Raw genomic sequence first — 70,734 nt, forward strand, 5'->3', positions numbered from 1 at the left:
GCCTGAGGATGAAGCTCAGGCCCTGCTCCCTCCCCAGCCAGCACCACTGGTGTCCCCTGACGCCTGCGCAGGACTTTCCGGGTCACCCAGTGTGACCTGGGGATTGCACAAGGCCACAGGAGCTGCTGGGCAGCGTCAGCGCCGAGCCCAGGACGTGCGGCAGAGCACAGCTCCCAGGCGGATGCTGCACCTCGATTACAGGCTGTAAGAGGTGGGGAAACCACAGCGTCCTCTGAGAAGTCATCCCAGTGATGAGCTGCCCTTGGAGCTGTCTCATCCCTCCTGGAGATGGAGCCTTATTCCCAAAGTGCATTTGTGCACCCTCAGCTGTACCAACTGTGCCCAGCCACATCTGGCTGATGCCGGTGATGCTCACAGAGCCCTGGTACGCCCCATCCACCTGCACCTTCCCACTTCAACTGGCCCTCCGCTTGACTCTCCAAAACCCCATTTGGGGGTAGACGGGGAGATGGAGGTGGCTGTGCAGAAGTAGGAGGCCTGGCTGGGAGAACATCTCCTTTCCCAGCATCAAGCCCTGTGCTGCTCTGAGCTGGGAGCAGCCAGATCAGCAGTGCTGAGGGCTCTCTGCACATGTGTCCTGTGGGATGCAGGGGTCAGGGCTGCTCCAGGCTTACACATCAACCCCTGGGCTGCTTGGCATACCTTACCACAGTGGATAACCACCCATGCAGGCTGTGTGTGGATCAACATCACTGAAACCATCACAGAGATCACTCCTTGTGAGGGAGCTGGAAACAAGCTGGGGAGTGTGGGGAGTTCTTCTTTATAGAAGTGCCAAGGGTGTATCTGTGCAGCCCTAAAGGAATGTCTCCAGGGGTACCCATGCAGTGGTACATCCCTCTCTGGTGGATCCTTTAAATCCCAGCCTGACTGCCTCAGTCCCTCTTTCCCACACTGGGTACTAAGGTTAATGAAATCTCCTTTGCCCCTCTGTGTGCACCACTGTCCCAGCCAGCAGCCAGCACAGCATCTCCAGGACCAGGGCTGGATGCCACCAGCACCATCAAAGCTGCCTTTACCAGCTGCTGGTGTCCCAGCCCAGCAGGGCTTTGCCTCCAGTGACAAAGGCACAGCGCTGGTGGGGGCTGGATTTCCCAAGGGCTCTGCCTGGTTAACACTGAGTTTTAACTCAGTGTTTGCTTTGAGGTCACTCCCGGCTGCTCCCCATTGTCAGCTGGAGCTGTTCCCATGCGTTCACCGGGCTCAGTGCTTCCAGGCACACAAAGGAGCAGTCACTTAGCATTAGTGGTGGCACAATGCGGCCGTGTCTGCCACCAGCACACACAGGTCCGTGTTTCTCCAGCAAAAGCCTCTCTGCTGAAAGGCCAGGAGAGATGAGGCAGCCGTGATGGATGGGAGCGAAGGGGGATCTCTCACAGGGCAGCATGAACAGGAGCTGGGACTGTCCCACACCCAGACTGAGGGGCTGCCAGAAGTTATTCCCATGTTGGGGACATGGAGGCAGAATGGGTTATATGTGGCACAGGGAGATCTGTGAGGCAGCCAGCCTGAAAGGGTGGGATATGGAGTGGGTGTGCATCCCATGGGGATTGGGTACGGGCTGGGAGTTACTGATCCAGACATGAGGCCCCACAGTGTGTGCATAATCCTGAGCATCACCTCAGAGAGAGGCTGGTGAAAGTTCAAGGGGGAGGAATAGTTGCCAGGAGTGAGTTTTAGAGAAGGGCAGGGATGCCCCATCCCTGGCAGTGTTCAAGGCCAGGTTGGACACAGGGGCTTGGAGCAAGCTGCTCCAGTGGAAGGTGTCCCTGTCCGTGGCAGGGGATTGGAATTGGATGTGCTTCAATGGTTTGGGCTGGAAGAGACCTCGGTGTGGGGACCACACAGCCTGGACAGAGGGATGGTTGGACCAGGCCATGGGAAGAGCTGGCACTTAACAGAACATTTCTCCAAGCACAAAGGCAGCAAAGCATCTTGTACTCAACAACAGGGTCACTTCATATCTCCTTGCTTCATCCTGCAGCCACAGTCTCTGCTCTGAGCTGGCTGTATCCATCCATCCTGAGATGGGTTTTGGTAAATGTTGCTATTTTTATTGACTAATCTGAGAGCTGCCTTTGGTGCCTGGGCAATATCTGCCAAATCACTTCCTTCAGCAGACTTCGCCAGCGATTCCTAAAAATACTGATCTGCAGCTCTGCTTGCTTCTCAAAAGCAGAGCTGCCCTCAAAAGGGGATTTCTTGATCATTACTCGACTCCTCATGGGGAGCAGGGGTGAGCCCTCAGGCACCCCACTTCTTGTGCCTGTTTTCTTGGGGTCCCTAACGATGGGTGTGGAGGGCACAGGAGATGTGGGAAATGGCTGTGGCAGTGGCCACAGCCCCAGTGCTGTCTCAGGAGCATGTTTCTGTGCTGTACCCATCATCTCCCCATGCTGCAGAAGGGGATACTGAGGCACCACATGCCCTGTCCCCATGGTACACTCTGGCTTGGGCCATTATCAGGACCCTAGTGTGTTTTCCAGCAGATCCCAGCTGGAGGGGAGAGCTGGGGTTTTCCTTCCCTTATTTTGACTACAGGGAGCACAGACCCCTCAGGATGGTGGGATGGGGAGAACAACCCTTGTCCCTGCTGCCATTGTGTCTGGGCAGATGCTCATCCTTTTCTTAACCCATCTGGGTTTTTGATTTGCAGCCCACTGAGTGATCCCAGGTGGTGGAGCAGCTCTACCTGCAAACCCTCCACTCACAGCATCACACTGGCTGTGTACTCATAAGACCCTGGAAAAATCATTAAATGAACCCAATTTGCCTATTTAGTGCTCCTTTTATTCAGCCTTTTCTTTCCACACTGCTCCAGGATGTGTGCTGTTGCAGGGCTAGGAGCTGACCTGCACTTGTTCCTGTTAAAGGCAGCAACCCTTCTGCAGTCTCAGCCCTCCAGGAGCCAGGCTTGGAGTTAAAACCCAAACCACAACACAACACGGCAACCAAAACCCCAAGGAACAGCCCTTTTTGGTAGAAGGCCCCAGAGCCCCAACCCTAGCAGCCTTTTCTCCTGACACTGCAGGGTTTCTGTGCCATGTTCCCCAGGATAAGGCTTGAGGAAGCTACCTGGTAAAAAGGGAGACAGAGGGGATGGTGTAGAAAGGTCAGGTCACATCCTCTGCTGCAGGGGACACTGATGGTGAAACATTCCCAGGGTGACATGGCTCATGGCATGGCAGGGACCAGTCACAGGGACTGTGCTGAGTCTACATAGAATCATAGAATCACAAAGTGGTTTGTGTTGAAGGCACCTTAAAGCTCCTCCAGCTCCAACCCCTGCCACGGGCAGGGACACCTTCCACTGGAGCAGCTTGCTCCAAGCCCCTGTGTCCAACCTGGCCTTGAACACTGCCAGGGATGGGGCAGCCACAGCTTCTGGTATGTGTGCTTCCCAAAGAGGCTGGTGTGCGCGCTGGTGTGGAAAGACAAGCAAGGGGACAATCCGCCATTGTCTGGCCATGTTTGATGTCAGGGCTTGACAGTGGGTTCCTCCTGGGGTTCAATAGCTGCTCCCAGCCTGTCCCTGTTTCCATGAGGGGGCTGCAGGACCCCAGAGCGAGCCCGGGTGAGCTCAGCCCCGGCAGTGCAGGGCTCTGCAGAGCAGCTGCTACTCCGGCTGCACTGCTCAATAGGTGCCTTCTTCTCCCTGGAGCATCTGCCAGCTCTCCTCAAAGCCGGATTGTTCCTCCATTACACACACAATGCCATGGCTTAGCACTGCAGCAGCTCCCTCCTGCACTGAACCGGCATCCTGGAGGGGCCAGGGTGTGATGGGAGGTGGAGCCAGGGCCAGGGAGGTAGGGAGACATGTGAGAGGCAGCCCCAACCCAGGGGACCAGAGGGTAGCTCTTTGCCACCAGATCTAGGAGGGTTTGTGCAGCGCTGGTCTTGTTTATCACCTGAGGTAACTGCTTTTGGGCTACCCCCAGATTCACTGGGTGAGCTGACCCCCTACTTCGTGAAGGGCATGTCTGGGGGGGTAAATAAGTGTTGAAGGCGACCATGGACCAGTTGCCCTTCCAGCATGCGAAAACCCCGTGCATCATGGGGCTGGGTGGCTCTGCACGGGCTGGGTGGGACAAATCCCAATATCTGGTGCCAGGCTCAGGGTCACTCCTGGAAGGGTGTCAGACTGGTCGGAGCCATGATGACCATGGACTGTGCAGGTCCCTTCACAAAGCCTGCACCATCTGACAGGAAAACAGAGCTTGCAGAAGGAGCTGGGGACATGGGCACACACCCAGCTGGTGTCTGAGGAGCATTCAGCTCATCAAATGGCTGGACCTAAATCTCTGATCAGCCCGAGGACGAGCAGATCCCGTCCATCCCAGCTGATGGGCACCACCAGCTCCAGCCCTGGCACCCTGGACAGGCAGGATCAGGACTCTTTTCCAGTGCACCCCGGACTGAGGGTGACCAAAGCGCATCCGAGAGCACCACCTCCTGGGCACGGCACAGAGCACCGCGGAGGAAGCTGAAGGGAGAGGGTTTGCTCCGCGGTTTGGGCTCTCTTGGCTACAGCGGCACCCCGATGGTGGCTCTGCACCCTGCGGGGTGCCTGACGGGCGGCATGGGGGCACCACGGAGGAAAAGACACCGATTTCCACACTATGAATTCAAGCAAAGAAAGTCTGGGAAAAGATGGATGAACTATGGACATCCAAGACCCTTTAGGAAGTGCCAGTGTCTCAGAGCCTGTCCTATTTTCTATCTATGCGAGCTTATTTTGATAGCACAGGACTGGATACGAGTCAGACATAACCTGGACCCTCCACCAGCACCATGCAGCCCTGGGAAAGTAATTTTGCTTCACTAAGCTTCTTCACCATATATCCCTGGGCTGGGGTCAAATACGGGTTTACTCTTTTCCTGCCTTCCCTTCACCTCATCCCCACCAATGCCAACAACTCAGTGTTTGAGCTGGGGTTGGAAAGAGGTAGGAAGATAATGGAAAAGAGCTGGAGGAGAGGCAGGAGGAACAGTCTCCCCACAATACTGCAGCAGGACCTGCCCGGCAGCTGCACTGTGGACACAGCTCAGTGCAGGGAAACCAACCATCACAGCCGTCATCTCTTGGACATGCCCCTGATGGACAATACAGACATGGGCACAGTGAGCCCTCCTGCAGCGTTTGGCCATCACTCCCTCACACACCTCCCAAGCCAGAGCCTTCCCCCTGCGCAGCCTTTCCAGCAGCTCCCAGCCGTGCAGGTGGGTTGTGATGCACAGCAATGCTCCCTGCATGCATCCTGGCACCAAGAATAAATCTGGGATTCTCTGACCAGGATCCTGGCCCCAGCTGAGCAAATGTGGGAGACGTCATTGGAAATGTGCCTGTTTCATTAGGATCTGGAGAAAGGCAGCATGGATTTGGTATGGACACAGGCTGAGAGACCTGGGCTTGTTTAGCCTGGACAAGAGAAGGCTCCTGAAGGGGAGACCTGAGAGCAGCTCCAGTGCCTAAAGGGGCTGCAGGAAAGCTGGAGAGGGGCTTGGGACAAGGGCCTGTAGGGACAGGCCAAGGGGAATGGCTTGAACCTGCCAGAACAGGGGAGACTGAGCTGAGCTCTTAGGCAGAAGCTGTTCCCTGTGAGGGTGCTGAGGCGCTGGCACAGGGTGCCTAGAGAAGCTGTGGCTGCCCCATCCCTGGCAGTGTTCAAGGCCAGGTTGGACACAGGGGCTTGGAGTAAGCTGCTCCAGTGGAAGGTGTCCCTGACCATGGCAGGGGTTGGAGCTGGATGAGCTTTAAGGTCCCTTCCAACACAAACCAGTCTGGGATTCTATGATATTGAGACCTATGTTTGCCTGGCTCATGCATAGATCAATCTTCTGTCTTTAAATGTGCTTTGAAAATAAGCACTTTCACATAATTATATATAATATTATTTGCCTCCTTCACACCTGCTCACTGAGCATGGAATGTTTGGGTGATGCCAAGACAAGGGCTGTCTCTGCAGCATCCTTTTGTCTTTGCAAAAGGTTGCAAAGCTCTGCCTTAATACCAACAGGGAAAGGACCCTGCAGCGAGGGCTGTGTCTTCTTCTGGGTCAGAAATGTCCTTTGTTCACTGGAAGCCACTGACCCCAGAGCAGAAAAGGTCTCAGCTGTGGTCTTTGGGGAGCAGCTGAGCCTGGTGCCACCTTCTAGTTTGGGTAAAAGGATCCTGGAGCCTTTGACTCTGCCTGGGGTTTGAGAAGTTTTAAATACTGGCTGGGAGCTGCACTTCTAAAAGCCCAAGAAAAAGATACAGGCAGGATTAGGGCAAAGCAAGTCCCAAGCTTAGTGACAAGTCCCAGGCTTAGGGACTTGCTTTGCCCCTGAGCTTGATTTCTTGTCCTTCAGGCTCCTGCAGACTCAGCCCTGTCACACAGGAAAGATGCTGCTGCATGTGAAAGTGGAGCAAAGGCCCCGGGAACAGCAATGCCTGGGAAAGAGCGAAACTGCTGACAAAGCCTGACCTGTGATGTGCCAAAATCCCTTTAATTTTGGCGTGGTCAAAGCAGCAAAGGGAGACAGACTCGTTTTTCCAGTGCCTATGTATAGACCCATGAGCTCATAGTTTCCTACAGTGGAGAACATTCAAAGTATGGGAAACAGGAATTTCCACCCCGCCTCGGAGCCAGCAGAGAGCAAACCGAAGCTGGGAGCTCCTCAGCTGCCCCAGATCTGATCTCGCTGGCCCCGATCCCCTGTTCAGCACTGGAGATCTTGGTGGATGCAAACAACCCTGGCACTTCCAGTGGCATCAGGAAGGGACCAAGGATGGGAATGCTGACCCCAGGGGTGACTGCACAACCTCAGCCCTGGCACGATCCACCTGAAGAGGTTTCAGCCTCCATTTCGGACCATCCCAAGAAAACTGGGATAACAAGTGGAGTGATTTAGTTCCCAACCCTCACTGAGGTGTGGAAGACATTGATGTGCTCCGGGGCTCCCTTCTGCAAGGGACAGGCTTCCTGGCTGCACAGGTCCCCCCTGCGGTGCAAGCGTCCCACCCCGGGTGCTCTCTGCAAGGGCAGATGCTGTTTGCAGCTGCCCCAGTGTATGGGGTGTCCCAGTGTGGCTGCACCCACCTTATTCTCCCAGAAACCAGCCCCGTGTTGTAACCAACTGCTGTGCCCATGATACTGCTGCCCACGCTGCACCCTGCCCGGCACCCAGCCACGTGGAAACAACTCTCCTGCCCACGGGGGCACCCAGGAGCCATCGCAGGAGGTGAAAGATGCATCTCCTCTTCTGCCTGTTACATAGACCCTGCGGAGCCCTGGGCATCTTTGTGAAGCTGGAGCAGCTCAGGGCTGGGAATGGCTCTTCAGAGCACCTCTGCCCCAAGGCAAGACCTCCCTGTATGCCCAGGTTTTTCCTGGAGGCTTTCCATGATGGAGATGGAGCATTCAGGCCCCTTAATGGTGCACATCCTGGTCTTGAGGGTGCACAGAGCCAGGAAAACCGTGCAGGCAGGAGCCTTGGGGTCACTGTGCTTGTCCTGGGGACCTTCTCTGTATGTGACAAGCAGCACCGAGAGCCACTTGGCCAGACTGACGTGGGCTGGCAGCCCTGTGGCCACTGGCTGGGCTGAGGAGTGGCTGGAAAGAGTTGAAATTAAGGCAGGAGCGATCCACCCTGTAAGGCTCTACAGGGAAGTGCTTCTGAGCTTCCTGCTTGGGGGTCAGGTGAGCGATGGGCAGCACCCTTGAATAAGGGTAAAGCCACAGGGAACCTTCTCTGTGTGGGTTTCCAGCACACACATGGCCAAACAGTGACTCAGGAACCAAGGAGCCACCCATAGCAGCTGAGATGGCCAAGCATGGGGCTCCTGCCTGCCCTGAGCCCCCAGCTCCTGCTGCTGCCTGGATCACAGCTCCCAGAGATGCTGGAATCCCCCAGGGTGGGTGCAAGTGGTGGCCCCACTGCTGCCTGAGTGCACGTGTTGGGCCATGAACCCCACAGCAGGGATCTGGTGAATGTCTGACAGTGTAAGATGGGGAGTGTGGGGCTGCAGGGATGAGCAGGGGGGATGAGGAGGGGAGGGGATGCGGGGATGTGGCCAAGGTGTGGGATGGGAGTCATGGTGAGTGGAGGCAAGAATTGCTGGTCAGGAGCCCGGCCCCTGTGCAGGGTGCTGCAGCTCACGTGCTGTCTGGTCCCAGCATCCCCTTTAGTGCCTGTTTCACTGGGGTTTGACCCCAGGGATGAGCCCAGCTGCACCTTTCCACGAGGGAAAGCAGCCTCCTGTCCCTGCCCTCCGACGCCTGATGCCGGCTCCTCGCCCACTCCCTGGCCAACCAGGCCAGCATTGGGCTTTTAAAACCCAAACGGGTTCCTCTGCATTCACTCCCCGGGAGCTGTCCCTGTCCCTGCTCCAACCTTTGCGCAACGCAGCCGCACGGAGCGCGCAGACAACACCTCTGTGCTGAGTCCCTGTCCCCTGCCCAGTGGGTGCCCTGCTGCCGGGGACAGCGCATGGAGGAGCCCCTGCCCCGGTGCCCTGCAGCAGGTAAGGGGGCTTTGGGGCACAGAGGAGTAGGTGCATGCGGGGAGGGTCTCCTTCGGCAGTGCTTTTGGGGGCCACTAAGTCCTTCTTCACTCCTAAACCAGAGCAGGAACCTGGATCTTCCTTCTCTTGCATGGGGGGGGGGGGGGGGGGGGGGGGTGAGGGGTGGGATGGCTCACTGTCTTTCCCTTGGCCATCCTGGTGCAGAGGGTGGCTCCTGTGCAAGAAAAGGGCAGCCAAGGAAGGGATGGCAACCCCTCCATGGGCATGGCCATGTGGAACAAGAGGGGTGCAGGCTTGGTTTGGGTTTGAAAATGCTACAAGGTCTGGAAAAACCTGCAGGTTTAGTGAAGCTCCAGTGCTTGAACCGGTCTGAGAGCAGGGAGCTGAGCAGAGAAACCCTCCTCCCGCTCCTTTTCCTCCTCTCCCGTTCATCTCTCTCCTCTCCCTTCTCCCCTCTGCCTCCCCTGAAGCCGCTCCTCTCCCTGGGTCGTGCCCGGGGCAGCCACAGAGCAGGATGCGGACCTGGGGCTCGCAGCGTCCCCCCCGTGCCGTGGGGCAGGGCGGGGGCCGGGTGAGCTGCCCGGCTCTGCCCTGCCCGCTCTGAGTAACCGGGACGCGGGAGCCGTGCGCCAGCAGGAGCGAGGGGACGGGGATGGCCTGGGACACCCCCCACAGCCTGGGGTGGGTGCTTGCTGCCGCCCCTCCATCTCCATGGGGGCCTGCGCACTGACCCGACCTCCCCCTGCTCCGTTCTGCATCCACTGAATGGGAGCATCTCCCTTCCCTTAGCAGGTTTCTTTGTGGGAGGGGAGTTCCCACCCCCTGCACGGGGTCATTCGTGGCACTGGTTTATCTGTACCAGGCACACTCATCCAGACACAGCTCATTCCAGGGGCTTACACCTTTTTCCATGTAGTTTTGCAGCCAGGGGCTATTGCCCGCAATGGCTCTGGAGCTGAGGTCCTTCCATCACCTCTCTCTTGTCCCAGGGGTCACACTGAGAGGCATAATTCTCCTGAGAATACCCTACCTTGCTGAGACCATGCCTCCTAGTCATTCATTGCAACTGTTAGGGGCCAGAGGGCAAAGGCAAGAGAGCAGGGAGGAGAGAAAGAGATGGATCATAGAATCATAGAATAGTTTGAGTTGGAAAGGAACTTAAGGTCATGCAGCTCCAGCCCCTGCCACGGGCAGGGACCCCTTCCACTGGAGCAGCTTGCTCCAAGCCCCTGTGTCCAACCTGGCCTTGAACACTGCCAGGGATGGGGCAGCCACAGCTTCTCTGGGCACCCTGTGCCAGCGCCTCAGCTCCTACCTTATACCTAACCTAAATCTCTCCTGTTTCAGTTTGAACCCATTACCCCTTGTCCTATCACTACAGTCCCTGATGAAAAGTCCCTCTCCAGCATCCTTGTAGCCCCCTTCAGATACCGATCATGATGGTCACTGCTAACACAGACCCGTATTAACCCATTGTGCCTCTTCCTTGCAGCTGGGGAGTGCCTGTGGCAGTCGCAGGGATGTCTGAGACCTCTTCCAGCAAGGAGGGTGCCTCGGCCGAGTGCCCTGTGTGCTATGAGAAGTTCCAGGCGCTGGAGGCCGCGCACCGCAGGCTGAGCTGCGGGCACACCTTCTGCCATGACTGCCTGGTGAAGTGCCTGCTCTGCGCCAAGCTCGATGGCCAGCTCCAGAGCAGCATCATCTGCCCCGTCTGCCGCTACGTCACCTTCCTCAGCAAAAAGAAGGCTCTGTGGCCACCCAAAGCAGGCACCAACCCCCGGATGCTGGAGATGCCTCTGTCACCTTCCTCTTTGTCCCATCTGACCAAAACGGAGGCCAGCAACACCTTGGTGGTGCCCAGTCATTTTGTGAAGCCAGTGCAGAGCTTTGACCAGTGCGGCAGCACAGGGAACAGTGTCCTGGGTGCGCAGGGGGTCCCAGGAGAGCTGGCACGGGAAGCCCATATCTTTGTCATCAGCAACCATGGGATGCCGCTGGTGGATGCAGACTGCGGCTCCCTGGGGAGGAGGAGCAGGGTGGAAACATGGAGCTCAGTGTCATCCAGCTCAGCCCTGGGGGTGAAATGCTGCCAGTCACCCATCGCCCTCGCCGTCCTCCTCATCCTCACCGTGGCCATGCTGGCGGCTGTGCTCCCCTGGCTACTGCTGGTGAAGAGGGACTCATAGCGGCGATGGGATCAACCTGGAGGCTAGAAGGGTTTCACTAATGCTGGGACAGAGCTAGGGCTGGAACCTGCCTCAAAAGATACCTGCAGAAAGCCCAGAGGCAGCTTTAGGTGAAGCTTTCTCCTCTGGCCAGGGACTGAATGGACTTGCAGACCTTTCTGCAGATCTTTGGGCACTCACAGTGTCACTGCTGTTTTATGCCTCTTTTGATTAAAATATGGCAGGTCAAACCCTGCTAGTGGGTTCCTCCAGTGTCAGAGAAGGGGGTGGCTCCTCCTGCACCCTGTGACAAGCATCTGCAGGGAGTGAGGGGGCTGTGCTGGTCCCTCCCCTCCATCCCAGCTGCTGGTGGGCTGTGACCATGGCATCCAAGCATGCAGAACCCAAGGACAGCCTCTGAGTAGCAGAAGATCAGGGCTGCCAGGCTGTGGAGCTTTTGGAGGTGCCCAGGCTCCCCAGGCTCTCGGGATCACTGGGTACATGATACAGCCACCCTGGAGCAGAAACTCATGGATGTGAAGCTCTATCGGAATCTCTGGCTACCAGGCAACAAGGATAGTGAAACCAGAGGATGAAGAGAGTGATCTTGACCCTGTGTGCTCACCATCCCCTCCACCAGCCAGTGCTCACCTCCATGGTGATGGGAAGGGACACCAGTTCATCCCACAGGCAGTCCCAGCCTTGCCCTCCCTCATCTCCCCCCCTGAGCTTCCCAGGATCCTGGCCACCCTCCCAGTGTCACTGGTATCCCTCCTGCCTTGAGGACCCAGGGGCAGGCAGTGAGGTGTGGGACAGGGAGCTAAACCAAAGGTCTGGACCATATAAGGTGCAGATTTGTGATCCCATCCTGCTCTCCTCCCTTTGCCTTGGCAGAGGGATATTTCCTTGTCTCCATATCCAGCTCCTGAGGCTTAACACTGGGTGGCTCATCTTCACCTGTGCTGAACAGCTCAGGCACTGTCCTCTCTGGGCCTTGTTCCCCCCAGGGGATCCTCAGCTCCTCACCCCGCAGGCCCTGGTCTGGGAGGGGAGTGGACATCTGAGATGCTCAGTTGAGCTCTGAGATGCTCTGTGTTTGCTCCCATTGGAGGGAGCTTGCTCTCAGTGGGAACTGCTGGTCCCTCCCATGCTGGAACTGCCCAGTGGTGCTGGGGCCCTCATCACCTCCTTCCCCACCCCAACACAGTGTCTGCACCCTCATCTCCACCTTTGTCCTCCTGACCCAGTTGCTGGCCCTGTGGCTGCCTCTTTCAGCCCTGTCATTCAGGAATGTGCCCTGAGGGCCGCGGTGCTCTCATGGGCACCCCAAACTGACCAGGAGTAGGAGCAGGATGTCCCTCACCATCACCCATGGGTGGCACACTGTTCCCATGCTCTCAGAGAGAGGTTCCTGCTGCATGGCTGAGCACTGGGTAGGACAAGCACTGCCATCAGTGCCACCGAGGCAGCCTGGAGTCAGCCAGAGCATTGCAGGGGGACAAATGGAACCACCTGGGGCTGGGAAGGGTGATCAGGCTGGTGCAGAGGGGCTGATGGAATCCCACCTCTTCCTCTGGGTTACAGCCAGGGCATGGTGCCTGGGCTGCCACTGCCTGCTCTTGGTGCACTCCCCCCGCCCGTGCCTCAGTTTCCCCACCCACACCTGGGGTGCAGTGACACTGACCCCTGCACTGGGACAAGTGCTTGAGACACCGCACTGGAATGGGAGGCCTGTTTCTTAAGAACAGATTATCTGATAATGACACCTCCATACCTTGTATTTAATAATAAACCTGATTATTGGTGTGTCTGGGGAATTAATACGGGGTTCCAGGGAACCAGAGGGCTGCTGGAGGTGGGAGTGGGGCTCCCGGGGGTAGGGCTGGAGGAGCCCACTTTTGGCTGCTGTTGCTGGAGCCATGGAGATACTTGGGCAAAGCGCAGGTGATGGGGAAGAGCTTCATTGGCAGCTTCATTGGCAGCACGGGGCTGGTTTGTGCTGTGCTGGGGGCAAACGCAGTGCCAGGGGAGAGGAGATCGGGACTGGAGGCGTTGTCAGCAGGGGCTGCCGGTGCCAAGGACACGGGGCACCGGGGTGGGTCCGGACCGGGACATCGCCCCTTCCGGAGACGAGGAGGGCGCTTGCCACAGGGTGGCACTGCGCGGCCAGGGATGCTGGCGGCGCCGGGGCACTCCTGTGCTGAGCATCCACTGCCTCTGCTGGGGCTGACATGGCCCAAAGCTCCTTCACACCAGCACCAGCCCCATCAGCATAGGTCCGTCTGCTGCTCAGGGCCAGCTCGTCACCCACCATCCCCACGTCCTCTCCAAATCCTCCTCACCCCCAAGCAACAAAACCCATGTTTGGTGTTCCCGGGATTGTGAGTGTCTGATTTTTAGGTCCGAGTCTGCCTACACCTGGGAAAGATGCTCCCAGCCCCTTCCTGTGCAGAGGGAAGAGCTGCCATCTTCCTATTTTCTTCTTATTAGAACTGATGGTTTGAGCCAGGCCTCTCTGAGCCCTTTTCTGCTGATGGTCCCTAGGGGCCATGTGTGAATCTCCAGCCATCCAGAGCCCTTAGGTGCTGTGTAGCTTATCCTCCCACAGGGCGTGTGCCCATTTCCAGCTCAGTGCTTTGGTTTATCATGGTGACCTAATGTCTCAGGGGTAACTCATGCCTGCAGCTCTCTTGAGCTGTGCCTACACCAGGGTCATGTTGCCAGTTGGTGTGGGACACCCACATGGGCAGGAGAGGGTCCCAGGAAACCCTGTCCAGTGCTGCAAAGGGACAGAGCCAGGAGGATGGCAGGCATTCCCAATGCAGCATTTAACAGGTTCTCCTGCACAACATCCAGCCATTAACCCTGAGTGGTCTTCCACCACTGCCTCCACCCATCACCATGGCATCATTTGACTGCAGGTGATGTCCTGCAGACAATCAGCACGTCCTGCAAATGGCTCTGCAGCACCTGGGGTGTTAGCTCATTTGGCCTCAAGTGTCCTCTGTTATCTCCTTCCCTTCCCCTGCCTCAAAGAGCTGGGATGTCTGCAGGCCCCACTATCCTCTAGCTATTGACCTCAGAGCAGCTTCCAGTATCTGAAGGGAGCTACAAGGATGCTGGGGAGGGACTCTTCATTAGGGACTGTAGCTATAGGACAAGGGGTGATGAATTCAAACTGAAAGGGGATGTTCAGGTTGGAGATAAGGCAGAAGCTCTTCCCTGTGAGGGTGCTGAGTCTGCGATTCTGTGATACTTTTGCCTATTGGTACCCCACCACTGCTGTACCCCTTCTCCCTGTGCAAGCTGATCTCCAATGGACTGTCACCCCTCCACCGTGCTCCAACATGGGCAGCACTCCCAGCAGATCCCAGCAGATTCCCTGGCTGGAGAGCACACACTGCCCTTCCCACACTAACAGCTCAGGATCTTTGCATGATGGCAGCAGGGCTGTGAACCCTGAGTAATGGCTTCATAATGCATCATTAGCAAGAGAGGGTGGCATTCTTATGGCATGGAGATGGGAGAAGTGGGAATTGCGCGGGGCCCAGGAGTGCTTACTGGCCAGACACGTCAGCAGGCTCCATTAGGAACCAGCCTCTGAAAGCCCCAGCTCCATCAGCTGAGATCTCACCATGAATAATTGAGAAGGAGGCTCCTCCAAGCTCCCTCCCCTTCCCTGTGCCCAGCCAGGGCTCCTGGACAGCCCATGGTCCATCAGAGGCAGCCCAGTTAGTCCAGTGTGGCCAGTGTGGGACATGGACAAGAGATGACACTGACCTAGCTGGCTGTCCCTTAAGCCTGTGCCTCTCCAGCCAAGATCCTTTGAGCTCCATCTCCAGTGCATGGCAGGCACCTTTTTACATTGTTCTCCTGTGCCAGCATATGGGGCATGGGCATGGGCTGGACTCTTCTTCTTGGGCTTTGCACAAGAGTGGGGTTTTCAGCCTACAACAGGAGGTGTGGCAGTGCCTGAAGGGCTCAGCTATTGTCCTGCTGTGGGATCGATGCTGATGGCAGGGATACATCACCGGGACAGGTACTCAGCTGAGGGATCATGGGGACAGGAGCCAGCACCTTGGCAGGGGTCTGATTTACAGCAGAGCTGTGCCACGGAGCAGTGTGTGCCCGGTGCTGTGCTGCTCTGCACTGCCTGGCAGCAGCACCCCAGGACACATCCTGCTCAGCTGGCTCGGGAGGTTTTACACTTCCCTGTGTCATTTTTACAGATCCTTTTGTTAAAACCTCATCAACCTACCATGAAAACAGCCCAGCCCTGGAATGTCATCAGAAGTCTGCTCTTTCTTACCAGCAACTGCTGGCAAAGACGTGGAGATGGATGTTCTAGGAAGAGCTTCTTTTCCACAGGCCTCGTTTAAATGATGTCCCATTTAGCAACAGCAAATTGAGCTGGGAAAAGCACTTCCCTTGTCTCAAGCGTGACTTCTCTGCTGTCTACAGCCAGTGCTCCCCATGGTCGCCTGCAGCAGACTCAAGGCTGGTGCTCCCATTGCTGAGCAGCAGGGCTCAGTGAGGCTGAGGTGGGATGAGCCCAGGGGTGCTGCAGGGGTAGTACTGGGCACCCATTTCACTGTGCATGGACAGACCCTGGCACACATGTGCAGGAGCCATTGCATATCCTTTCCACAGCAGAGCTGAAGACAAGCAGGGTTTGTTGCCTACCACGATCAGGGCTGTCTGAGTGAAGGAAAGTCAGGGGTTTAATACAAAACTGTGCTGAGAAGCATCTGTGCATGATAGGAAAGCCTAAGTTTACTTTACTGTAAGGTGTGGAGCCTCCTAGAAAACCCATCCTGCCCCATCAGATGCTTCAAGGATCGGAGCTGCCTGAGACTGGGACAATCCAGGATTGCCCATGGCTGCTGCAGGATCAGGGATCTCCAGGGAGCCGTGTGGAATCACATCCCTGGGGAGGCTGACGACTGCATCTGCTGGAGTGAGCTCTGGTCCCTGGCCAGCCCTGGCTCCTGTCCTCATGGAAGTGTTTGATCCTGAGGTTTTTGTTCCTTGGAACTGGTACTGAGAGCAGCCATGGAGCACTGCTGAGCACCAGGGAGCATTGGGTCAGAGCAGCCATGGAGCACTGCTGAGCACCAGGGAGCATTGGGTCAGAGCAGCCATGGAGCACTGCTGAGCACCAGGGAGCACTTGGGTCAGAGCAGCCATGGAGCACTGCTGAGCACCAGGGAGCACTTGGGTCAGAGCAGCCATGGAGCACTGCTGAGCACCAGGGAGCACTTGGGTCAGAGCAGCCATGGAGCACTGCTGAGCACCAGGGGCCGCTTGGCTCCCTGGCTGCCCAGGGTAAAGCAGGCAGCGCCAGCAGCCGCCCCTGGTGCCGGTTCCCTGCAGCCAGGCTCCAGAGCAGCACCGCGGGGACGCGGGTGCTGGACAAGGCCCGTGTGTCACCAGGAGCTGCTCTTCAGCATCACACCCGAGCGCTGCAGCGGAGCCCCTGGGCGAGCGCTTTCAGCTGCTGGTGACACCCGCACGTCCTCCCATTGCTCTTGCTGGTGGCTGCAGGGCTCAGTGGTGCCTTCCAGAAGAGCAGCAATCAGCTGCCGGAGCCCAGCCAGGGCTGGGGCCGGCTTTAGCACAGCCCGGTGCGTTAGGGGAGGCTGGGCACGGCGAGAGGTGAAAGGGACCGGCTCATCCCTCCCCTTTCCCGGCTGCAGGGATGCGTCCCTGCTGCTGCGGGAGGGCTGGAGGCAGGCCCTTCCCTTCCTCATGCAAAACAAGCGGGATCACACTTTTCTGTCCATAGGTATCCCTGCAAACAGCTCCATGGCATCAACAGCAGCTGCTGGGTGTGATGGTGGGTGAGGCGGTGCAGGGACAACACTCAGCTTCTGCCTGGGAAAGGAGAAGAGGTTTGGGTTCAGTTTGGGCTCAGTCTGGCCACACACTGCCTCTGGCTTCTGCTGAGGGCATGGAGGCAGCTGGATATAAGGGAAGATGCACACACTTTGTCTTCCCTCCGGCCCTGCGACTGAGAGGTCCACGTGGTCTCAGCTGAAGCCTTAAGTCTGATCTGGAAACTCTTCAGCACATCAGTCCCTGCATGGGACATGGTGGGTCTCTGACAGTGCAGCCCGTGCCCATTGTGTCATCTTTTAGCTGCACATCTCCAGTCTGTCTCCATGAGCACCGGGAGTGCAAGGAGAGGCACAAAAGGTCTGAACTGCTCTAAGGGGCTCTCTGTTGTGTCCAGGGCTCTGCAGCTCAGATCCAGCAGTGGCTGTTTCTGCCCAGCCAAAGTATGCCTGTGACCAAGCTCCCCAGCAAACCCAGACCTTGGTTTGGCTCAGCACAGGCAGACCCCGGGTCTATCCCTCCAGATTCCCTACATGGGATCGCATCTCACCCTGACTGATTCCCTGGCTGGTGCAGGCTTGGCCACGTCCCCACTGCTCGGATGGGCATTGCTTTGCTGGAAGAGCAGGAGGAAGGGGCAGGCAACAGAACCCTCTGACTGTACTGTGCCTGAAGGAGCTGCATGCCCCAGCAGTAGCACTGAGTGGAGGCAGAACAAACACGTAGCAAAGCAGTGCCTGGCTCTGAGCAAGGAAATGGTCCGAGGGTGAAGTCAGCACTGACCCAGTTGGCATCCTGCTGCATCCCATCCCATCCCATCGATCAGCCCTGGGCACCTCCATGACCTGGTAGCTGCAGTGGTGAGGGCTGGGAGAGTTAAATCCCAGCTGTGAGAGCACAGCTCACCAGTGGTACCTTAACCAGCTGGGAACTGGGCTCCATGGCCATGGCAGCAATGCCTGCTGGACCAGGCTCTCTCCACACCAGATGTGCAGGGAGAAACAAGGATTGCTGCAGGAGGGTTGTGCAGGATGTACAGACCCTGCTTGTTATTCCCCCCCAGAACATGGATGCTGTGCAGGGCCAAATGTGCAGGAGGAGTCTGTGCTCTCTGGCCTGGATCCCTTGTCAGGTCAAAGAGTGCTGGTTCCTTTTCCAATGCTGCCTCTTGTCTGTGAGCAAGGCTGGCTCTGCCATGGCTCTGTGGGCAGTGGGGTCAGCTCAAAATTCCCTCAGACCCTTTATGTGGTAACATTCCTGGCTGCAGGCTGGCTCCTTCCTTGATCAGCCATGGATGGATACCTGGCTTCATGCTGGCAGGATGCCCTGGAGATGGCTGGGCATATTTTCCAGCTCTCACTCTCCCTTGTGCTACACTTCCACAGAGGTGCTGCAACCAGAGGTTCCTAGCACCTACTATCAGTAGACAAACAGCTTGGAAAAGGAAGGTGGCAGCTTTAATAAAAGTGACACCGAAATGGTTGAACAGAACATTATGCTGCAAAATACCCTGGCATAGACCCTGCTCTGCTCCACATCCCCAGGAGACAGCCTCGTACCCTGAGTGATGTGCTTGATGGCATCCCTTAGTGTTATGGCTCTCTGACTGATGTCCTGGGGAACTAGGAGTGGTCCCTGTTCCACCTGGGACAGGATTTGGGCCAGAGTATGCTGAGGTTTCAAATGTAAGTCACTTCAGGACTTGGAGGCTCTGGGTCCTGCACAGCACAGCTGTGAGCAGGGAGCCCCCCTCCTGGGAAGACAGGGTGGTCAGATGGCTGGAGGAGACACCACTTGCTTCCTCATGGCAGGGGCTGAGATGCCTCCAGTCTCATGCCCTAGGAACTAGGGGCAGAGAAAAGCTTCTGGTTTCCCCATGAACCAGTAGATCCCACACTGAGCAAGTTGCCCATAAACCCCAGTGCCATGGGTGCAAGGTGCTAAAATCAAGGACAGCAAAAGACACCGAAGTCCTGATATCACCCATAAAGTGTAAGTGGTCCATGCTTGTGTAGGCAGCAGTGAAGGTGGACTTGGCCCTCCCTCTGGAGACTGCTTGTTCTCTCTGGGGCCTCTGGACTGAGCACAAGCATCGTGCACATGTTGGGCGCAAAATGCACCTCCATCACTGCAGGAAGGTTTGTGGAGGTCTTTCTGGTATGGTGGGGAGATGTCTCCTACATCAGGTTACTGCATCTCCATATTGAGCCCATGTAGCAGAGCATGTCTTGTCTACCAGAGGAGTCCCTGAGTGCCAGCAGTGTCCTGTCACCCCATCTGCAGACAGAAGGACGAGGGAAGCACCAAACTTTGCCTCAGAGGCAGATTCTCCAGGGTGGGAAATCACAAAGACATAAATTCTGGCAAAGTTTAAAGCAACTGATGTGTCTGTAACAGAAAGTGCTGAATAACCTATTGGATAGATATTGTATGTGCTTCCATCCTACACAAATGTCTTCATGGTCAGCTGAACGCTGCATCAGGAGCACAGGAGGATGGAGATACACATCTCAGTCTCTGAGGTTGAGGTTAGATGAAATATACCTAAACCCTCTCTTCAGCTAGCAGCTGGATTTGCTTAGGAAATCCCCTGTCCTGCCTGGTTTTACTGCCTCCATCTCCCATTGAGTGCATCTGTGTGGAGAAAAGGAAATCAGCTCTGAGCCCTGTCTCCAGCTCTGAGCCCCAGTGGACCAGTTCTTCACATCCACGTGTTGGGGTTTGCAGAACTGGTCTCACCAGTTGGATCCTGCCCATCTGCACTGGCTCGCAGTGAGGACAGCCTGCAGTGGTTCTGCTGCTGCCAGTTTGCTTGTATTGGGCCCTCTGAGGCAGTGGCAGTGGGTAGGAGTGAGTGTGATGTGCTCAGTGAGGATGCCACAAGCATATCCACTGGTTAAGGGGTACCTTGAGTGCTCGTTCCTAAAGTGGTAACAACGTGCCCAGCACATCAGCATGGTACAACCCTCTGCGTCTTCAGTGATGGGTTTGCAAGAGTAGCACAACAGAGTCCTTGTTCAGTGTGATTCCTTTTCATCTTGCTCTTGACATTCACACTCCGGTGCTTTTTCTGTTTCCCTATGAAAACAGTGGAAAGAGATATGAATGCTTTAACAGACCCTGATGCTATCTAAGAAATTCAAGATCTTTCCAATAGAGACAACTAAAAGGAAAACTGGGATTCAGGGGACCATTGACCACCATGTGTGTGGCCATGCCAGCTCCTGAGTTGGACACTGTGGCTGCCCAGTGATATTCAGGATCACGTCAGGTCACAGAATAAGTGAGGCTGTGAATACTTGCTTACAAAAAGAGGATTTTTTTTCCACCTAGACACACCTGCAAGCACTGCCATGGCATTCCTGGGTTAAAGATCCGGGCAGGAGGAGCTGGGGGGTGCTGTCTTGGCTGTTTAGGTCAGTGGCATGACTTGGGGAGCTTGGAGTGGTCAGGGAGCGGAGGAAGGCTGCGGTTCAAAGTGCCTTGCATGCACTGGCACTGTGCCACAGGCCCTGGGCTATGCCATGCCCATGGCTGTAGAATACCCCCAGCAGCCTGGAGTAAACAGAACAAATGCAAAACCACAAGAACCCAGGAGGCAAAGATAAGCTCTTGGTCAATAATGCACTGGGCTTGGGCCAGCTCTCCCAGTGCTGTGCAGGACTGAGCCTCCAAGCGACAGGGTCTCTCAGATGCTTCACTTGTGCTTATCCTGCCATTGGTAAGGCTGGATGTGGCAGGGATGAGCTCTGCTCCAGCCACTGTGGTTTGGGAGCAGCAGAAGGACCTGTGCTGCTAGGATGGAAAGGGACATTGGAGACCATTGGAGCTGGCCCTTTGGAGGTGTTGGGGTGTGCTCATGGATGCCTACCATGGGAGAAGGTGGGACAAGGAGGCAAGAGAAATCCCATGGTCACTCCCCATGGGCACATGCTCCAAGCCAGAGGTTTTCCCTATGGTAGCTGGGCCTGGCTGATTGCTTCTGCCTGTGCATGTGCAATTGAAGCCACCGTGTCTTGCCTGTGCCCATGTCCCTCCTTGCCAGCTGCCTTGAAGAGGTGAAGGATGCTGGAGACCCCTTGCACACACACACAGATACAGAAACGTGTTTGAGTTTAACCTGCTCACCACCTCCCCATGTGCATGCTGCTGGGGAGCAGTGCTTGTCCTGCCTGGAGCCATGTGAGCTGGGTGACCATCAGAGATCACAGATGAACCAGAGAGGGGAAAATGTGCCAGCAGGAATTCCCAAGGGGAATGCAAGATCCCTGGGTCAGCAGTCCCCTGTCCATGCAGTACTTGGGCTGAGCCGGTGTGTGGTGGGGTGCATTGGAGGAGCCGGACACGGCCCCATCAGTGCAATCCAGGAGGGACAAGTGGTGGCAGGGACCTTGTACCCACTTCCCGCTGGGTTCCCTGGGTGATGCCACTGACTCCCTGGGTGTTGTCCTTGAGCGGCACACCCAGGGTGCTGCTGGGGACAGCCATTGAATGGTGACAAAGGCCTGAGCCAGGCTTTATTGACTGGATTGAGCAGGCATCAGCAATTAAAAATCCCAGAGCAAATACAGGAGGGAGTGGTTGCTGCTGTCCTTCCTTATACATCGCTGCAGTATCCGACTAATGCTTGTTACAGGCTCTTATCTGGAAGCACATCAAGAAAATTCTTGAAGGCAGTAGCCCCAGGGACACACGGGTGGAAAAGCACCCTTAGACTGGATGGTGGAGGGTAAAGCTGAACATACCAGGTCCGGGCATCCTGGTAAGTGTAGGGCTGCAAACCACCGTGACTCACACTGCAGCTTCCACACTGCCTCTTATGGTCCCTGCAACAAGACAAGAAGGAAAATCAGTCAATAAAAAAGAGCAACATCAAGGAGTAAAGAAAAACCAGTAAATAATGACAGCATCAACAATGTTAATCATAATATTGGCTTCTCAGTGGTTGTGAGAAGTTTTACAAGGAAACTGCAAGGAAATCTCTCTGGAGCACTTGGGGTGAGGATCATGTCACTTGGCAATCTTCCTGCCTACACACCAGGAGGTCTATGCCTGGGGGCACCAGCCTGGCTGAGATACCAACACTGAAGAGAGGTGAGGCTGGTCTCAGAGCTGGTACTCACCTGCATGTCTGTGGGGGAATGTCTTTGTCTCATGTGTTGCTATAAAACCATTGGCTCTTTGGTCCGAGGATCTTGGTACATGATTTCACAGTTGGATACTGACATCCTCCTACTGCCATCATCCTTCTGTCAGGTACACACAGCTCCAAGCACTGTGGAGCTGCTCGTTAATTACCTTGGGCTAATTGGCTCCACCAGCTTTGCCATCATGCTGATGGGGAAGAAAATCCCCTTGGGATGTTGGGAAAGAGGCAGGATGCTCTCTGTGCAGTGGTGCTCTCCTGACACATGGACATGTCCACCTCCTTTAAGCTTTGCAGTGGTGTTGCTGCTCGTGAGGCCAAATCTGAGCACTTTGCAGCAGCTCTGGGCTGACCTGGACATTTCCATGTCACCACCAGCCCCAATATGCAATGGAGGGGCTGATGCTCAATGTGTGGGTCTGTCCTGCTCTAGGACCAGACTTTGGAATCCAGGCCAGGTCCACGCTGCCTGATCTGTCTGTCACTGGGTGAGTGCCAAACAAACCAGGCATATTCTAGACCAGTCTGAGATTAAAAATGCATAGTGTCAAAGCCAGCGTTCAAGCACGGAACTTTGTACCTCATTTCCATGCATTCAGCATTTGTCATGGGGCTGTATAAAAGGCATCATGCCAGTGTCCTTGTGACACAGCCTCTGCTTGGTTTTCCCCATTACTTTGCTGGAAATACATTCCCTGCTGGCAAAACGTTCCCAACTTGGGCAGCCCAGTAGGGCACACCGGTTTGTTGGGCTTATGTCAATGAGCAGCCAGGTTTGCTCACTCACACAGTGGTTTTTACACCTCATTTACATGGAGGTTTCAGTGTTAAGCAACAGCCTGATCTGGTTTATTATGATCCACTTTCTCTATTTGTCCAGGTTCTATCACTGGGAAACAGCTCATGCTCCCTGTCCCTCTGCCACCAAAAGCTGTCCCGAGAGAGCAGCAGCTTTCCAGGACCCTCAACTCACAGCGTTGTTGGATGGAAAGAACCATGGAAATAAACCACAGATGAGAACCACCTCAATTTCCACCAAACCCTCCCTCCTCACAGGCTCATCTCATCACAACAATGTTCCTGGCCATCATTAATCTATTTCAGAGCATTTTAAAATCTAACATTACTTCTGAAGAGTGGCTGTCACCATCAGGAAGGTCTCAAGACCTCTACATTTCCCAACACCAGCAAAGCATCCCTGTGCATGCTGAGCTATAGGTACCTTTTCCCTGAGTGTCCATCTGGCTGATCGATGCTGCAGTGACCACCAGGCCCTTCCCTTCAGTCTATTTTGATGCTCTTCACCAACTGGATGATGCTTTGGAGCTTTTGAGCATGTGGCGCTGCTCCTCCGAGTGCAAGTTTTCATTTTGGCTTTGCCAGATCTGTGGATTAGTTAAAACCAAGCTCCCTGAAGGGGACCTCAATGTTGAATGTGTACCAGAAGGACCAGAAGACGAGGCTGAAGGCCAGCAGCAGAGCTCCCAAGTAAACGAAGAAGTCCCAGGAGCTTAACGGAGCAAAAATTCCCAGGAAGAGGGTGATGATCCCGGCCACATCGCACAGCACGGCCAGGAGCAGTATCACAGCACAGCGGCCCACGAGCCTGGAGACGGTCATGGTGGAGCAAGAGGGGCCAGCAGCATCCCGCAGTCCCTCCTGCCTGCTCTGCTCTGCCGTGCTGCAGGCTGCCAGGAGGAAGTACAAATGTCACAACACACCTTGCAGAACAATCGGGAGGGAGCACACGACACGGCTTTAACCGTTTCATGGCCCTGACATCACCCTGTCCTGGAGCCGTCCCAAGGGGGCTGGGGAAAGGACCTGCCACTGGGGTACCCCAGAAGGGGCTGGGGGTGAGCACATCACACCCAGTCTGCCTAAAGCTGCACGTCTGGTCCTGACCCAGCCCATGGATGGGCTGGCTCCTTTGGTTTGAGAACTGGGGCATCTGCTGGGCAGCATCAGCCATGCCAGGATCCCAGCAAGGCCTGCAGGACACTGGTTCTGACATGCTGGGGGCAGCCTGGAAGCATCCTGCTGCTCCCTCTCTTTATAGGTAAACTGAGGTGCAGGAATTTGTCCACAGTGTCAAAAATGCTTCACCCTTGCAACACCTCCAAAAAGCAGGTCTCACCAGGAAGCCATAAATCAGAGAACCTGTGTCACTGCCCATCCCCAAAATGAGAACCAAGCAAGCCGGTGATGAATCACCAAATAAGGCAAAATTTCTCAGAGCTCCTGGCTGGTCTCTGATCAGCCAGCATCACTCTGTGAGATCCTGGATGTCTCTTCCTCCTCTCTGAGTGACCCTGGGCACATCTTTCCTCTCCTGCCTCTCTGGTCTGTGTGTGCTTGGCAAACAGGTGAAGTCTGAGGGAGGTGGAGCATCCCTTGGCTTGGAGAAAGCCACTGCAAGACATAAGCACTGCATGGCCTGTGCACTAACAGCTGCCTGCCCCATCTCTTGGCCATGCAGAGGATGCCAAAGCTTGAGACAGGATCATTGGTCATGAGGTCAGCATCATGGATTGGAGCAGTACCCAGTGGCAGATACCTACTGGAGTTCGCCTTAGCTCCAGGGAATTCCAGGGACAATACCAGGAGTGTCCCCTCAACCCTCTTGTCAAACCCAAGGCACTCAGGGCCCATTTGCCACCTGAGCCCTGCCACCACTCTGCCATGAGTGAGGTGATGGCTGGATGGAATGAGGAACGCTGCCTACCTTGCCTGAGTGCTTCCTATGCTGCTCAGGGAATAACAGGAGATCCTGTTTGCCACCCACAGCGTGCATCTCACCAAGCACATGGCAGAGGATGCCCAGCATGGCCCCTGTGGTTCTCTCTCCGGCTCTTTTCCAACCTGCTGCTTGCAAACACTCAGCACACAGGGGCTATGAAACCATCTATTCCAGTGCACACTGTTCTCTCCCAGTGGCAAGGACCTGCCTGTTTCAGGAGATATTTTTCCCCCTTATCTGAACAATGAAGACTTCTAAATACCCAAATAAAAACATAACCTCTTATCTGTGCATTATCACCCTCTGGGGCCTGGGGGTGAATCTGCTCTTTGCCAACCCAGCATTAGCCCTGCATTACTCACCGGAGGGCTGGAGGGAAATGCTGGGGCACAGGATCTGACCGCCTGGTTTGCAGGAAACATGCTGTGGAATGGGCTTTCATGGGTGCTCAGCCCAAAAACCCACCCCTTGCCCTCAGCCCCAGCCCTCAGTAAACTCCCTGTGGTCCTCCCAGCTCAGGGGGTCACCCAGAGCTCAGCAGCCAGAGCTTCTCTGGACCCTGAACCTCAGGTTCAGGCTGATCTTGCCTGTACATGGGTGCTCTTCCCTTAGCTAGCAGTGACACAAGGCTCTGAGCTGTGCCCGGCACCTGTGTTGCTGTGGGTGGATGCCTTTTTCCATAGTCCTCTTTCAATGAGCTGCAGCAATAATGGAGGTGGACAGAGGATGGAGAGGGAGTTTTGAGGCTCTTTGCTCCTCAGTTCAGCCACAGTTTGATGAACGCACCAGAGGTTTAGCATTGACAATGATGGAGTTGCTTTGGCCAGGTTTATGATGAGCCCAAGCACTGCTACCCTCTGAAAGGAAGGATGTTTACTGTGTCCCCTCTTGCTCCCAAGCTGTGTCCAGTTCCTGTCTCCTTTGGCTTTACTCAGTCTTTATCTTCTGCTCACTGAATTTCAGGTTGTTCTCCCAGGTGATTTATTGTGGTAGGAGAGCCCCATAAGCTGCCTCAAGACTTTTCTGTCCTTTCTGGACCAGTCTCTGAACCTGACAGGTGTTACCCACATGGGGCAGAGTGGATGTTACCCCAGGAATCCCCCTCAGACCAGTGGTACCCTCCAGAAGCAAACAGTTGGGAGGAAGATGGGTCTGATGCAAGGGCCTCAGGTCAAACCAGCCTGTCCAGCCTCACACTGCAATAGGCTTGTGGCACCTTGATCTCACCAGACTAGATCAAGATGCTTTTGAGAAGAATAAAAAAGAGAGCAAAAAAGCTCGTGGAGGTTGTTGTAAGACAGAAAAAGGCCATTGCTGACCACATTCCAGAAGGTGGGAAAGCTGTGGCAACACCTGTCCCTCTAAAGGAGACACTGTGGTGGGATGGCCTCTCCCATACATCTGCTGTCCCTCCAGGAGAGCTGTGGGGCCAGGGCAGTGTTTATTACTGCAGACAAGGCTTCCTTCCACTGCAGCCTCAGGCTTTCGGGATCCAGATGTTGCAAGGTGAGGACCCTGCATTGCCCTTCAGAGGGTAACAGCCTTGTTCAGATTTGCTCTGTAGGAGGCAGGGTTTTTATCTGGATGCATCTCATCAATGCTGAGCCCTACCAAGCTGTGCATGACAGCAGCAATCTACCCAGGATGGCACAGAAGGAAACGTGATGCACTGCATACAGTCGCTCCCTGAACACAAGGGTTTCCAGATGTTCATTCACCTCCAATCAATGGTTTAGAAGCCTGCAAACAGCTGCATTTTAGTCCAGAGATGCTTAAAAAGAGCAGAAAATGCTGCATGCCTTTTCCTAGCCCATTTCTACCATAGCTGGGAAGATGATGTTAGCGGAAAACACTTGTTCTTGGAGCTGGCCCAGAACAGGTTTGCTGAAGTATGTGGTGAGAGTAAACCAGTTCTTCACTGGGAACAATTAATGTTGCTTCCCTGAGTTACGCATTAGTCAGGAGCAGCAGGAATCTGTGCAGGCGAATGGCAGTGGTCTGACACAGTCTCTGCCTGGTGGCAGTCAATAGTTATTTAACTGCATGTGGAGACAAAGCCAAGAAGGAGCCTTCAGAAAGTTCATCCTCCAGCAGAGGCCGGTGAGCTCCCTGCAGCATGGGCTGAGGTTGGGTGAGACCTGCCTGAGGGTGAGGAGATGGATGGAAAGCACAATGCTGCTTGATGGAGCAACCCAGGCACAGTTCATGCCATGGGGACCTCCAGGCACAGATCCACAGTCTGATGTTGGTTGTGCCTCGGGGGCTCACTGGCTCAACCACCCCGAGTGCAGGACCTCAGATGAGCTCAGCTTTGGCAGGGGTGGGCACAAGGGGACTGGTTCCCCAAGCACCAGCAGCTCCATGCAGGGTCGGAGCACTTTGGGATTGGGTCACAGCTGCAGGACTATGATGGTTACAGGAGCAGAGCTGCTCACCCAGTGCTCTCCTCCCAGGTCTCATGTAGGGAAACCTTCCCTGACCAAATGACAGCTCAGAGAGATTGATATTGAACTCTCAGAAGGAATAGTAAAACCAGCACTGCCGATTGATAAACACAGAATGATTGTACCTCTTCATACATCTGGGAAAGGAGCCCAGACATCGTGGCTGGACAGGAATAGCACTGAATCAGGAAAACCTCCTTTCCCCATTGCACCTTCCTTGCTATGCCCTGGCTTCTGATGCTGAACCCTGGAAAGCATCCCATTGAGAACAACACTTCAAAGCATCCTGACATGTGGAGGTTTAACACATGCTTCCCTCTACTAAAAGAAGCCCCCACACTTTGCAGGACCCTTCACATCCCTGACCAAGGATAGTTGAGACCACTAAGACCACAGCACAGAGGGGATCCAGCACCCTTGGCCTAACTCTGTGCTATGAGCATCACGAAGCTCTGGCTGAAACATAAGCTCTTCTGTGGATACACAGCAGCTGAAAGCTTTTCTGCCAGATCTGCTTATGGTTCCCAGAAGAGGCCAGAAGCTGGAGATCATAGAATCATAGGCTCATGGAAAGGTTTGTGTTGGAAGGGACCTTAAAGCTCATCCAGTGAGCAGGGACACCTTCCACTAGAGCAGGCTGCAGTTCCCTGCTGGAACATGGAGTGTGGAGCATAGGGTCTGGTCTGAACTCCACTTATACCCATGCCCGGACCAGCCCTTAGGGTCCCACTTTGGGCTGTTGTGCCCATGGATTGTGCCACGTTTTGCACAGTGCTTGGGATAGGGATAAACCAGCAGCTCTCCTTCCAGCTCTGCTTGCCTTCCAGCCCTGAGTGAAGCCTAAACCTGTGTCTTTGAACTCCAGCATAGGGAAGGGGTGGCTGGAAACTGCAGGGCAGTGTAAGCAGCACTGCCAGAGTGTTCCTGAGCTGTACCAGTCCCAGCTCCACATGCCTGTGTGTCAGTCACTGGTGCTGGAGCTGCTGCCAGGGCTGATTGCATTAGGTGCTGGAGGAGCAGACACACTGTCCCAGGGCACTGCTGCTGGGAGCACTCATGAGCTCTATGACTGCCCAGGGTGTGAGTGCGGGTCCGAGCCAGCTCTCACTTGTTGGATCCACTGTGATGGGTTTAGAGCAGAGCCTGCAGCACCGGCCACGCTGCTCCTGAGGCCCTCACAGATGGGGCTGAGCCGGGATGGGATTCTCCCCCTCTGCTCAACAGCATGGCTGGAGGCATTCCTGCCCTGGGGACACACCGGTCACAGCAGCACCGCTCCTGAGTGAGAAACAGCCAGATTTATCACCCCTGGTGTGGGCTGGTGGAAGCTCAGCTCCAGCATTCCCTCTCCTCCCTCAGCAATCTTAAGGGGCAAAGCTGGGGCATGTTTGCTCATAGCTGCCTCTTGCAGCTTCCCTGTGCCCTTCTCAGCAGTGTCACGGTGTAAAGCTGAGCTGGTCCAATAGTTCCCATAAGCCTAACAACTGGTGCTAAAATAGGAAGGGCTGGGGTCTTTGGTAGGGTTTAAAACTCACTGTGGGCACTGAGAGTCCTCTGGAAGTCATTACTCTTGTCACTGCGCAGGAAGGACAGGGAAGAGCTGCTGCTGGCTCTGAGTGAGAGATGAGCCCCCCGTGTGCTGTGCTGCACCCCCAGAGCATGAGCAGCAGCTCAGGGAGGGGATCCTGCCCCTCTGCTGTGCTCTGGGGAGCCCCCCCTGCAGCCCTGATCCAGCTCTGGGGCAGCAGCACAAGAGGGACCTGGAGCTGTTGGAGCGAGGCCAGAGGAGGCCATGGAGGTGCTGCGAGGGCTGGAGCAGCTCTGCTCTGGAGCCAGGCTGAGAGAGCTGGGCTGGGGCAGCCTGGACAAGAGAAGGCTCCTGAAGGGGAGAACTGAGAGCAGCTCCAGTGCCTAAAGGGGCTGCAGGAAAGCTGGAGAGGGGCTTGGGACAAGGGCCTGTAGGGACAGGCCAAGGGGAATGGCTTGAACCTGCCAGAACAGGGGAGGCTGAGATGAGCTCTTAGGCAGAAGCTGTTCCCTGGGAGGGTGCTGAGGCGCTGGCACAGGGTGCCCAGAGAAGCTGTGGCTGCCCCATCCCTGGCAGTGTTCAAGGCCAGGTTGGACACAGGGGCTTGGAGCAGCTGCTCCAGTGGAAGGTGTCCCTGCTCGTGGCAGGGGTTGGAGCTGGAGGAGCTTCAAGGTCCCTTCCAACCCAAACTATTCCATGGGTGATTGCAGACATTTGCTCTTTATGGGGCAAGGAAACACCAGCAGCACCTCAGGGTGCACACTGAACTGGAGCTCATACCCAGATGTGGGCATGAAGGTGATATCACAGTGGGAATTCAGGATATCAGCCCCCATGATTCCACGAGCCCTGGGCCATGTTTCCAGGAAGAAGTGGTGGAATACTGTAGAGTCATAGGATCATAGAATATGTGCACTTACAGACACTGATGATCACCTGCCTCCTTCCACAGTGAGATCATTTATGCCACAGAGGAGGGGGATCAGTGCTAGTGCCATCCCCATCTGCAGCTGCAGAGATCTGCCCGTTACACCCAGGATGAATCCAGTTAATGTGAAGTGAGATAAAACCTCTCTAACATCCTCGGAGAGAGGGGTGCAACAGGGGTGGGCAGTGCCTTTGGGCTGGTTTAACTGCTGCTCCAGCCCAGGAATGGCGAGAGGGCTGCAGGCCCTGCAGCAGGGTGTCATCGCAACAGAGCCTGCTGACCTTTGAGATGCAGGAGGAGCATTTCCTCTTTGGATTGCTCTGCAGAGATAATGAATTTTGTAATGGATTTCCTGTTCTTTTTATAGCACAGGGGAGCTGGCAGATCACTGCTGAGATGCTTCAGCTGGGGCCGGGCTGTAATCGCGTTTGCTGCATAACCTGATATTTTCTTAAAACATGGTTTTCTTGGGCTTGATGGGCAGCATTGCACCGGGATTCAAACAGGCTTCAGTGGGAGCAGAGAGGAATATTGGGGAGCAGTCAAACAGTGCTTAGGGGGAATAACCCAAAGACATGAACTATGTCCTGTGATAAGATCAAAGGTCCCTCTCACCAGTGCTGACTCCAGCTGTGGAAGGAGGAGAAAGCACATGTGCCCAGCCCTTTCTGACATCTCCCAATGGACTTCTCCACATCCACCAGTGTTATGTTATAGAAGTTAAAGGGCACATCCCTCTGTTGCTTCTGCTGTCTCTTGTTTGATTTGTTGCCCATAAACCCACCTTGAACCCATGCTCCAGCTCATCCTCTCTCACTTCAAGAGAACAATTTAATTGCCCAGTGCTGGGAGCTCCTTGCATCAGATGCACAAATGCAAAGTCCACCCAGTGTCCCAGCTGCAATCAGGCATTTTTAACCTGTGCAACTAAGTGGAGAGTGCCCACTCTGCTGCTGGACTTCCATCTGCATGTTCATCTCAAAGCTGTTAATCTGGCTTTCCCTTCAGGTAACATTTCTTTCACTGTCTCCCGGCAGATCTGGGCAGCAAATGGAAGGATCCATCTGATCAATTCCCTCTCATCTTTCTCCTCCTTTTTTGCTGATTCCTGGGCTATTGCCTTCCACTCACCTGTGCAGGCTTCATCCTCTCGCCAGGCACTGTCCTGTGCCCCTCATGTCCTCCTCATCCACTGAGCACATCCACCTACCTGAGACCCATGGCAGTGCCCTGCAGAACCAGCCCCACTCTGCCTCCTCCTGATGTCCTCAGTGAGCCCCCTGCATGATGCCCCTGGACACAACCATCCTCTGCCCCAAACACCCCATGGTTCAGCCTCCCCTCTCTACCAGCAGGCACAAACCAACAGACATCAGACCAGAGCAGCAGCAGCAGCATCCCTTCGGAAATCTTTGCTTTAATTAAACCTCATATTCCTGTTAGAAACAACCAGTCTGGAATCCCATTAAATTCTTGGTCTCAGTGACTTCTTATCATATTAACATTGCACTGACTGCCTCTTTATCCTTGGTTGTGAGACATGGAAAGCAGGACCTCTGCTCCCCCTCTCCAAGCCATTTGGTACTCCTGGTCCTATTGCATCCTTCAGGACACCCATTTATGACCAGATCTTCAGACTGCAGCTGGTCACAACCTGGTGATGTTCTTCATGCTGCTCCATGGTTTCCCACTCCTGAGTCCTGACATTAGACTGATTTCTGCCTTCAGCTGCCCCCAGAGCAGGAGTTTTGGGTGAGTGTCCTCTGCCCATGGCAGCTAAATCAATAGAGTCCTGCCTAGTGCAGGATTGCACAACCAAGGAGAGCGTTGTGTGGTGTGGTGGATGGCTGAGGAGCTGGGTCCAGCGCCAGATCACACACCTTGTCCATCCCATTCACAAACCTGGCACTGGCTGGCAGGAGACACACACACGTCTGCACCAGCCAGGAAACCAAGCTCAGGGCCAGGCTGCGCTGGGGCAAAGGGATGTGTGCTACTGGAATACTCATAATCCAGCTGTGTCAGCTTCCTGACTGGGAGCTGCTTCCTCGAGGTCTCCAGCACTGGTGGAGGGGATCTCCCAGTGCGTGGCACTGGCCAGCCTTGGTCACATACAGGTGGGAGCCTGGCAGCAGTGTTGAGGTGAGCCCAAGCTCCCTGGTTAATCGTGTGAGCCAGACTGTGGTAGCACGAAAGCTTCCACTTGATGGCCATGAGTACCTTGGACCATACTTGCAGACAGAAAAGATGATGTGGCACCAGGTTCAGAAATAAGGGAGTTTAACCAGGGATGGCCAGGATGAGGTTAAATATTGTCCCACAGGGAATGAACTCTTGGTCCTGAGCACAATTCCCACACCTACACCTTCATGATCCTTGACTACAGTGAGCACATCTCCCTTCTAACCAACCTGCTGGGTGTCTGTTGGCCTGGAGCAGCAGGATCTGTTACCCGCTGCTTTTGCAGTGTCTCCTGATGCTGTGCAGAGCTTCCAGCATGTCTGGCATATTAGAGAGCTTGATGGGATTGTGGCTCCAGGATGGTGCAGAGACTGAAAGTACAAATGATTAGGAAAAGTGGGCAATGCAGGAGGAGGTGGACATGTTGGTTGTACAGCTGCCATTAAACAGTGCTCTGGAGCAGCCTCTGCCTTGGCTCTGGGCTGCTGTTAGCTGGGAGGTGGACATTAACCAGGAGAAAAAAGAGAAGAGGGGAGATTCAGGTTAGATATAAGGAAGAGGCTCTTCCCTTCCCTCATTAGCAGCAGCTGATGGAGGCTAGCACACCCTGTCCATTGGAAACCAAAGAGCAAACACAATGCAAATTGCCTCAGCACACCCCTCTTCCCACTTGGAAGAGCCAATGGGGCTGCCTCAGCTTCCCCATGTACGTGCAGCCTACAAAGAGGACCTTGGTGAGGTCTCCTTTCTGTGTTTCCCTTCTGCTTCTGATCAGCACCAGATACCTCCTCATGCTGCAGAGGTTGTTGTGCTGGGGAGCCCGGCTGGGCTGACCAAGGGCTGCAGTGGGATCCAGGCTGGATCAGCACTGCTGGAAAACCCGACTCTCATCAGTGCCTGAACGCAGAGCTGGGACCTGGGTGTTATGGGCATGTTTGTATTAACCCAGATCTGCTGTCCAGGCTGAGACCAGTTCTTCAGACTGAGAACTTGTATTTTGAATTTGCCTTTTAAAGTAAATCAGGCCTGCTTAAAACATAGAATAAAAGCAAAAACCACGTGGAAAGGAGCCATGCTTTCCCTGGTGAATCGCCCCAGGGCATATGTTTATTAAAGGCAGAAACAGAGTGGTAGAGATAAGGAACCTGTCTTTCTGCCTGTGGTCCAGTTCTGATTGCATGAATAGGCTGATGGTTATGGTTTATGGGTGGCTCTGCAGACAGCATCAGTGCAAACAGAGAAGCTTTGTTGCTGCAGGCCTTTGGGAAACACCCTCTGCAAGTGGGAGCAAAGAATGCTGCTCGTGATGCTGCTCCTCACCTTGACCCTTCAGAGCAATAAATAAAGCTTGTGAATGCTCCACTCTGAGCAAGGAGTGAGCTCCAGTTTGCAGCCATGTCTTAGCCAGCAGCTGTAACACATCAATGACAGGACATTGCCTATGGGCATTACATCTGGTCCTCCTGAGCTTTGGTGCTGCCTGTTCTGGCAGCCTCCTCTGCTACAAAGCACTCTGGAACTACATTGTCCTGCTTCTGTGCTGACCCTGGATGAACCATCTCTCGTCTCCCAGCTTCTACAGCTGAGCTGCAGTTTGCAGTCAGCAATGTTCACACCAGGCTTCACTCACGTTCTGTAGCCAGTTGATTCCTCTCTGCTGATGCATCTTGCAGAAGCTGCTGGGTGAAAGCAGGTTACATGGGAGCTTTGCTTTCCCCAGTATGTGATGGTGGGTTGATCACTGGACAGGAGGGTGATGCAGAGAGCTTGGAACCTGCCATGCGGGGCTCAGCTGCAAAATCCTGATCTCTTTTCTCTGGGGTTACTTGGATGAAATACAAAGTTCATTTTCCCACTGGAGGCTGATACAGTGCATTTCAACTGTAGGGAAGAGACTTAATGGGATGAAATCCTCTAGGAGAGTACAGGGACATGGTTCTTACTACAGCTAACCAACAGAGGTGTGTAGAGAGGATGAGAGCCTTCCCAGGAAGGTCCTGGGCTGCCCTCAGCGGTTAAAGAAGAAGGACCTGAGGGTCTGCAGACACTTTGACTTCTGTCTCTGCTTCTGCTTCTTCCGGATGATGGGGATCCAGACCAGGCCACAGACAAGGAGCATCAGTCCCAGGGACAGGAAAGCTGGACCACACATTTTGTAGATTTTTTTGTTGCTGCTTTGGAGGCAAGTCAGGCTGGTGATGACCACCCCGAAGAGGAAGATGCCTGCTCCAACAGACATGACAATGAGCGGCTTCTGATATATGTTCCACTTGCTTCTGGATGTGTTGGTCCAGACAGACTCGCTCCGGGAGCTGCTGCAGAGGGTGCTGGCTGTGTTACTGGTCAGCAGCTCCTTGGACTGAGGAGACTTCTGACTCCCATCAGGGCTCCTGGGGGGAATTTCCATGGCCACAGGATCTGGAGAGGAGACCTGAGATGGACAAAAGAGAAAAAGCAGAGCAGGGCTAGTGGTGAAGGATGGATTGGGTGCTTTCCATTTGGTCATTAATCAGTGTCAAGTCAAATAAAGGTGGAGAAGGCTTTGTGGGTCACTGTAAGGAGAGAAGAACATCACACCTATGAGAGCAGTGAGATTTACAAATAGGCAACAGGGTACTGCAGGTAGGCTGGGATGGGGGTGCCTGCAGTGTCCCACTGCCCTCCCATGAACTGTAGGACTTCTGCAGTCTTTGTCCCTGTCCTTAGACCTTCCAGCTCACCAGCTTCCAGCTCCCACAGGGATTCAGTGGTGGGATCCCACAGGTGTCCATTGGAACCCACTACCCTGAGCCTCCTTGGGCTCTTGGCTGCTTTCAGGGCAGTAGCAGGGTGCTGCTAGCAGGGCTGGTGATGCTGCCTGTATCCCTGGACCCGCTTTCCCTCTTAGATCCCAATTACACTTCAGCACCTTGTGGCATGGTCATGTCTCCCTCTTGCAAGTGGGGAAACTGAGGCATAGGTGTGCTATGTGGGAGAGCAGAAAGCACCCTCCTATGGGCTGAGTGCTTCCTTTGGGCCCTGAGGTTTGCTGTTCCTCACTGCCACATCCAGCCTCGATGTGTCAGCCTTCCACTAGTGGCTACACAGGAGCTTCTCATTTCCTATTTGAATGCACAGATGGGAGATGAGGAAATGCTCATTGTATAGGGAATGTTTCTGCAGCTGGAAGCTGGGTAGGATGCTGAGGGAGGGCTCTTGCGCTCAGCAGCAGGAGCACACCAACATGCTCTGCCCTGCTATGGCAGGGTCAGCAGGGTGGCTTTTCAGCACATTAGTTTTCCACCAGCTCAGGGGGGAAATGCATTTTCCCAGAAACAAAGTGCCTTTAGCACAGAGAAAACATTCTGGTAAATGGGAAGGGCTGAGCATTACATTAACCACTATTTCCTTAGGACTCTGCTGAGGAGACAAAGGCAGGAGGCTGGATCTGGGAGTGCTCCTGATGTACAGCCAGCCCTGCTGCTGGGAAGCCCAGCAGAGGTGAACCCATGAAGGTACCGGGGCTGGGGCTGATTCACACCCAGGAATCATCATTTCTACAAAGCAAACTCCTGCCTGAGCCAACGGCTTTTATCCCAGGGGCTCGGTGGTGTCAGCAGGGTGGGACTGCCCTGTCCTCTGATGGACACTCAGCTGTCCACACATGGGGATGCTCTGCACCACGTGAGCTTTGAGCCTGAGTGGGCTTGGATTTGAAGCACCTGAAGCACTCTGCTCCAGCCCTAGGCACTGTCCTAAGGAAACCTCCTTGTATTTGGCTTATACTGGGTCCAGTCCCGGTATAGGGATGCTGATGCCTGGGTACCAGCCAGCACCTCCCTTATTCTTCACCCTGTGTCCCCTGCCAAGGGTTGTGATTTGTTCTGAGAAGAAACAGACATAGTTTTTCAGTTGAGCCCCCCCAGGACAGACACTGGTACAGAAATGCAGATCTGGTGGTATCCAGGTGTTTTCTGATGTTTCAGGTTTGCCAGACTTGGACCAACAAGCAAAAATCAAAAGGCAAGAGCAATGGACACGATTTGCATCCTTCCTATCTTCAGCTTTCACCCCTCTCTCTTGAACCAGGAAAGATGGAGCAGAAGAGGGGACAGGTTTCTGCCATCCTGATGTGTCTTCAGCACTTGATCAGGGGTGATCAAGCACTTGACAAGGCAGGTGACTTTTGGCATAGTAACAAGCTGTGGTTTCTGTTTTCTCTTCTCTTTTGAGCTGCAAGCTGGACGGATGGCAGTGAAGGATGCTGACCCCTTGGTTTTGGAGCAGCAGGAGCTGTCATGAGATGTTACTTTGATGGCTACAGCTGCATTGGACATGCAGGGGATTGGACACAACTTCCTCTGCTCACCTCATTGCTCCTGTAAGTTCTGGCTCCAGGCAGCCACAGGCTCCTCAGACAAAACCAGATACTGACAGTGATGTCCAGTTCCTGAGGAGACACCAAGGCTGGATCTGCCTCCACCAACCCATTTGTTCTGCTTCCACCTATGCACCCATGCAACCTGCACTGGAGTCAGCCCAGACCTCCAGAAAACCCACCAGCTCTGCAGAGATGTGCCCAGATCCTGGATAACTTCTTGCTTGTCTGATGTGTGCCGTCTGCTTGCCATCTGACTTGCTCATAGCATTGCTGGGTCATGATCCCCTTACTCCAGCTCAAACTTTTCACGGCATCACAGAATCCCAGACTGGTTTGTGTTGGAAGGGACGTTAAAGCTCATCCAGTTCCAACCCCTGCCATGGCAAAGACCCTCTCTAGGTTTCTTTAGGCACTGGAGCTGCTTTAGAGTCTCCCCAAAGCCTGAAATTTCACACCACATAGTCACTGGCGTTTCTTGGCTTTAACCTTGTAACATCCATTGTGGAGAGATTTATGCTCAAGCCACTGTATGATTTTAATTTGGCTTTGTGATTGGAAATCTGCTTTCTGCTCTGGAGAAACGCCCAGATCTCATCTCTCAGCAGGCTGATGCAGCCTGTGCTGCCCCATCGCTCAGGCACCCTGCTCCCTGCCTTGCCCGTGTGCTGCTGCCCTGCCTCCACACTCAGGGGTACTCTGAGCTCTGCAGAGCATTAACGTCTGGCTCTTGCAGAAACCATCATCTTCCGCTCAGGTTTGCACTTACACCAGAGTGGATGTTTCCTCCCCGGTTTGTTTTCTGACAAACCCACCCCTCTCACCACAATTCCCAGACATTGACCATTTCTGTAGCACTTCCTGGCAGAGCATGGCTCTGGTCACACCTTTCCTCACTGTTGGCTAGGGAAGGATTTCACTCCATGCAAGTGCCTGGGACGTTGTCTGTGATGCATGCAGTCCACCCCACCCTAGGTTCTGGGACGCTGCAGTGGTGGCCAGAGCGGAGCAACAGCCTGATCTGAAGGGTCTGGTCCTGTGCACAGACCTGTCTCCTCCCTGCTATGCAAGAGCGTGATTTACTTTCTCAATTCCGTCCTCAGTCTGCCCATCTCATTTTCATTTGGGTGGCAGCCCTGGTTCTATGAGTCCTGACTCTTTGATTATGGTGGACTGCATGCAGCTTTGGGACAGCAGCACAAGAGGGATATGGAGCTGTTGGAGAAAGTCCAGAGGAAGCCATGGAGATGTCAGGGGGGGTGGAACTAGATGATTTTAAGGTTCTTTCCAACCCTAACTATTCTATGATTCTATGCTGCGAGGGCTGGAGCAGCTCTGCTCTGGAGCCAGGCTGAGAGAGCTGGGCTGGGGCAGCCTGGACAAGAGAAGGCTCCTGAAGGGGAGACCTGAGAGCAGCTCCAGTGCCTAAAGGGGCTGCAGGAAAGCTGGAGAGGGGCTTGGGACAAGGGTCTGTAGGAACAGGCCAAGGGGAATGGCTTGAACCTGCCAGAACAGGGGAGACTGAGATGAGCTCTTAGGCAGAAGCTCTTCCCTGTGAGGGTGCTGAGGCACTGGCACAGGGTGCCCAGAGAAGCTGTGGCTGCCCCATCCCTGGCAGTGTTCAAGGCCAGGTTGGACACAGGGGCTTGGAGCAAACTGCTCCAGTGGAAGGGGTCCCTGCTCGTGGCAGGGGTTGGAGCTGGAGGAGCTTTAAGGTTCTTTCCAACCCAAACCATTCCATAGTTCTATTAGTCTGAGGGTGCTGGGGCTGGAGGCTGTTCCTGGTGGAGGTGGGCTCTGCCCTGCTCACAGGGAGGTGCTGATGTGGGGCAGGACCCTGTGAGCTGTGAGGGCAGGACCGAGTGCTGGGAGCTCACTCACCATTCCGAGCCTCTGCTGTCCCGGCTGTCCCTGGTGTGTAGCTGGTCACTGCAGGACGTGGGGCAGGCAGTAGCACTGAACATCCCCTGAGCTCCTCATGGACGAACCCAGCCACCGGCTCCTGCAGGCACCACAGGGGCGGCTCAGAGCATCCGGCTTCCTGCTGCTGTGTCAGCCCCAGAGGTTGGATCCGGAGTGGGCTCTGCTCTGGGAGGAGACAGAGAGAGCTGAGCAGTGACAGGCATCAGTGCTCACACCCCATCCTCTCTCTTCCCATCCTCACGTCCCTGCTGACCTCAGAGTGTGGATCGGGCTGGCAGTGGCTGCGTAGGCTGTCCCAGCACACTGGCTGCTCCGCTCCAAGACCAGGGCTGGAGGAACAACTTGTCAGGGGGTCTCCCATCATCCACAAACCCCACCAGATCATGGGTGTAAACCGAGATGGAACCAGTGTCCATTTGCTGGTGCAGCAGAGCTGGGTTGGGCCCAGCCGCCTGCATCCCCTGGGAGCAGCTTTCCAGCATCACCTGGAGTTTAGGCAGTCCCAGCAACACACACAGGGTCTTGCTGAGCAAAGAACAACTGCAAGTCCCTTCTTGGAGCACAGCAAGAGGATGACCCCAGCCTTGCTGTGCTGTATCCCCTCTTTCCCACCACCCTAGAGCCAAACCCATGGAAACCCATCCTACTTACACTGGATGGTGAGGAACGGCTGCCCACCACTCCGGCAGTGGGACAGGCTGCAGCAGAAGGTCCCACTCTCCTAAGCCAGGCTCACCCCAAGCCTCACATCCCTCAGGATGTTGTCTAATGTGCTCTGTTGAGTCTAATAAACAATGGAGCACATCCCAGCTCTGATGATCTCACCAGACTATCAGTATATTGTTTAACTCTTTGCTTCCCTGCCTCGGGCCCCTGCAGAGCTGTCTGCCGGGCAGCTTGCCTGGGAGCCTTCTATAGGAGGCTGCAGTCTGGGAGGCAGTGCAATGGTGTGCCAGGGTGGGTTGGTGCTTGGAGTAAGGATCTAGGATTGGGGTTGTTGCTGATCCACACTTGGATCATCAGCAAGTTCCTGAATCACATCTGGACTGCAAATTCTGCACTCTCCAAACAAGGGTTGTAGTGACTGCAAAATGCTCTGAGGCTCCTTGGTGAGACATTACAGGAATGCAAGATATGAGCAACCAGCTATTAATTAGCATCCTGACTCCATTACAAGGAGGGGGATGCAAGAGGAAGATGGTTCTGGCATCCTTCCTCCTTTCACAGACCCACAGCCAAACTTTAATACCCTCTGACATCAGTGTGAGTCCACTTGCTGCAGGGAAGGGATTCAGCCCAACATAGACATTACTGGTGTCCAGGGCTGGGTTCCAGCATCCATGATGCTGCCTCCATCCCCAAGGGATCTTTGTTGGGTTGATGCAATAAGTAATGGTACATAAGCTGGACCATGGACCTGGTCAAGGAGAGGGATGGGATGGGATTGGATGGGATAGGATGGGATGGGATGGGATGGGCAAGCAGTTGTGGAACTCTCGTGGGGATGGATATGATCCACAGGGGTAGTGCACTGGGTGAAGAGCATCCTGTGGGGCTGGAAGGGGAGTAGGAGGGTCTAGAGGGACTGTGGGTCAGGATGGGGGGAATCCAGCTCCTACAGGTGTGGGGAGCTGAGGCAGGAAGACCAGAGGCTGTCAACATGGGGTCCTTCAGCTCAGCTCTGTGGAAACCTCTGCCCAGTGGTAGGTGGACATGGGACAGGCTGTGGAGCTCTTCAGTAAGAGGCAGCCAGGGCAGCTTGCTCACAGGCAGAGTTTAGTATCCCTGTCTGGCATCTGTCCTCACCTCTTGATGGGAGCTGCATGAGCACAGCACCCAAGCACTGGGTAATGGGGTGAGCTCCATTCCCACTGATCTGGGAATCAGCAGCCAAAGGAGACACATGCTTTTGGAAGTGTTCAGGGAGTATTTATCTGAACACATGAAAAGATTCTTTAGAACGGGGAGGGATGTGTGGATTTGGGCTCCCTCGTGGAGGTCCAGGGGGTAAATTCTTTGGCCTAAAGTAGCAGTTGGGGTAAAAAAAGGTAAAAGCAGAGATGAAAAGGCTTCATTTCAGCACCCGCAGTAGGATGCGCTTCACACGCTGGCTCTGCACTGTCTGTCTCCAGGCTGAACAGAACTTCTGCAGTGCTGGGCAGTATCCAGCCCTGTGCTTCACCAGCTAACCCATCACATGGTCCTGTTCATTTCATCCCAACCCAAACTTGCCCCATGCTCCTTGCAGTGCCCCTGGCACCTCCTTCGTGCCTGAGGACCAAGCTGTAGAGGCAGAGGCCAGGTCATGGACACGAGTGGCTCTTGAAGATGAAATGGGTTCTGCTGGGAGGAGCCCATCCAGCTCCAGCCCCTGCCGCGGGCAGGGACACCTTCCACTGGAGCAGGGTGCTCCGAGCCCCGTCTCATCCCGATCCGCGAGCTCCTGCTGCCACCTCCTGGGGACGGGGCTGTGGATGCGCTGGTCCCCCAGCCGGTGGGACAGAGCATCACCCACAGCGTGCCACCGACCCTCGCAGGCAGACAGAGCTCCAGGCACCTCCAGGCACAGGAGGTGGAAACCTCCCCGTGGTCTGGCTTGCAGAGGTGCCTGGACACGGTGTCGGGGTGATGTAGCCCCCAGTGTGTCATGGAGGGCTGTGTCACCTGCAGCACAGCCTTCTCTGGGGACCCCTGTTGCCCTGCACTGCTCACCATGGTCACAGCTCCCTGGAGGGCACAAAAGGTGAAAAAGGATTTTGTTCACCTGCCAGACCCTTTGAACTGGTTAAGACACAGTGACAGCAAATGGTAAGAAGGACATGGTGCTGTTAGAACAAGTCCAGAGGAGGCCACGAGGATGCTCAGGGGCTACAGCAGCTCCTGTATGGAGCCAGGCTGAGAACACTGGGGCTGTTCAGCCTGGAGAAGAGAAGCTGCATGGAGACCTCAGAGCAGCTTCCAGCGTCTGAAGGGGGCTACAAGGATGCTGGAGAGGGACTCTTCATTAGGGACTGTAGTGATAGGACAAGAGGTGATGGGTTCAGACTGAAACAGGGGAGGTTCAGATGGGATCTAAGGCAGAAGATCTTCCCTGTGAGGGTGCTGAGGCGCTGGCACAGGGTGCCCAGAGAAGCTGTGGCTGCCCCATCCCTGGCAAGTTCAAGGTCAGATTGGACACAGGGGCTTGGAGCAAGCTGCTCCAGTGGAAGGTGTCCCTGCCCATGGCAGGGATTGGATCTAGATGAGCTTTAAGGTCCCTTCCAACACAAACCAGACTGGTTCTATGATTTGTAGCAGCTACTGGGTTTAAGAGCAAATCCTGGAGCTGATGGGATTGTAAGGTACTGGGAAGTGGGACTGATGGATGCAGGAGTCACAGTAACACTGGCTGGCAGCTGTGAGAAGGATTTACAGAGGATGGAGACTATGTGTGCATGTAGGAGGTCCAACCTGATACATTTTTAGTGGGAGATGGGATACCCCCACCACCCTCCCCATACCTCTGTCCTCATATGGAGCATATTTGTGCTGCTACAAAAGCACCTGCCCTGCCACAGCCCTTGCTGTTGGGAGAGGAGTCAATCTTCCCAGGCATATGGAGCTGTCACAGGGGATGGCCAGCACAAGGAAGAGATTACATGCTGGATGGAGCTGTGCTCAGCAGAACGGTGCTGCTGGGGGGCGAGCAGGGCGCAGATGTGTGCTCATCGCTGGTTCTTGCAGCAGTAGATGGTGCTGTTGCCCAGGCCAGGATGGTTCTGGCACTTCTGGCTGCACAGAGGGAGATGAGATCCAAATCGGCATCTACCAGGGTGCTGGGTCTACCCCAGGCCTCTAACACAGCAACCTGCACCCCAACAAGCCTTTTACGGACCCTCTTCCCCTCTCAAACCCTATGGTACACCTGCAGGGCGTTACTTTTACAGGACTGGCAGGATGCAGGGCTCTGCTGTGCTCCCCAGCATCCCCATCCCAATGTCCCAGGCAGAGCATCCTTCTCCCAGTTGTTTGTCTCATGGCAAATAGAGCTTGCATGGACCAAAGAGTCACCAGGGAGCCTTGAGCAGGCATGGTGGCAGCTGGTGCCCCAGTCACACATCTCCTTCCTCTGCTGGGATGCCACTGAAAGCTCACCTCCATAGGCATGTGCAGCAGCCCTGAAGCATGTGTTCAGCATGGCTGGGGCATTGATTTTGCTGAGCAATGTCATGGCAGGTCCTCGATTCCTGGCTGGAGCAGCTTTGCATTGGCACCTATAGCACACCCAGGCTCTGTGGCTTCAGCACCCCTGAGTGGGAGACCTGGTGCTGCAGGGCTTGTGAGGCTGGGTGCAGGAGTAAACCCCTGGGCAGGTCTTTGGTCATGGCACAGCTTGACCCAGAAGTGGATGGAAGGGTTTGACATGCTTTCTCCTTGGCTGTAGCAATGAGCGATGAGGGGACCTGATGCATCCTCCAGCACTGTCCACAGCCCACAGGGACTTTCCTAGGCCTTCAGGACAAAGTCATCTCCAGCTGACCACACAGGAGCCATGCAGAAGGATGGGGAGAGCTGTGTCGAAGTGGGCTGTGCATGTGGCAGAGTCCAGCCAGAAAACCTGGCATGGGGATGGGGCTGGAAGAAAGCGTGGCAGGAGCAGCTCAGTGTTGTTGCAGGAAGGTTTTGGAGGAGCATGGGATGAGTATATCAACAGTGCCAGGTTGTGCCTGTCTTCATGGCACCAAATGCAGTAGAAGGGCTGAGAGGAGAGGGAAGGCAAAGACATTATCAGCTGGCAAGTGATGGAAAGAGACACTTGCCAGGAAGGAGGTATGAGCCCCAGCTTTCTTCTCACGGGACAACCACGGGCAGGTCAAGGCCATACCCTTGATGCAACTGAGCAGACTGAGCAGACTGAGCCGATGCAAGATGCTGCATTTTCCAGTTTCAGCAGCTCAGATGTGCACTCTGGACCCTCACCAGCCCACGGGGAAGTGTTCTTTAGGTTTGAATTACTACAGGGGGATAGATAACAACACTGTAATTAGGTTTGCACCTTTGGAATCTTGTATTTCTTTTGCAGCTTGAATATTGATGCAATCACAGAGCTCAGCGTGTCCCAGATCTCCACATTAGTTATTTATTGCTGTTCAGCAGTGCCTGCAGTTGTTAAATCACAACGGTTTTGATTAAAAAAATAGGTATAAAAACCCTACCTCAAGGCCAGGAATTATTTTTCCTCTTCTCCCCCAAGCTTCAAGCCCTTACCTTGGATCATTTCTAGTTAGAAGCCCTGGGGATCTGTTAGCCCCAAATTCACGATGTGTTGTACAAACCCTCACCATTTGTTTCTCTAAAGGAAATCAAGCCTTGCCCAGAATGGGAACTGGGGATTTCCTGCTGAAAAGCCTTGAACCCAGGTTACCACAGTGATAGATTTCAGGCCTGGAGAGGCAAAGTGTTCCTCTTGGAACAGGGTTGGGGTCCCTGGGAAACTGTGCCCCTGAGCATTGTTGGGAAAGCTCTGCCAGAGGGAAGTCAAGTTCCATCTCCCACAGAGGCACCAGTAACCTCAGTGTGATAACAAATTCCAGCAGCACCAGTTCCGGTCGTGGAGCTGGATATCAGGTGTTGGGCTCTGGAGGAGTGAAGATGATTGCCTTGATCCACTTCTACTACTTCAATAGTTTATGCTGCTTTGATAGCATAAATACAGCAGGATGACAGAGTGGTGCCAACTGAGACAGTCTCACTGCAGAGGACAGGGTTTCCCTGCCTCTCCTTGCTGCTGTGTGATGTGGCTCCCCTAAGAACAGGAGGCACAACAGGCTGCAGGGCTCTCTTCCAGGCTCCAGTGGATGTTCAGTGCAGGGATGCTGTGCTCAAGAAGAAGCAAAGCTGAAGGAGGATCAGTCATACTGAGACCAAGACAGATACAGTCAGGGATGAGGAATGAGCTTGATTGGTCCTCCAGCTCCAGATGATGTAACTCCAACCAGGGCTGCATTGGGTTAGTCCATGTCCTACTCCGCACCTCACTCCATGCTCATGGAGTAGGACACAGCTGCCTTTTTGCAATAAGGAATCTTCAGCCCCAGTGCTGTGATGTTTCTGTAGCTTCCCAAGCAGATTTATCCTTCAGGATTTCTTGGTCCTTATCGTGTCCCCCACGGCAGGAAGCTCACATGGTCTCACTTGTTGGCCACAACCCCTCTTACCCTGCTCATCCATGACTATTATTTGTGCAAGGCACAGAGCAAGCAGCCAGTGCAAATTGAGAGCATTGGTGTCCGGGATGATTTCTATTTGGAATAACTTTGTACATGGATTAGGGTTTAAAAGAAATTTATATGACTATTGCCCACTTCAATTAGATGAGGGCACTAGAACATATTTACCCATTGCTTGCTCCTAGCTAAGTGGGCTGCAGAAGGACGTGGCTTCTTTAAAGTGTCTCATGTATTTATCTTTTTAATCACTTCTTTAAGCATACCTGGTTTATTGCTTTATCGATTGACCAGAGCTTTGAATAATCAATATGGCTTTAGGAATTCACTGAGAATGACAGAATTGCAATTAAGTGGAGTATGTGGAGAGAGTTTTAACCTATCTCCTTCATTAATGGGGTCACTTTTTCAAGTGGTTCCCAGGAGCCTTTGGGAAGAAGGTGGCAATTCATTGTAATCCCTGGAGATGTTTTCTCTCCCTCCTCCTGCAAACTTGTCTCAGTCTTCCTGCCCTGTGCTGGTGACCTTCCTGTGTCCTCTTATTTTTCCTTTCTGCAATGCAGAACAGAATCGGATTTCAAAGGAGCTGCAGCCTGTGTAGGTGTCAGGGACTCTTCCTTTGTGCCGGCCACATCCCTGGCGCTGGGTACACACCGCATGGGGCAGCACTGATGGAGTCAGCCCTTTGTCCTCATCCTGGGGAGATGCTTTCTTAGGCCAGGGGGAGGCAGTGGCTGCTGCCACATCTGCAAGGTGTACGTGAGCTGCATTGGCTGCTGCCACATCTGCAAGGTGTACATGAGCTGTGATCTCAAAAGGGCTCAGTTCTTTTGGGTAATGCAAGTTTATTCACTTGCTTGTTTGAGAATAGGATGTGCCTGGCCAGCTGGGTAGCTCTGGATCCTATAGACCAGGGCAGAGACTGTGTGGGACAAATTCTGGTCTGGGAGCAGAAAAGAGGCTGCTTTTCCTGCCGGGTGTGCTGGTGAGTTGCACTGCACTTGTCAGAACTTGACACCCGGCTCAGGACTGGGTCAGACACAACCCTGGAAGAACGTTTCTCACAAACTGCTCAGAGCACCACGCTGCAGCTGCTCACAGATCCTCCGCAGATGGAAACTCAGGCAATAACGCATCCCATGGCTCCTTGGGCCAGCCGAGCAGTTAGGGAAGAGTGATTCATGCTTGTATTTGCAAATAAACACATGTGATGCCTTTGCTTGCACTTTGCAATATGTGCGTTGCTCAGGTAGGAAGAAAACTGCTGATAGCTCACAGAGAGATTTCCAGAGCAGGAGCATTTTCCTGATGCTCTGTGCTTGCTTGTCCGCATATCCTTATCAAAGGACCATTATTCATCTTTCCCTTATACAAAATTTGCTCCCGCTCCTTCTAACGAGGACAAAAGAAAATACTGCTTTAGGCTTCCTCAGTGAATTCCTCATGATTAAAGAGATTAATTGGGAATAGTCTAAGACACTGAGAAGTCTCTGTATGAAATATTGAGCAGTACTTGAGAAAGTCAACGGCATGGAGGTATTTGTGCTGCAGAAATGGGACTAGTCTAAGAATGACAATTATAAGGAGACAGAAAGAGGAAGTGATTGATGACTCATGAAGAGCAAATGGTTTCAGCTGGGCCAAGCTGAGACAGGTGAAGTGCCTGGGTCAAGCTGGGCACTTGTCTTCACCTGCTTTGTGATGGCGCAGTGCTGTGGATAGAGTCATGCACTTCACTGGTAAGACAGAAGTAAATACTACTTTAACTTTACTACGTTAACTTTACTACTTTATTGATATAAAGCAGTAAATTAAGGAAGTTCAATGGCAGATGTAACAGTGATTTAACAAGATTCGATGTCAAGGCACACCTGGTTATTTACTGCAGAGAGGACAGGGCCAGACAAAGCTCGGGGAGGCCTTCCTGTTGAGTCATGAGGTTCAGAAAGGAACCCCTTGCTTTCTAACCTCCTTCTCAGGGACGAGCTCAGGTGTGGCTGGATCCCCTCCTAGTCGCAGGCTTGGTCAATGGCTTATGTTTAAAGGATTCTCCATGTGCAATCAATCCTTTTTATCACTAAGCTAAGATTCCAAAGTTTATTGTGCTATTAATCACTTCTGGAGGATCGGTTGTGGGAAAGAATCTCAGCCTCGAAGAGTAACCCTGAGCAGCATCCCTCCTCAAGGGGAGATCCTAGTGTGCAGTCCTCTGTCATGCAGGAGAGCTCAGCGGGCCCTGGGCTGTCCATGGGCTGTCGGATGACTGACTTACAGTCACGTTTGCACAGCAGCAAGATGTCTGGGTCACTGTTCCAGACAGCCCTGGGCTCACAACCCCACTGCTGGTTATGGCTTGAGTATGGGGGGTGTGTGGAACCACACCACCATGGGCCATTCTGAAGTGGTGGTGGCTGTAAGCAAAGGTCTCACTAGAGATGTGGTGACATGAGTCTTTAGATTTGATGTAATGATTTTGCCCTACTAGCATTGCTGAGCAAAGAACATTGTGCCATAGAAGAGCACTGAGATGATGGAGAAACACGCTTTGTCTGTAGTCCTGGATAGGATAGTTTTGCACATAGAACAGGCTTGGTCTGTACTCAGGGACCTACTTTATGCCAAGGTCTTGTACTGGAAAAACCCATCCCCATAAGTGCTGCACCCTTCTTAAACCTGATGTCTGATTTGGCTTCAGCAGATGTGGGATCTCTAGAGTCCTGGCCCAGCTGCCATCCAAGCATCCTGCGGTCCCTGAACAAGGTTTGAGGTGCTTTTCTGGAGAAGCCAGACCATCCATTGTACAGTGTTGGTGGCCTTGCTTCCTGCCCAGGTCCTGCTTTGAAGGGACACAGCTTGTAGGACACAGTTACATCAGAGTGATGATAACTGCTTTTCCTCTGATGTATTATTCCCTTCCCCAGACAGTGAGAACTGATGTAACCATCACAGTTCTTACTGTTCTGGCAGACTGACATAATTAAACCAAGGGAGCTGCTGCATGCTGACACACTTTTAAATGGGAAGAGCTGGTGAGAATCTGAGCAGCAATAACAAAAAATATTCATGTAAATACTTTGTTTATTAAAATTCTTCCTGAGTGACTTCCAAGTCCCTGGTATTCATTGATGGCCATCAGAGGATTAACTAAAGGCCATGGAGACTTTTGCATATATATTGTGCAGGCACACACTTCCTCCATTTGAGTGACAAGATGGGTGATAAATGGCATGTATTAAATCCATAGTGGTTGTGGAGAATCAATCCATCTCTCCAGCTCCTTTGGGAAATGAGCTGTGTCAAGGAAGGCAGCTCTGAGGGAAAGGCAAGCACAGGCATGACTGGGGAAGGACAAGGGCTCCAGCCCTAAGGATCTGTCTGTGGCCAGGGGAGGTGCAGCCTGGCCCAAATCAGGCCTTGGCTGGGGCAGTGATTCCCAAGGGGGAGCACAATGGACATCCTCTGCTGGGAAGTGCTGCAGAGTCAGGATAACTCAGGGTGGGAGGGAGCATTGGTGGCTGGTTGGCAGTTCTCTGGCTTCCTCTTTCTGATGCTGGCCCTGTCTTTACCCTTTCCTGCTTTTTAGAACATCACTTCAAGGCTTACGTTTTCCATGTGTTTACAGTTTTATCATCGCAGATTTCCACTTCTCCCTCTTTCTTTCCTCTGTTTCTAACATTCATCAATGAGAACCATGTGGAAACCAAAAGCAGGTCAGTGGGACAAATTAATTCTCTCTGTCCTCTGTGCTAAGACTTTATGACAAGTGGCTAATCATCTTTGATTCCTCTGATACTCCTGTTAACAACATTAGCCACAATCCACTCATTTAGGTCATCTGTGGATTTACTATCTAATTCAACAGCACATGAGAAGAGAGCAGGCAGAGGTGGTCGGGGAGCAGTAACCCCTTTTTCACGTGCTTGTGCTTTTCTAAAGCTTTCCACAATGACCTTCTGAAATGAATTTATCAGTTGCAGGAATCTGTTACAGGTTTTTGCCTCGAGGTCCCTGCTGATGAGTAATAGCAGTTCCTGCTTTCCAGTAAAGGGCAAGGCAAAGCAACCTTTCTTGCTGCCCTAGAAATGCCTGGCTGGGTTCAGGCAACCTCTTCCCCCTTGTTCGTCTTGTGTGGAGCAGGATGAGACCTGTTATCTGCCAATCTCTACCCAGGTACCTAACCTGCCATGGGCTGCAGAACTTCTAATTCCTATTCATATTGGTCCACAACCAGCACCTTCCAGAGCAGGCTGTGTCCGGGTGCTGTGCCCACCTTCACTTTGCCAGAGCAGGTACATGGTGGGGCTGAGATCTGCAGTCTGCACCAGGCATCGTGTGACGAGGATAACACTAAGCCTATTTCAGTTCCAAATGGATCCATTGTATCTGCTCTACAGAAGCAGCTATAAATACACAGCCCTGCTCTCCAGCTTGCTTGCATGCCGTTTCCCTTGTTTGCATTTTTAATTGTTGTGGCAGCTGTGGCATTTCTAAATCCCATGGTGAGATCTGTGTGACGGGGACGTGCTGGGACAACGTCTGACTCCAGTCTCTTCACACCAGGGAGACAGCTCCCAGCGTGCTCAGGTCATGGCCACTGCCCTTGGGCTGCGAGAGGAGGAGGATTTGAAGTGACGGAAAGAATGGGATCATTCAGCAGAGGCAACTGTCCCTGTCCAGACAGACCTCAGCTGTACCGTCTTTTTTGTCCATTTGGATGTAAAGACCAGCCTCATACATCTTTCCTGCTTGCTTAAGACCCAGAGGCCTTTTCATGCTGGTCTTCACAGAATCATAGAGCCCAGCCCTCTTTGTGTTGGAAGGGACCTTTAAAGCTCATCCAGTCTCAACTCCCTGCCATGGGCAGACCTCTCCTGTGGGCAGGACCTACCAAGCCAAGGGTCTGTCCATGGGGCAATGGGCTGCAAATGTGAAGGGATAGCAGGGCCAAGTTATCCTTCCTTTCCCTGCAAGTGTTCAGACACTGTGTAGATGAGGCCCTCAGTGCCATGGGTTAAAGGTGGCCTTGGCAGTGCTGGGTAATGGCTGGACTTGATGAGCTTGAAGGTCTTTTCCAGCCAAGCTGATTCCATGACCCTATGATTCTATGCCACCAGCCTGTTCCTGCTGGATGGTTTAGCAAAGTTTTCTGGTTTCCCAATGCAACTGTTCCAGGCAGAGGAGTCGTTGTGGGGGTAGAGTCCTGCAGCAAAGCCTCACGTCTCCAAAGGGGTTCTAAGGCACCACAAGCTCTGCTCAACTTCCTGGTCATGCTGTGGACACAGAGCTGTTCCAGTTAAACACAACCAAATCATTTTAGCCCAGCTGCCATTTGGGGGCAGTTAATGGATCATACTCCAGCCCAAATGAATGCTCTGCTCCTACATGGTAAACAGGAGCACAAATTAACCTTGCAGAGATGAGCCCTCAGCAGACCACAGCAAAATTGCTTTTTCTTGAGCCAAGCTTCCCTTACAGTAAGGAAGGTTCCGGTACATAGATCCCGCTATTGGCAAAGTGGGAGGCTCTTCTATTTGTGATATCTCATGGGCATCACAAAGCAAAGTCTAAAGCAGGTTGGAGGAGCCTAGCAGAGTTGTTGTCAGTACGGGTGGACCGCTGGGAGAGCACAGCAGCTTTACTGGATAAGGTCCAATTGTATGGATGTTGTTGCCTCTTTAAGAAAACAATTTTCTGTCTTCACCCTGATTTGAGTATTCACAAGTCAGGTCACGTTCTTACCCCAACCTCTTTACCTCAATCTAGTTACCCCTACCTGTGCAATGAGAACTGGTTAAGAAGGTATTGTCAAAATGCAGGCAATGACTTCAGTTCCAGCCTCGTCAACAACTTCACACCAATTTCTCTCTATCAGTGTTCATCACTGAAAAGGTAAAATGTAGCATGAATCAAGGCACTGACCTACATTAATGGGTACTCTGAAAACATGATCCATGAGGTCTCCCTGGTGGGGGCACTGAAGGGAATCAGAATCTATTTTATTCTGTAACCAAATTTATCAGCCAAAGTTCAGAGCTAATGATGATAGGGCAGAATTTTGAACCAAAGTCCTGCAAACGTGTGGGAATGGTGATAGGGGTATAATTGATACTTATTCTTTATTAAATGACAGAAAAGTGTTTTCTGAAGTTCAAAATAAGCAAAGGTGCACTGTCATGGTTGAAGCAGTAACAAGTTGTATGAATCTTAATTGTGGTCAATTCCATTGAACTGACTGGCTAAGCTACTACATTTTGGAGAAAATGGTACCTATGTGTCAGACATACTTTGGAGAAGCATCTCCCAAGGAAATTTGCTCTTCAGATCCTCTTCTTTGCATACAGAAAAACCACAGTAGTGTGTGCAGTTTGCACTAATACACCTAGTGGTAATGATCACCCCAAGAGACCATGGAGTCACACCGTGGAGACCTGGAGCCAAGTATGTTTTAGCTGCCCAGCTGCATATCCTATGTCCTGGGCTGATACGAAAGTCCTGTGCTGAAACGCAGACATTGCCCAATAACAACCTTGTTGTTCCTCCTACCTACTGGATTGATGCTAAGTCAGTGTGGAGATTTCATACCTCCTGATTACAGGCATAAAGTCTACACCTCAATTATTTCTAAGATGGAGAGCTGCTACCCTAAGACTGTTCCATGCTGCTTGCACAGTGAGCACTGCTATGCAAACACAGTGGGATGGAAACAGTGGCAAAACTGCTGGGTTATGATTAAGTTTGTCTCTTAAACTTGAGCAGCAAGTGGGGAAGCAAAAGGAGCAGCTTGTTTTAAAGAGATCGGGCATTGCTTGTCTTGGGAGTTACATCTGAGGATGGAAAACAAAACATCAGTTCTCTTGGGAGAAGAAAAAGCTTCAGGCCTGTAAGGAAGCCTGGAAAGGAGAATCAGCAGGGTTATCCTTTAGACGAAGCATCTCAGCCTGGTCCAGGTTGGAATCTACCTGACAGGACCTACATCAGCCCAAGTCTAAACACAAGGATGTGTTTGTAGCATTGGAGAAACATGAACTCCAGGTACCTCTCTGGATGTCTGTGTCCTCCTGTTACAGCCATTTCATCACCTTTTAGCTTTCAGTTTCCTTTGCTAATCACATAGAGTACATTGCTCATGTCTGGGTGCAGAGAGAGCAGGGCAGAGCTGAGGACCCTGGTGGCACAGTCCTGTGAGCCCAGCAAGATACAGTAAGAAACAACCCTGAGCGGTTGGAAGGAAGGGGTGATGCTTTTAATAAAGTGCACATCTCTAGTGTTGGATGAAATGGAAAGGCCCCTATGGGATTTAATTGTAGGCAAACCACAAAAGAATGGCCATTAATTTTCTTCCAGCTTATAACATATAATTTTCCACTAAAATGAAAGCTTTAATAATGCTACCCATAAACTTTATGTGTTCTGTAGCAGCCCAGGAAATTACAATTATCTTGTACTTGCAACAGAATGGGTAATCCCGTCCATAGGAAAAATGTCATCTCATGAAAAGGTTCCCAGCCAAAAGCCATCATTACTGTATTGTGTAATTTATTAGCTTGTAGTTAACACAGGGCCACAATCACTTTGGTAAGGGTTAGGGCTTTGAGAGAGGAATTTTAATGCTCTCCTAATGGAGCCTTGCCTGTGCATTAACCCTTTTTGTATGGGTTGTTGCTCTTGCTGTGACAGTGGCCAGGCTCCATGTTGAGGTGGGATGCTCCTGGGATGAAAGTCCTGCATCCCTCTTATGAGCCGCAGAGGTGGCTGCTGTTCATGGCATCGATACAATACTGAGCTTGGTGTCAGGACAGGCATTCTGACAGCACCGATGTGAAACCTGCTCTTTCATTGAAGATCATTTTCCTCACCTTCTCCTTGCCTTTCCTGGCAAGCTGTCCTGTTCCTCCATGTCACTAGGTGGAGATCTTTAGTTGTCCACTAGCTCCGGGCTCAGGCTGTGCAATCCAGATTTGCTGAGAGACTCAACTGATGCATTTTCAGATGCTCTTACAGATCTTTAATTTTCCTCCGGGATATACAGCTCTCTGTACCGAGAACATATGGGCTGACAGGAAATAGGTCTTGTTGTGGTTCCACTTTTAGAGCATTCCGTGTCTGATTTTTATCATTTATCGACTGATGAGAATGAAAACACTTGAAAGAAGATTTGCCCTAACAAACTAATGAAAAGTAAACGAGAGCATAAACAACGAGTGTGAACAGCTCTCTACTACCAACATGGCGCAGTGGAAAGGTCCCCATCTCAGCATCCCTGCCAGAACACCCTTCCTATAGAGGTGCTCCAAACACACCCTGACCTAAGCAGGACTAAAACTCAGCCCAGGCCCTCTGGAGCTGAGCTGTTGCAGTTTTACTGTGTCATCGTGAGCAGTAAGTTTGTTATGACAGATACAGCTTTCTGTGAGCAGCCCTCAGCAAGCAAAGCAGTTCTTCAGGCACTCATGTTTCTTTAGAGAGAGATGGGGAGCTAAGATTGGCAGGGCCAGCAGGATTAAGCATCACACTGCTCCAAATTTCTAGCTAGCAATAGCAAAGAAAAATGAGATCCCATGGGGAAGAGGTCAGTGTTTCTTGACAATATTTCTCTCCACTGCAGCCAGTAACTAATTAGGAGACAAGCTGAACCCTGAGACTTGTCAGAAGATGAATATTAAATGGGCAAAACCTGGATGCACACAAGAGATGCCTTAAATCTGATGATACTGTTTCTGGTAAAACAGAAGAGTAAGACATAAAAAGGTCAGGAGGATGGGGCAGGCACACAGGGTGCATTCCTGGACTTCTGCTTAGGGTTTCCCAAGGAAATTGGGGTGAAAATAATGAAGAGTCATTGAAAAGAAATGTTGTTTAAATGTTTGCCATGAGGGAACATGGAAAAGTTTTGAGATCTTCACTTGAAAGTAGATTTGTTCAGCCGGAAACTGATATTTTGTCAGTAATATTTGAAGTTCAGGGGCAGAGATGTTCAGCTGAGTGCTGGAAGCTCTTCAAGCTGCTCTTTCAGAGAAACACTGGAGATTGTCTTGCAGAGGGGTCTTTGTCAGCTATGCCTTAGCAGAATGCTTTGGAGTGGATCATTATGACCTGCTTTCACTTAGCAATTTGCATTGTGAGTTTCTGTTTCATCTGCATGGGGCTGGCTGCAGGTTTTGTGTTTGGGAAGGCTAAAATATCAGTAGCTAAAAAAGAAAAGCAGAAGTGTTGCCGTGAGCTGGAAGCAGTGGAGAGGGTGGCAGGCTGTGCTGGGATGAGGTGGTTGGTCTTCAGTTGTCCTGGCAGCTGAAGGACAGGAACTGGGATGCAGAAATGCCTCAAGACAGGAATGCAGAGAAAATGGGATGAAAGGAAGAAAAACATCAGGGCAGAAAGAAAATGAGATGGAGGAACCAGAAGAGAGGGGCAGGGAGCTGGGTCTGAGCACAGCTGTGATCTGTGATAGGGCTGCCTGTCAAATCTCATGATGGCAAACCTTGCTTTGAATACTTCTCAGCATGGCAGAAAATGTATACCTTTCAAAGAGCATACTATTTGCCTGGGAATATTTTCTTCTTTGTAGGAAATCACAGCAAGCTACAAAAAAAAGTTCTTAGTTTTTCTTTTTCTTCTTTCTTTGCCTTTGCAATTGCCTTTTTGCCTTTTCCTTTTAATTTCTTTTGTCCTGTTCCTTCATTTCTCACTCCCTCCTTCCCTTGCACATTCTCTCCTGGAATCAGCTGTGATGGTTGTATTGAAATACTCAGACAAGGCAAAGGCATCTATGCTCTTTGCAATCATTTCTGTCAGAAAGACTGATGGACATGTGCAAATGAGGGAAGTCTGAGAAATTACTTTGACTCTGTGCCATGGCTGTCCTAATGAACTGAGCTGCAAAGACTTTGGCCTCTGGAAATAGAGGGTAGACTATGGATGGGAGGGTGATGGACTTGGATATTTAATTCAAAGCAATAAGAGGAAAATAGGGAGAATTAGTACCTCACTATGGGAACAAAACCAACCAGAGTTGTCCATTTGCTTGTGCTGGGTTTTATTCATGCAACTAAACGTGAGGAATTGGTTAGGCTGCCCAGAAATTACACTTCCATCTACAGTTATGTGTCTGAACTGTCATATGCCCTCTGAGGAGAGAATCGGCTCCTTATGTAGGGTCATTCCTCTGTGTAAAACCTTTGTATGGTCAGACTTGCTCTCTCTAAGTGCCCATCTTTCCCCAGTGACTGCAGGGGGAGCCTTGACACCAAGATTAGGCTGGTCATCTGGCTTTCAGGCTGGGTAAAAGAAATCATTTGTTCTGTTGGAGATTATGTGACTCAAGCCCCAGATGGGGGACTTTTAAATCCAAGAGTATAGTCATTAGCCAACTGTCTAGTACTTGGCTACTCATAGCAGAGCTTCTACCAAGACAGTGCAGGTGGAATATGTTAGTTTGCTCTGAAAACAAATTAATAGCTGTCTCAGAACACCCTCAATTAAGTTCGGCATAAGTTATCAAGCCTTAGGGGAGGGAGAAAGAGCAAGAGGTCATCTGGTATTCAGCTTCAAACAGCCCCCAGCCAGAGCTGGAGTAGGAGGAACATCTGATGGGAGACACAGAAACTGATCCATTTCCAAGGTTACTGATTTATCAACAGCATCTGCCACCTCGTATCTGTTTCTTCTGCTGCTCTGTAAAGATGATATTTCCCTGTTCCTCTTGCCTTGGCTTCCTGCTTCTGGTAGGACCTCTGGATATATGTCCTAATAGATGAGATTCTGGACCAAAAGTCCAAGAAGGAACAAACCCAGCTTGTGTTTAAGAGCTCAGCTGGCTTCCACCAACAGAGAGTAGTTTATTCATTGTGGGTTGAACAGAAGGAAACATGAAAAACTGCGGAATGACTCTCAGTTTGGTTTCAGAATAAAGCTGTACTTTAATGAAGAAACAAATTCTGTGCTGGAGAGCACAAAGGGAGAAAATAATTTCTTTTAAAAGCCTCCATGTGGAGAATCTTTTGTGCCCTTCAGACCACTTCTTTCTTCTGGAGAAAAACTATTAGAAATCAGGCATCAGCTTTAGCATGGTTTTCCATGCTGGACTAGTTACCCAATGGAAGTGGTGCAGTCCTTGCCTTCTCCTCTTCAAACCTCACTGTGTACTTCTTTGGTAATGGCAATTTAGTCAAGACAAAGTTGGTCAACTCAGTCTTGGATAACTGGGAAAAGTTGTACTGCCGAAGGCACAAAGAAGGCCAGAGAAGAAGAACTAAAGTTTCTTGCTGATATTTGGATGCCTGCTTGGCTATTGCCACTTTGGTCTCCCTGAAGAAAAGCATTGACCTCCTGTGCAAGTCCAGTAGAGGAACCAAGATGAGTAACAGGCTGGAGCATACATTGTATGGAGAAAGGTTGCAAGAATTATGTTTGTTTAGTCTTGGGAAGAGAAGGCTAAAGGGGAGATACATGTTATTGCTGTCTTCAGCTCCAATGGGAAGATGTAGGGAAGACAGACCCCGAGTCTCCTTGGAGGTGCATGGAGTTTGTCTACAAGGCAACAGAATGTAGTTACAGTGCAGGAAACACTGATTAGACACTACAAAGAGTATTTTAAGTCTGAGGATTCTCAGACACTGGAACAGGGGCCCAGTATGGCTGTGGGGCCTTCATTGCAAAGATATTCAAGGCTGTGAGCAGTCTGCTCTAACGGAGAAATCTGCTCAATCTACATAATCTTCTGTTATGATGATTTCCATCTTGCAAGCACCAGCAGAAAGCAAACTTGAGGAGGAACAAGAGAAGAGGTTTACGCCTGGATGCAAGAACAGGATATTTATCTGTCAGGCTGGTGTATCCTGTCTGTCAGAAGCTCCACAAAGATGCCATTCAAAGCAGATACATCTAGTGAAACTTGCAGAGAAGAAGATGGACCTGACACACCAAGGTGAGTCTGTGAATGACTGATCATCATGGGTTGGCAGATGCAAAACAGGGTGAGCAGCGCCTCTTCAAGGCAATATATTTTACCTGAAAATGTTTCTGATGAAGAACGGCTCTTAATCAAGAGAGCTTCACTCAGAAGTTGTACTTTTCTGGAGAGAAAACTCCATCAGAAATCCCTGTTCTGAAATCCCTGAACCTCATCTGCTGGAAATGCAGCAAATCCCAATGTCCAACATCTTCTGTGTTCTCAACTGGCTGTGGGCTGCAGGGAGGTTAAAGAGGCTTTTGTGCTGCTCCCCACAGCAGGACAGGATGTCTCCTGGAGGGATGTAAAGCCCTCCATGTCCTGCAGCCCAGTGCCCCATAGGAATGTTGCTTAGGGAGCGGAACTAAATGCTAATCTGTCTCTTACTGAGTTTTTGCCTTTCTTTTATCCTCAAACCCAGCAGGCTGCACTCCTGTGGTGGGCCAAGCCCTGAAGTCCTACTTCAGCAGCTCTAGAAAAGGTCTGCAGGAATTCATTTGCTCTGTCCTTCATCTTTAAATCCCCCTCTTTCTCCTTTCATCTCCTTAATCCACTGGGGGCCAGGGCTTTGGGCTGAGATGTCTCCATTGTACTGCAGGCAGGCAGCTCTCAGAGCACACAGGATGGTGCTGTGTACAAAAGGGCATTTTCATTAAGTGCTGGGCTGTGAGGCAGCAGCAGAGGACAGCGTGGGAGCAGGATGGATGTTCAGACCCAGAGTGTGATGCCCTTCATGCAAGGAGGGATGCAGCGGGGAGGCAGCTCCTCTGCTTGCATAGGGACACTGCAGACCACTTAGAATCAGTGTTTGTCAACTTGCTCAGTAAGGGCCATCTCCCTGTGACTCATATTGCAGCCACAGCTGTGCAAGTAATCCACAATCAGTCTTTAACCATGTCCAAGAATGGAGTACTCCAGTCACGGAGCTGGTCCATTTGCACTGGAGACTTCTCCAGGCTGCTTCCATGGCTCTCCCAAGGAGATGTCTCTGAGACTGACTTGGAAATGTCCCTCCAGTGTGCTTTGTACGAGCACACCCTCCCAGAGCTGCAGCAGAGCAGCCCCTCACCTCCCTGCTGTCAGCAGCTGGGGTCCAAAGGTTTGCCCAGGCCAGAAACAGCTCAGATCATAGAACAGGAAAGGCACAGCTTACAGACGTGAGTATTTTCCCTTCCTACCTCCAGTACATCCGTGAGCATCAGCGCAGGGCTGTGTGTCAGCCAGACCAGTTCCTTCAGTGTCAGCATGGGAACCTTTGCACAGACCTGCACCCTACAGTGAAGAAATTGTCTTAACCTTTTGCATCTTGCAGACGTAGGACAAGCACTTCTCTCCTCTTTGACACCATTTGAGAGAGACCAGAGTACAAGGGGCACAGAGGTTTGGGATGAAGGGATGTTATTCTCTTCCCTGTGTTGCCTCTCAGTTTTGGGACCCACGTCTCAATTTTACCTCTGTTGTTGAGGTTGAGGAGAGTCACCTTACTACTGCAGCACTGGGACAGCAGCAGGCTGATGGCTGAAATGCACTTTTCTTTCTTTGTATGTCATTATGAGGTGATGCAACTGCTCCTGCTACTCTTTATGTCAGAAAGATCCTATTTAAATGACATTGTTGGCTTCCCCCAGAGACAGAGAGTGTGGGACAGTGTGACTGTCATTTGGAAGGTGGAAATTCAGCCCTGGGATGGGGCACTGATTGTTGAAACCCACCACCACCAGCATCTGTCTTGGCTGGAACCCACTGCTACAAGGTTCAGTGAGCAACCTGACCTACCACAGCCCTGTAGAGACCATGCAAACACCACCAAGGAGGTGCCAATGAGCTGGGTTCACTTCTCCAATTGCCCACCCCTGCCAAAAGTCCATCATTGAGGAATAACCTGATGTCCACACTAAAGTTCCTGCCAGGATCCATTTTCTACTTGGCAGAGAAGGACAATGACAAAATATTTGCCAAGTTGAGCAATTCCTACCTTGGTCAATCTACTCTTCAAGTCAGCACCATTGTCACAGGTGGTGGAGAGACCAATTACACTGCAAACACAACAAGGTAGACTAGGGACTGAGATCCTAACAACCAGACCAGAAACGGACAGAGCTGTTTGGCATTGCCATTCAGCGCAATAAAACTCAGCCCAAGCTAGTGTAGGCTCCCTTGTGTGCTAGGGATTCAGCAGGTCCCATGGTCTATGGGAGTCTGTAAGTACGCAGAGAACTGGGTCTAGAAGGACTGGGGCTTTCTCCATGCACAATCCTTCTGCTTCCTACTGCTTTATAGACTACTGCTGTTGTCAAAGAGAGCCCAGTGTAGCTGGAGGTCTTTGCAAGCAGATAGCTCCACTGAGGTTCTTCCCAGCAGGAGAGGGGCAGGTTTGTGCTGGATGTTGTGTAGGAGTGAAGAGATCACACTTCAGTCTGCAGCACTGCAATGCAGTCTGCAGGCAGGGCTCTTTCACAAAAGCCCCATGTTCTTGCCATTATTATATGTACATGCTCTGTGCTGTATACCCAAGCACATCCTTGGGATAGATATCAGTGGATCCTGCAGTGGATGACAGCTTTGCTCACAATAGGGAGCCCTGAAGGGACTAGGTCACCACAGAAGGGAAGAGGGACTTTCCTTCCTAACTGAAAGATCAAGCTAGGACCCCATAGTTCATCTTTGCTGGGAGCTAACTACTTGGAAATCTTCAGGGCATGAACCAAGTTATCGCTATCTCTCCTGACCAAGGTCCCATATGCAAAGCTTGCTATAAATCTGATCCAGGACTGGTCCTGTGGGCCATCTGCAACATGGGTGGAGGAGCCCTTGTCCAATTCAACGTGTCCCCTTGGTCCTTTGTCTTCTCCCATCCCCTGTCCCTGCCAGTCAATAGCCTGCTCAGGCTCCCTGTGGTCTTGAGACTCAAATGCTGAGACCGCTGATCTTCTTTTCCATTCTCCTTCCTATCTAGTTAGATATTAGGTTCTGGCCAAGGAAACAGGGCAGCTTCCTTGGCTAACCTCAGAGCATAAGACATCTGTACAGAATAACTTCTCTAGGATACCAAAAACCTCTAGAAAAAAGGATGAGATCAAGGAAGGAATGAGGTCAAGGAAAAGGATGATCAAGGGAGGCTGAGGCAGCTGTTGAGCATTTGGCCTGGTCTCCTATCTCTCCCTTTCTTCCATCAATACATTTCTCCCCACTTCTTTTTCTTCCCTTTCATTCATGAGAAAACCAGTGTTTTAAACAATTCTGCATTAGGGGCAGCATGACCAACGTTAGCTCTGGGTGGACAGCAAGGTCAGCATGAGTTGGCAGCATGTCTTGCACCTATGGAGACCAATTGCCTACTGGCTGTGTTAGCAAGATTGTAGTTATCAGGCTGAGGGAGGTGATTATACCCTTATAATTAGCTCTTATGAGGCTGTATCTGGAGTGCTGTATCTAGTTGAGGGGCTAGAGCACATGATGGCTGAGAGTGCTGAAAGAGTTTGATGTCAAGAAGAGAAGGCTGAGAGAGATGTTACTACTGCTGCTAACTGCCTAAGGGAGGCTGTAGAAGACATGCAGCCTCTGAATCTTGATGGAGATGTGTTACAACAGGACAAGAGGCAACAGGCACAACAAAAGGGAGTCATGGTGAATATAAGGGAAACAAACATTTTAAAACAAGTGACACCCATCTCTGGAGCAAGGGCATAGAGGAAGGTGTGATCTCCATCCTTGGATGGTGAAACCTGACTGCATGAGGCCCTGAGAAATCTCTGTGCTTGATGGTATCCCTTCTCTGAGAGGCAGTTGGACTGGAGACCTCTGGCAGCCCATCCCATCTGACATGAATTATTCTATGAATATGTGATTATCAAGCTGTCTGGGGAGAAGAATGATGCTGGAGACCTGATCCCAGCAGGGGTGAGTTCGCTCAGCCACTAACCAGAGAGGAATTATTTTCATGGTGTACTATCCCAGCTTTATGTTTAATCTGCATCTTTGCTGCAGGAGATGGGAGAATAACTGATTCATTCCTAGAGGAGATTCAATTAGGCAGCAGACCTGGCTTTGTGAATATTTAAAGGACTGGAGATGTGCTGTGAAGGGCACTGGTTGGCCAGCTGTGCAGAAAAACGCTTGTAAGACTCTAATACATCTTGATGAGGCAAGAGGCAACACAGCACTGAGGAGTTAGAGATGTTTTCCTCCAGGAGCGGAGCAGAGCCTGTGACCACTCGGAGACTGGGATGGTGATAACACAGCGTTCCAGCCCAGTTGCTAGCTGAGCTGGGCCATGGCTTTAACCTGCTCGAGGGGAGACTGAGATGAGCTCTTAGGCAGAAGCTGCTCCCTGTGAGGGTGCTGAGGCGCTGGCACAGGGTGCCCAGAGAAGCTGTGGCTGCCCCATCCCTGGCAGTGTTCGAGGCCAGGTTGGACACAGGGGCTTGGAGCAAGCTGCTCCAGTGGAAGGGGTCCCTGCCTGTGGCAGGGGTTGGAGCTGGAGGAGCTTTAAGGTCCCTTCCAACCCAGAGCATTCTATGGTTCTATGATTCTATGTGCTTAGCATGACCACAGATGTTAGAGCAGGGCTTCCAGAAAGCAAATCTCCCTGCAGTAGCTTTATCTGCAGAGGCAGCTTGACTGCATATTGCCTGTTGAGAGCAATGCTCACACAGCTCCTGGTTGCTGCTCTCCAGTCAGGCCTGGATTGTGTATATTTTCATGCTATAGCACATGTAAAAACCTATAGAGCGTAGGATGAGGGAGCAGGAGGGAGTCCAGATTTGGGGAGGGTGGTACTTGAGCTCCTCAGCTAGCCCACATCAGCAGAGCCATAGAAAACACCTCACCCAACAGATGGACTTTAGCCCCCATCTCTCTATTAAGTAGGGCTGTGCAGAGGTAGGCAGTGCGTGGGATGGCTTGACCTTTGTAGGGATGCAGCCAGGACGAGAGCTCTCCTGCCTCCGCAGACCTGTCTGCCCCACTGGAGCAAAGTGCCTGGTGCACACCAGAGGCAGCCCCCGGCAGGACAGAGCCTCGTGGTACCTGCCCCTCACCTCTCCTTTACCTTCCCTTTGGAAATTTCCACCTAGGGTTTCCCTGAGCTTCTCTCTCTGTCCTGCAAGCTCAGGAGAGCAGAAACTCCCCAGCAAAGGAAGAAGTGGCAGCTCTCCAAGGACAATGCAGCAGGATCCCCAGTGTGCTTCTGCCAGCTCCAGCTCCTCTGTCCTACCCATGCCATGAGCACAGTGATCCAGTGAAAAACTATCCCTGCTAAGCAGAGACTCTCATTGCTGGAACAGCGTTGCTGGGACACATCCAGACCTTGGTGAGCTGCTCTGCCAGAGCCAATGAGAGGCTTCTTGTTTAGACAGGAAGGATTTGAGAGCAGAAGGTCCCTGCTTTAGTATTTCCTATCAGTGACACGCAGAAGCATCATCCTCACATGGCTGTGATCAGCCCAGGATTGTGGCTTCCTCAAGTGACAATCACCATGATGGCACCACCATGTGCAGCAGGTTGCTCAGTGTGTTCGTGTGGACTCACAACCCTCAGCACTGACCAGGCATACCCTAAATCTTGTACCTTTGAGAAAACATCAATGAAGCTGCTAGGTTGACTTCACTTGTGGGTAAGCATGGTTTAAAGGTCAGAAAGTTCTGCTTCAGGGCAGAAAGCAGCTAGCAACGCGTTCCCTTCTGTTCCTGACTGGGCATCCGAGATGGAGGTACAAGAGGTACTACAGATACTACAGCACCCAAATGTTGTCTCCAGTATCTCAGTTTGCCCTTCCCCTGTCCTCTGTTCACAGCAGTTTCCAGCCCTGCCACACTTCTGATCCCAGAGGAGGCATTTTCACCAATCCCTGGGACTAACAGTTGTCCTTGAGGCTTTTTCTTTTCATTTTGTTGCTGCTGTTCATGCTTCTCCCAAGGAAACAATCTGCAAAGCAGTATTTGTGCTCAAAGCTATGTCCACACTGATCCATATCTGTGTATGTTGGTAATACAAGCAGGTAGTAATGTCAGAGGAGACCAGGGATTCTGTATGCTGGCCCTGAGAGGCCTCTGCAAGGAGTGTCTAGGACATAAGAACAGGACCAGCATGTGGTCAGACTGTCCCAGAGCACTTTCTCAGTGTCTGGAGCCAGAGTTCAGGGTTTGTTCCAGTCTGGACTTCCAGGACAGCTGCATTTCTTGCACAAATGAGATTCATCCTCCCATCATGCTTAAAGGGCAGTGCTGTCTGCTTGAATCCTCACCCCAGCAATCTGTGTGAGAGCTAGGATTTGATATGACAAAGTTCAAATTAACTGTCATGTTACTCCCCAGAAATGCCACAGTGGATGAAGCCCTGCCTATGTTGTTCCTCCAGATTCACCTGCAGAGCTGTCTGTCAAAGTCTAGCTTTTGAGAAGGATCCTTTGGGATTAAGGTGCTGGAGAACATCATTATTGTGTATTTGCTGCTGAAATCATGATCAGGAGCTCCAGTGCTTTGGAGAATTCTGATGTATTCTTTGAAGAATCATCTCCAGGGTAAGTACTTCTACAATTAAAGCCAGGATGAACATGCAAACACTATCCTTAGCTGGAGAAGGGAATGTTGAGGAAATGGACCTGGAAGAAACAAAAGTAAATGCAGCAGTTTCTCCTGGTGTGCAGCTGCAGAAGCAAAGACAGAGAAATATGAAGGACAAGCTACTGTAACATATGATCTCTGTCAACAAAAGGAATGTCATGTCAGCCTTGGATGAACACACTCAAATCAACAATGGACATCAGATTGACTCAGCTGGTGCCAGGATGTCCTATTAGGAGATGGATGACTTCAGAGGGAGAATTTCTCAATCCATTTATATGAAGGATTTGCTTCGAAATTCAAAAGGAGGTTCACAGCAGAATTGCTTTAAAATTTATAACCCAGCATCTCTATCTCTTTTGTTTCCCCAGTGAAGCAGGTGGCAGGAAGGTGAAATATTCCCAGAGCGTGTCTGGACCTCACACAGTTGTTCAGACCCTCTGCACTCAGCAGCCCTCCTGCTGTTGGGACCCATCATTCTTGTCTCTTCCTGTCCCTGGTGCTTATTCTGGTTGAGCCAATATAATCCAGGGCTAGACCATCATTTCTGTTACAGGTTTGGGCACTAGAGAGCTATGTCAGGATCATAGGCTTTGAGAGCTGAAGGTAGCTTTTGTCTAGGGTGGCTTTTCTGTCCTGAAATCTAAAGTCTGGAGAAAACCATTTGCATTGTCAGGCTGGGGAAGGAGAATGGGAAACTGCCACACTCTGATGTACTGGGTTTTCACCTGTGCTCTCTCTTCTTTTCCAAGCTCCCAGGACACTTCCACTTGTCCTCTGGTATAAGTCAGCATCGATATGCTAAAGGCAACTGGCTGAGTTCACATGGCATTTAGACACCTAAACTAAGGCATCAGTGGTATTCCTCCATCCTGATTTAAATCTCTTGAGAGTTGGTCTTGGCATAATCCCAGGGATGCTCGGGTCCCTGCTGCAATATGTGTGTGTGATGGGAAAAGCCCTGGATAGTGCTGCTTGAAGCCTCATCCCTGCCTTACCCCACTGCTCCTTAGAACACTTTTCACTTGAGCAGGACAGTCACTAAAGGTGACCCCAGCAGTGATGGTAGCCATGAAGGTTTGCATCTCAAGTGAAACCTTGGCTCATGTCCTTGTTAGGGTCTAATCTCGAGGTGACCTGGGGAAGTAGCATTCTCCATCCATCCCTTTCCAAGGATAATTAGTGGTTACTGGGCATCCATGTGTGAGCTGAATGCAGTTGAGAGTGGTGGGGAGGAGAGGCGAAGCACACCTGGGCTTTTGACCTTGCCCAATGAATACACTAAGTGCTTGTGAATGGAACTGCTCAGAAGGGCCAGCCCATCCTCGTGTTTGAGTGAGCTGCTTTGCTAGGAGGCAATCCTGGACCATTCATTTCCAGTCCCTTATTTATCAGATGTGATCTCAGCACAAGCTGGCATGGCATCAGCAGACCCTTGTCCTCTGACCACATCCAGCTTTCCTGACTTGACTTGTTTTGTGAGCAGGCACATGGCATGGACTGAGATGGACTTTCGTGGCCTTGGGAGACCTACAGCGCAGGTCTTTTTCCAGTAAATGCCCCACACCCTTTCTGTTGGGTTTGGTTTGTGTGTTAACCTAAACCCGGGTATTTCTGACCCCAGTGGCACAGCCTCTGGTGTCTCCACAAGGATGAGCTTTTCATCCAAGGATGGCTTTAAATAGGACTGGTCAAAATCACCCTCAGAATTCCTTGTGAATGTCAGATTTTCAGGTCTGTAAAATCTGCTTAGGGTCTCAGTTAAAGCAGTTTTCAGTCAGATGTAAAAGATGTAAACATAGCTCACTCATCTGGCTTGGTATTCCCAGCTGAGAAATACGTTGTCAGTACTGTCAGAGCTGTTTGTTTCCTTCTGAGTAAAGATTATTGTAAAGAAGATACAGAGCACTGCAGTTATCATCAGTGGCATCCTAATAGGAATAGAAAGAAATAGTAAATGGATATTTTCATGGGTTTGGTTATCCGGTATTTGTGTTCCAGATGTAGATGACGGAGCAGAGAGGATACAGTACATTCGCGGGTGAAATGAGGTGAGCAGGACTGCAGGACTGGCCAAGAATGGGCTGCTTTTCTCTAGAAGATCTGAGGTGCCAGAGCCAGCACAAGCACAAATCAGTAAGGTGACATTGCTGAGAAAAGAGCACAGAGGGGCTTCATCCTGCCCGACAACCTGCACCTGAGCAGTGTGGACCATTTCTGAGGATGAAAGATGCATCCTCAAGTTGTGTCTGGCCTCAAACCATGGACATTGTTTTGACCATCATTTGGCTGTTAGTTAGGTACATTCACTTCAGGTCTCTGCTGATCTGGTGTTACCCTGAAGCCACACAACACTGTCACTTCTCCCTGGGCAGTGGTGACACCTTCATCACAAAGAGTGACAGGGCAGAGGCATGCTGTGTGATATGGGACCTGGCTGTGTGCAGGGAGCAGCTTCCTCACCACTGAGTCTCCATAAATGGTACCTCCTACAGCTCTTTCCAATCTGTGGTGTTCACAGTGGCTGCAAACCAGGAGCTTTATGTTTCATTTTCAGGAAATGAAGTCCTGGTTCATAAATCATCCCATTTTAAATGCTTGTGTGGAAAACACTTACTTGCCTTTCCATCTGCTCCTTGGGCTCCACTTGATCTCTCACTGGTACCTCATGTCAAGGTCATAGGAAGAGTGAAGTTGTTCTTTTCACAATCCCATAAGCCAAGCAGTATTCTGAGCTGGGACTAGATGCCTGTGTGACTAGATCTGCCCCAGGAAATAACTTGCATCCTCAGCCAGATCTTTGCACAATCTGTCATTTCTTAGTCTTGTTTTGCTGCTCAGAATGAAGGCAGCCCCTCCAGGAGCCGGCAGATCTGGAAACAATTGTGTTCATAGTTCTTCATCCCACTCTGCCTCGCTGTAGAGTATGTGAGGCTTTACAGGCAGTTGTTACTTTACAGAGCAAGTTGTTACTCCCTGTTTGGAAGGTACCTGAAAGGCACAGATGGATCTTTAGCTTCTTTCCCACTGCCTGGGACACTGGCTGCGTTGTCACTTCATCCACACAGTAACAGGTTGTTAATGATGACTTGGTTCTCCCCATAGCTCACTGCTTGGTGCCGCTGTCCTTTGATGTGTGCACAGGTATTACACAGGCATGTCCTCTTGCCCTGAGCTGGTGGTACATGCTGGAGAGGTCTCAGCTTCAAAACTTCTCATGGGGCTTGCCCATGTTGGGGACCAGCTGACTATGACCACAGGGACCTGTCACCCAGAGCATCAGCCACCCCCAAAAACCTCATCTACTGGCTCATAAGCTGTTTTGTGGATATAAGATCCATGGTGAAATGTGGGTGTGGAGGCTGTGCTGACCTAGATATGCAGGGGAATGGGGTCCCTGAGCACACGTTATTGCCTGCATTGCCTTTGCTTGGTGATTCCTCTCCTGCACCAGCCATGTTCTTGGGATGTGCTCCCACGTGGCAGTGAGATATTAGAGCTGACTCACTCCAGGTCACAGGATGGGGTTTTATTACTGTAGAGTTGGTACTTGTGTGGGTGGGGAAACATCCAGGGAGTGCCAGGAGATGCCTGAGCAGAAGATGTACTATGGAGACCAACCCCTCTCTTGTTTGACTTTTCTTTCCCAGAGTAAAGTGCAGAAAGGGGGCACAGACAGCAGCTACACAAGTGAGAAATAGACAAGAAAATAAAGCCATAGGAATGCTGATGGCAATTAATGTATGTTAGAAGTTGTGAACTGAAGATAACTGTCAGGCTGAAGCACCTGGGAAAATCTGCGGCTGGCACAACAAAGGGATAATAAAGCATAATTTTTGACATACATAAGGAAATAAATCTGTTCTGAATTTGGGAAGGAGCGGGGTGAATAGTACAGGAGCACCATGAACTGTTTTCTGGTTCTTTGACAGGTAAGGATGATGTTAAACAGTGTTTGTCATCAGTGAAAATGTTTCTATCAGTAAGCATAGAAAACCTGTGCTGAAGAGTCCTGAAGGAGTGGGTTCCTTTGGCCAAGAGCACGCAGTGCAGATAGGCCTGGGCATGCTGGGGAGATCATTAAAGGTCAGAAGATGGCTAATGGTCTGCCAGATTGCAGCTGGGCAAACGCCTGCAGGTTGGAGATGTTGGCCCCAATCATAAAACCACTATGAAAACTGAGATGAGATTCTGTCAAGAAATAGTGGGAATATATCTAACACAAGTCAACAGCCTTAGATAAGGCAGCTCTCAGCTGACTAACCTGGTCTCATTTTTTTTAATGATACACAGGATAGACTGATAATGATTTCTACAGAGGCGTGGTAAGGACATTTCACAACACTGAGAAGGAAAACCAGCTTCCTCCAGCAGTAACAAAGCCCAGGCTGAGGGAATGATGGATCCAGCACCTTCTGAAGAAGGATGTTGAGGGAAGAGTCATAGGGTTCCAAGTGAGACAGGATTTTCTGGGTATTCCAAGAACTTTATTCCAAATTGTAAAGTGGGAAAATAGCTGTAAGCATCAAAAGACTGGACAAGGAAAGAGGTTTCTGGTTCCCTTCTCAGCTTGGCCGCAGGTTTTCTTGAAACACTGGAAAAATAATGTCAGTTTGCTCCTCTTTAGTTTAGCTGTCTCTACGCTACATGTATGTCTGAATAGGAAAGATTAATGTCCATGTATCCCTGACCTGGGGCAGGATACGCTCCACAGCCTGGAAAATGAAAGTAGGGTCACCCATATTCCTCCCTGCTGGATGGACAGGCACCCCAGCCCAGCCTGCAAGCAGCAGGAATGTTCAGTCCCACTTCTCCATGAACCAGACCTGCTGGGGATTAGTGCACATGTGGTGGGTCTACCAGGAATTGTTTGATTGCCCTGGAAATCAGGATCCAGGCCTTTCCTGGTGGGTCTGCAGACAGCAGAGATAGCCCAAGGCAGTTTCAATAGGATTCATTCTATCTGTGGTCATCTTCCTTGGCTGTTGGTCTGCAGAGAGGCCTCTCTGTGTGAGAGTTTCACTTTGAGCATCGTATATCCCATGCAATATTTTTTCCCCATTCCCTCTGCTGAAAACTCGAAAGATGGCATGTGTAAGTATGCCCTGCTTTAGGGTCCAGGGAATGACTGATCTCGTTTAGGTAGGAGCATGCAGTAACTTTATACGAGTGTCTTTTCTCCTTCCACTTTGGTGCTTCATTTGTCACTGTCTGAGGGCTGCAAAAGCTTCAGCTCAAGAAACCTTTCAACACAGAATACTTTCTCCTCTGTTTTCTCTTAGTGCCCACAGGAGCACACCACACCTCTGTGTTTGCCATCAGCCTTTGGATAACCTGCCAGGTTTAGTCCAAGTGTATGATATTTTAGTAGGTTGTCAGTCCTACTTTCAAGGTGCTGCCCCATAACCTGGTAATGCCAAACTAGACTGTACAAACCACACTGCTCTGAGCTTGGTGCAGGAGGCTTCACAACAGGTTTCTGCAGAACATGTGTTGACATGGCAGCCCAGTGCTGCCTGCTGCCTGTTATTGCTACCTCTAGCATCAGCTGTCCCACAGATACCCCGTGTAGGCACTCAGTAACATACTGAGGAATCTTGTTGCCTAAAAATTCCAGTTCTCACTGTTGGGAACAGCAACAGCACTCTGATTTTATTTCACATAAACAACCTGGGCTAACGACAAAGCTGATGCTTTCAGAGCCTGTTTACCTGTGCAGCATCAGAGTTTGGAGTTAGTTCTACCTTTTCTTTCCACCTGGTTTGTGTCAGTATAAAAAATTGTTTTGTGTTTCCTTTGTAGTATTTATCTCCTTCCCAGGAACTCAACTTCTCCTTTGCCATGATTATATTTTTCCTTAGTTCTGCTTTCTCTTCATCTCCCTGTTTTCTTTCTTGCTTTGTGATGTTATGTCCTTTGCAGCACAATTTCTGTCTTAGAGACCAGGGGCAGGACTCATCCAACAGATATAGCCGTCTTCAATGCAAATATTTACTTCTGAGCTAGTCCAGATTCCCTTTATAGTTGACAGAAGCTCTAGGTACTTTAATGTACATTCGTCTCATCCTTAGGTAGGCGTCTATGTTGGGGCAGATGAATCATGCTCCAGAAGTGTCTGTTCTTTCCTCTGGTTGTCAAGGCAGTTGAGGGTGACTAGCTCAAATGTTGTTTTCTACAATGAGGTGACATGAATCCCACTCTGTACAGGAAACATCTTCAGCCCTGAAATGAGTATTCTGCTTACCCAAACAGTTACCAAATTATCCTCACAAGCTTTATACCTGTAACTCAGCTCATAGGATCCCACAATAGAAATGATTTTCTCATTGTCTGATCTGAATTTCGTATCTCTTCAGTCTGACTACACTTCCTCATCCGTGGCTTTTGCACTTTGAGATGCAGTGGGAAGTCTTACACCACCAGTCAGTGCTAAAATGAAGAAGATTCAATGCCTGTTCAGCCTGATGGCCTGTTTGTTGGATGCAGTTAGAGCTTGAAATGTTTCTGCATATCATTTTTTCCTTCCTTGATCCTTTATGGTTTCTTTCTGCTTTGGTATTGTCATTCGTAGAATCCTCAACTGGTTTGAGTTGGAAGGGACCTTAAAGCTGATGCAGTTCCAACCCCGTGCTATGGTCAGAGACACCGTCCACAAGACCAGGTTGCTCCAATCCCCATCCAGCTTGAGAGGCTTTTGTAAGTTCCTTCAGGCTTTTGCCAAATGCCTGTGGGGTTTTGCAGGTATTATGTGAGTTTTTGTAGGTGTTTTGTGGGTTTTTGCAGGTGTTATGTGAGGTTTTGCAGGTGTTATGTGTGTTTTGCAGGTGTTATGTGGGTTTTGCAGGTGGTATGTGGCTTTTTGCAGGTATTCCATGGGTTTTGCAGGTATAACTGGCACTGTCTATGGTGTTCTTAAAATAAATACTCAAACCCAGTCCTTTCTTCAGTTTCTCACAGACTTCTCTAGTTGTCTGTTGTTGTCCTGTCCTTGGAATATGCTCTTCTGATTTTCCTCTGCACAGTCCTTGCATTTTGATAGCTCAGTCACTTGCATCTTCATCGTCTTGTCTTCCCATAGTCCTTAAGAAAATTTAACAGTCTTACAACCAGGAAACTGACTCAGTTTTGCTAAATAAAGTGAGGATCCAGTTTTCCAGGGTTGGATCCTCATTGTAATTGTCTCAAATACAGAACTCTACAAAAATGGGACCCACTCTAGAGTTTTGCAATCCTTCCAATTGCTCACATGACACCTGCCTTTCATACTGCTCTTCTTCAACCAACATAATTGTGTTCTGTTTATTTTCCAAGTATCAGTCTTCATTTTCCCATCAATCTTCATGAAAAGGCAAACTCTTACTTGAATTTCCTCCAGGTATCTGCCACATTCCTGGAGAGCATCAGCTGCACTTGTACCCTCAGTTTCTCTACTGTGCTCTTCTCTCATCGTCCTTGCATCTATCATGTTCTTTCTGTGTGCACTTTTCCTGTTTTGTTCTCCTTCTCTTGCCACACTGGGGTCTGAGGTGGACGTTAAAAGATGAGTCAAACAAGAGAAAGAGGAATGGGTGAGGAAAGGAGAAATTTCTCATGCATTGAAGATGCTCAGATGGAGCAGTATGTCTCAGCATACGAGTGAGCCAGTTGGCTCTGTGCTGCAGGGATAAAGAGAATCATTTGCAGTGAAAAGAACTGGAGGACATTGCCTTCAAGAAAAAGAATTGTTTTTTCCTCTTCAAAGTCAGTAACTTTTAGGGTGTGTTAAAAAACACCATCATGCAGCCTTGCACTTCGCTCCACTACCAAGATTGAAATAGTTTCTTTATGTGTATTTATTTCAGCGGTTTCCTAGGATTTTTAGTTGGTAAATTTAATTCACATTAAATTATGCATCTCTAATTGATGATTTCTGTCAAGCTTACTTGAATACAAATTAAAATCCAATTCAAATACATTAAACTAGTATTGTTAACTAGGCATTACATTAACCAGATGCAGGAAAAAAATCTTCCTAAACTTAAAATGAATCTATCAAACAATTGCACAAAGATGTGTAACCACACAGTTCCTGGTTACCATGTTCTTCAAAACTGGAGAATTAGTAGGAGTCATCCTTAAGCACCTACACTCCTCTGCTGAGAAACTTGTTTTCTTGAGAAACATTGCTGTCAGTGCTTGCTCTATGGAAACTTCCCTCCCCTGCACTAAGAGAGCTCTCAGTGACTCTGCAAGGATTTATTGTTA

The 70,734-nt window shown here is 51.5% G+C and overlaps 2 protein-coding genes across 2 annotated transcripts; one reads left to right on the forward strand and one right to left on the reverse strand.

The window, feature by feature from the left end:
- The first annotated feature begins 8,195 nt into the window (after window positions 1-8,195).
- Window positions 8,196-12,498, forward strand: RNF222 (ring finger protein 222). Its single transcript, XM_031042224.2, has 2 exons — window positions 8,196-8,527; window positions 10,020-12,498. Exon 2 carries the CDS (start codon window positions 10,048-10,050, stop codon window positions 10,711-10,713), a length of 666 nt encoding a protein of 221 aa, XP_030898084.2. The 5' UTR covers window positions 8,196-8,527; window positions 10,020-10,047; the 3' UTR covers window positions 10,714-12,498.
- Window positions 12,499-32,696: 20,198 nt separating this feature from the next.
- Window positions 32,697-37,913, reverse strand: PIRT (phosphoinositide interacting regulator of transient receptor potential channels). The gene is made up of 2 exons (XM_034067819.1): window positions 37,733-37,913; window positions 32,697-33,925 (listed from the first exon to the last, which is right to left on the reverse strand). Exons 1-2 carry the CDS (start codon window positions 37,733-37,735, stop codon window positions 33,503-33,505), a joined length of 426 nt encoding a protein of 141 aa, XP_033923710.1. The 5' UTR covers window positions 37,736-37,913; the 3' UTR covers window positions 32,697-33,502.
- Window positions 37,914-70,734: the final 32,821 nt, after the last annotated feature.

The sequence above is a fragment of the Melopsittacus undulatus genome, chromosome 11 (genome assembly GCF_012275295.1).
Source record: "Melopsittacus undulatus isolate bMelUnd1 chromosome 11, bMelUnd1.mat.Z, whole genome shotgun sequence".
NCBI classification, from domain to species: domain Eukaryota; kingdom Metazoa; phylum Chordata; class Aves; order Psittaciformes; family Psittaculidae; genus Melopsittacus; species Melopsittacus undulatus.

What these genes read in the sequence shown, in the direction of transcription:
- RNF222 (XM_031042224.2), top strand. Translation starts at nt 10,048, where the DNA reads ATGTCTGAGACCTCTTCCAGCAAGGAGGGTGCCTCGGCCGAGTGCCCT.